The sequence below is a fragment of the Mixophyes fleayi genome, chromosome 3 (genome assembly GCF_038048845.1).
Source record: "Mixophyes fleayi isolate aMixFle1 chromosome 3, aMixFle1.hap1, whole genome shotgun sequence".
NCBI lineage: Eukaryota > Metazoa > Chordata > Amphibia > Anura > Limnodynastidae > Mixophyes > Mixophyes fleayi.
In genome coordinates, this window is record NC_134404.1 from 94003629 (window position 1) to 94075717 (window position 72089).

The following is a 72089-nucleotide window of genomic DNA, read 5'->3' on the forward strand; positions in this document are numbered from 1 at the left end:
AGTTCACTACCGATTAGGCTCCGCTGTGCTGCTAACTCCCAGGACAGCCAGCCCTCAAGGCTTCATTCTTAACTACATTTGATCGCCCTTCCGGTGGTAGTCATTAAAATGGCACTTTAAATGCAGACACAGTTTAGAACTACAAAACAATACCATACTTGCCTACATTTGGGAAGTCATACCCGGGAGAGGGGTGTGTCTAGAGGGTGGGAGGAAGAGGTGCGCGGCCAATCGCGTCATTTTAGACCCGCAATTGCGGGATGCGGGAGATTTGCCAGCTCTCCCGGGAGTCCGTGAGACTGACCCGAATTTCGGGAGTCTCCTGGAATGTTGGCAAGTATGAACAATACTGATAACCATAACAGTGACAAGCTGCTGGAAAGAGTGCCTGCCTGTTATATGGTATGTAGATATTTTGAGCTTGTCACTGTTATGATAATCAGTATTGTTTTGTAGTTCTAAACTGTAGGCATTTAAAGTGCCGTTAAATCCTACCCCCCCCCCCCATCCTTTTCACCCCTGGCTACAATGCAGAAAGAGAGGGGGGACATGTTGCCTTACTCCAACACACTGGATAATCCTTTTGGTTTTATGGGCTTTGGCCATGTATGTCTTTTTCTCTAAATTTACAATTTATTACTGCTGCTACTGTCCCTTTTCACCATGTAACAGATGCTGTCTAAGGTTGAGAATAACAAATACCATGCTTTGCTGGTATGGTTTAAAGGTGTCTTTTATTGAACTGCCATCCTGTCTGCCACTGCTGTGTCACTATATTTTATCGGTAGTGTATCTTTTATTAAACTGTCATGTATTTGGGCTGCTGCTCTCTCACTAATATCAGCTAGCCAGCTTGCTGCAGACTTTGGCCAATATTGCTGAACATTTTTACAGCTGTGAAGAGGTCATTAGAAAATAGACTTTAAATGAATGTTAATGATATAAATACTAACGTTGGAACAAAAACAGCTCAGAATTACAGTTTCTACCTGTTTTTCATCATTTTTATTGAAATCCAGATCCAAAACCAAAACCAAAGTACTTACATCTCATCTTTTATTACAATATTATTAAGACAAGATGCCTTCCTATTGCATGAGCATACGCATTATAAAAAAACCATAAAAATACTTTGATATGGCATAATGATTATATTTTATTAGCCATATTATGTATGTGTCCTTTGTCTTCTGGGCCTAGTAGCAAATGTTCTCTTGACGTTGGTTTGAAATGTAATGTTAATAATCTGAGTGGTCACCTGTGCAATTGATTTTGCCAGCCTCACTAAATCAATAAAACTTAGGACAAATTAAAGATAAGACTCTACATAACTTATTATTACTGATTTTAATATTAAGATAATATGATTTTTTTTAAAAAATAATGTATTTTACATACTATGTAATTGCTATAGAAAATATGCAGATATAATGTGGCATTTAAGGTCTAAACACTCTTTAAAATGAAATTGAAAAATCGGGATGAATAGTGTTAGCACTAGTAACATTATGTTTCATGTCACATGCTTTGCTGAATGCTTTTCAAATGGTCTTTTAACATTTTGTATGTCCTTTTAAAGTAAGTTGTCAAGAAGTTCATCAAATTTTGCAGTCAGGCTACACTTTTAAGAGACATCATGCTGACAACATTATTAATGCATAGAGAGCTAAATATTCACTTTGATTACATTGACTGAGGTCATTGCAGTAACGTACCATCCATGAGATATCTATTGTAAAATCATCATGGATTCAAATTGAATATATTATTTTCTGCATAACAAAAGGATTGACTGCAGTATATGTGGATTAAACTACTTTATATGCCATAATTTTCTAAATTAATTTTACAATTCATACATAAAAAAGCTCAATTCAATAATAAACAGGTATGGCCAAATTTTATTGTCCATATAGTGTATGTACTAAATTTGTTTTTAGGTCCGTGGAAATATTCCTCTTTCTGTTTAGAGTACTGACTTAGACCTAGACGTTTCAAAACCTGTATGAACTGTGGATTTGTGCTTCTGAAAGTTATGTGAGAACTTATTAAAAAATTACACATTCAAGAATGAGACTCTGCTGTCGAAGTCAGCAAATTGGATAAAGTCATTTCAATTAAAGTCTAGCAAACTTGGTTGTCTTTGTCTGAAAAGATGCGTATGGTACGCATCGACGTACAAGGGCACGCTACGGCGTGAAAGGGCGTACGCATCCACTACACGTGGCAGCAACAGTAGTTGGTCTTTTACCATACATTCGCACAAAGACGCATACTTATAAAATAGTACACATTAATGGTAGTTGCAACACATAGTCAGTTATGTCGAAATATAGTAGTATTTATATGTTATATCAGAGTTACATGCATACTAGTGAAATACACGGAACGGGTTGAAGGAATAACATCATGAGTGGTATCATAATGAACCTTGTTACATATCCTACTGTTTGGTTCACTCTGCGAGGGAATCGCAGAGTGCATACGCAAGTTATGAATGATAGGGAATTATGAACTACTTAAAACTAAGGAATCCTGGCGGGAAGAGCAGAGCATACCCCCTGCAGAGATGACCCCCTCCTTTAGATTCCTTAGGATGAACCAGCCAATGATTGACAACCCCTTGGACATTCCTGAGACTCGGACCAATAGATGCAAGCTATACCATCTTCATTGTATTACTGTATTTGATTGTGTATATAAGCGGCAGCTTGTGATCCAGAGTGCAGACATCTTGTCCCCAGACTTCAGGATTGAATGACTGCACTGGATCCAGAGCGCCTGCGATAAGTAACGGCTGTATTTACTATTACTTCGCTTGAGCATATTATTCTACTTTTTGCGAATAAATCTTTGTGCTTTGGAAACACAAATCGAGGTTCGACAATCGTTATTGCTGCTTAGCAGCCTATTAGGAACATTTTAAAGTAACAAAATGCTGGTAGCCCAGTGACCCGGCCCAAGACAGCCCACTATGGGACTGGCCCAAGGGACAAATGCCCCCCTGTCTCATCTCCTCATCCAGCCCCTGAACTCAGTTGCCTGTTCTGTAAACTAGGATTATTATGAGGGCAGAGTTATCAATCCCACCTCTCTTTGCAGTATAATGTTTGTTCATAAGCATGGTAAGAAAGGAACTGATCTTGAGGTAGACCATTATTTGCCAGACTTCTGCTATGGCACTTCTATAGGGGTTCCATAACTTTTAAATGAAAAACCAGCCCATCGTGTGACCTTTAGTTTGCTCAGGTGATAAAATCCTCCCTTGATAAATGGAGTAAAGAAACTATAAGAGCTGCAGGAATAGCAACCAATCAACAATTAGCATTTTTGATTTGTTCAAGTTAAAATATGAAAGCAAGTGTCTGAGTTGCTGCTGTATTAAGTGCAAATTTTGCATCTCAGTGCAATGTTTTGAATCCTACTGTATTAGATATTCTAGTGGAAAATGGAGATTGACCTGGCACACCAGGACATAAGCATTATGGTAGCAGTGGGTACAGAAGCTACAGAGCCTGTAGCTGGGGGGATGCCTCCCAAGTCAAACCATCATACAGTAGCAGTGGAGCTGTATAGAATTTATCACCTCCTCCAGTTTACTGAAGCTCCCTCTGGTAGTCAGGCCATAGCTGCTCTCATAGTAACCAAAAAGAGCCTTGTGAACTGTTAACAGTGTAGACTTTTTACTATATGTTACTATAGCAGCAACTATAGACTGATAACAGGAGCTTCAGTAAGCTGGAATAAGTGAGTAACTGCTTGATTCATGTACACGGGGGACCTTACCAAATTTTGCTTTGGGTTCCAGAAATATGTAGTTACTACTCCCAACAGTTAAGTGAACAAAGTGTGCCTAATTGCTAATTTGCTCTGTATAACAGTGAAGGCTGAACAGGGTGGAACTGGACAATGAATAAAATAGTTGCATTTTAAAAATCAATTGCTGCTTTTTCAATGTAGTCTGCATAAACTTGCATAATGTATTAACAACAGCAGTACTTCATTTTGTGGTGTTACTTTGTAACCAATTCAGACAGCTCCAACATAACTTATTAATTAGCTTGAATAGGCATGAGATTTTTTTGTTAGTCAAAGAAAATACAATTAATTTGTTATATAAATTCTCATATTATTAAAACCAGAGTTATGTACTAGGTGACAAAAACAGAAGAACTTATGATGTTTTCAAATAGCACTAAACTAAATTATACCCTCTAATTGTTAAACAATATTATCATGTCCACATATGAAAATCTAGAACTGTAGCAGGCTACAAAACAATGGGAAGGACTTAACCAAGGAAAGGATACCTATGTTATGGAAAGGTACAGAGAAGGAGTGATTAAAGCTGCACTACTACATAGTAAAATATTTTACTAAGCTGCTTCTCTCTCTCTAGCCAGAGCCCCGGGAGACTCAGAATAGATGAAACCCCAGAAATTCAGACAAAGAATTTGCAATTTGCACCTGTTTTGATTTGGGTGTTGTGAACAGCCTTGCCCAGTGTTCCTTCCAGGCGTATTATACCACTTTCATACTGCCGCCCCTGCAATATCCCGGGTTTTTGAAGCCGGGTTTTTGCAGGGTTTCGGAGCGTCCCAGCTCAGAAACACCATTCATACTGCACCTCGGACCCGGGAATTTCCCGGGTTGACCCCATTCATACTGCACAAGTCTGTGCCCTGGCAATTTGTGGGAGTCATCACCAGAGCACTTTTCATTGGCTGAAAAACGGTGATGTCATTGAAAGGTGACTGGTTTGTTGACGCATAAAGATGATGCTAAAGTGGGTGGTGATTGTTTACCACATTACTTTTCATCATGGCCGACGACTCACTTTTGTGTAGCCCAGAGTTCATGTCTACTAGTATTTTTTTGATGTTTTATGCAGCAAATGAGAGTTTGCTGCAGTTGCTGACACTGTGCACTCTTGCACAGTCCCAGTTCAGGAGGAGGAAGGCGAAGTTTATGGCACAACAGAAGAAAATTCGGTGTCTGTATATGCGCAGGAGGAGAGCGTTTCTCAGGGCCAGTAACCGAACCATGCGTGCCAGAGAGCGTAGCCACGGAGAAGCTTTCTGGTCTACTGTGGAAGAGTTTGAGGAACAGCAGTGGAAGCAACACTTAAGAATGTCACGTGGGACATTTAACTATGTGCTGGACCTTATTACCCCAGCACTTTCCAGGAAGGCCACTAATTTTGGGAAACCTATTCCACCATGTAGGCGCCTTTCTATTGTGTTGTGGTGGTATGCTACCCCTGGAGAATACCGGACAATCTCCTGCTTGTTTGGAGTGGGGATATCCACGGTGTGCACTCTAGTGCATGAAGTCATCACGGCATTGCTGGAAGCCCTGTATCATCGCTTCATCTCCTTACCGCAAGGTCAGCGCCTGGATGATACAATTGCAGGATTCCTGAAGCGTGGGTTTCCACAGTGTGCTGGAGCCATAGACGGGACACACATCCCCATCATTGCCCCCACAGACAACCATGCGGATTACTACAACCGCAAAGGCTGGCATTCCATCATTCTGCAGGCTGTGGTTGACCACAACTATTGGTAAGCATTTTTTATGGATTTTTTTATGTGACTGTGCCATGTGTAATGCGTATTGTAAAACATTGCTATATGTATTTTTTTATGTCAGTTTCACAGATGTTTTCATCGGGTGGCCTGGACGTTCCCATGACGCCAGAGTTCTAGCAAATTCGGACCTTTACCAAATTGCTGAGGAAAAACAAGATGGCTGGCTGTTCCCTAGAGAGGTAAATATCTGTGTAATGTTGTTATTAACAACTTATATACTATATAAAAGCTTATATACTATTGTTTGCTATCAATATTGTATGTATTTACTGCCCCTTTTTATATACAGATGTAACACTTGCAAAATGCATTTTCACTATATAGTACCAAGTGTACTGCGTTATTTGACCAATATTTTAAACATGGTGACGTGAAACTGCATGTTTTTATTTACAGAAATCTACGTTTGTTGATGGTGTGGAGATACCGGTACACATCATTGGGGATGCTGCTTACCCTTTGAGGCGCTGGCTGATGAAGGGGTTCACTCAGCAACATCACCTGTCTCAGGAACAGATCCGGTTTACACATACCCTCAGCTCGGCTCGGATGGTGGTGGAAAATGCTTTTGGGCGCTTGAAAGGACGTTGGCGCTGTCTATTGAAGCGCATTGACATTGACACCAAGCTTGTGCCCCACGTAGTTGCTGCTTGCTGTATTTTACATAAGATTTGTGAAATTCAAAAAGAGCAATTTCTACCTGAGTGGAATGTGCAGGAATCTGAAATGCCAGTGCTGTCAGTGGACTCCAGTACTTTTGAAGGAGAGCGCACCAATACCTCTGCTGAACTTATTAGGACCACCCTCACTGCCAATTTGACCTCACTTGTTTGAATGTACCACACAAATGTAAAAATAAAAAATATATGTTTATTTCACATATTGTATTTTGTTTTGTACATATTTCCTCATATGTCTCTTCACAAAAATATAAAATGACACAATACAAAAGTGCTTACTTGCATGTAGAAAAAAATAAAAAATATACATAAGTAGTAAACCGAAGACACAAATGTGCCCAAACAGTAAGTGCAAATTTGCTTTTCACATTATATATATATATGAGAAGCTAACGGTGTGATTCCAGATCACACGTAACATACATGATAACAATTAACAGTGAAACATTTGACCATAAAACATGATTATTACAATTGCCTATATTGTGGCATTTCTGGTGGTGGAGTGGTTTGGAGTGGAAAACCCGGTGGGTATTCTATGTTGGGGTTACCCATAGGTTGAGCATGTTGTGTATTCTGTACTGGGTTTGGAGGGTTATTGTTGCCTAACATGGGTTGCCCCCGCTGGTACATAGGATAATGTCCGTCATAATAGTAAGGACTTGGAGAAGGTGCCTGCACCCGTGAGAGGAGTCTGTCCATGAATCCTATTATACACTCACGATTTTCGCGTAACACGCGTTCCTGCATGTTCATGATTTGCATGAGGAAAGAGTCCTGCAGTTCCCGCTCATTGTCCATGAAACGCTGCAGTTGTGTATTTTTGTGTTCCCTCATGGTGTTGTCCATCTCCCGCAGTTGATCCATCATGACAGTTGTCATTGTTTTAGTTGCTTGGTCCATTTTGTTGGGCATTTTGCGTTTTTAAGGAACGTTGTAAACTGTACGTAGAAAAAAACACAGTAAAACATACATTAGAATATATAATATGGCAGAACAAAAAAGCAGTGTTGTAAGCTGATATGTGCTTGAGGCCTCCGCCCTCTTGCCCAGTGGTTTTGCACTGCAACATATGCGTAGAGATGTTTTAATACTTTGGAGTGTATTATATTTGTCTTTTGGGCTTTTTGTTGAAATAGTTCTCTTTTTAAAGTTATGTAGAAACATTGGTGTTTGGTTTGCATTTATGTTGATATACTTCTCTTTTTTTTACAGTTATGTTCAAACATTTTTTAATTTTTTTAAAGTTATGTAGATATATTTTTTGGTATTTGGCTTGCATTTCGGTTGATATAGTTCTCTGTTTTTGGGACTTTTGTTTATACAGTTGTTTTTTTTTACAAATTATGTAGATATAAATGTATATATATATGGTTGGTTATTATGTGAGATTATTAAAGATACTTACTGTTGGAGCGTAAACTGGGACCTGGCATAGACTTTGACACCGGCACTGGTTCTGGCTGCGTTTCTTGCGAAGTCTCTGTAACGACTTGCGCAGCAGGGAATGGCTGTGAATCGTTCAATTCCTCCCAAGACATGTTGGTGTCATCTGTTGTGGCAAAGCACTCCAGTTCTGGGGTGTCTTCAATAGAATCTTCTATTATTATCGTTGCGGTCTCGCTTGTCTGTGTGCTCTCTGGTGGTGTTGGTATAGCCGTATCCACATTGCTAGAAGATGACAGTGCAATTGGATTTGTCAGAGGAGAATGTCCAAAGACCATATTGCACTGGTCATAAAAGGGCCAGTCCATTCTTTCAGCGCCACTTTTGCGCCTGTTGTGGCCATGGACTTTAGTGTACTGCTTCTTCAGGGACTTCAATTTGTTCAGGACTTGTTGCTGTGTCCTCTTTATGCCACGTTGTGTGAGTATTTTGGCAATGTTGTAGTACACTGTGGCATCCTTCACAGTCCCAGTCACTTGCCTTCTAATTTCTTCCTCCCCTCTGACATTCAGCAGCTCACGTACCTCTTCCTCCATCCAGTGTGTCATAACTGCTGTAAATAAACACTGTTTTTGTAAACTATTAAAAGCAATTTTCTCAGTACAAAAACGCTTCTGCTTCAGCTTTAGCTTGAGAACACCATCAACCATCTCTCCTAAAAAGCTTCTACAATGTTCCACGGGCTTCCAACGATGACATTATCCTCCAGAGACAGGCAGACAGCCAATCAGCATGTTTTCTGTGCAACCCGGGTTGAAAAACCCGGGTTGCACCATTCATAGTGCAGGCGACCTGGGTCCGACCCGGGAATTACCCCTCGATAAATCCTGGGTTGAAGACCCGGGTTTTTAGACCCGGGATATTTCACTTGTACCATTCATACTGCAACAAGACCCGGGTCGTTTCAGCTCGACCCAGGAAAAACCTGGGATTTTGGTGCAGTATGAATGGGGTATAAGTCTATCATTAACCCTAAAAAAATAAGGAAATGATGTGCAGAATGCAAAGGATGCCCCTTGCAATTTGCTTTGGTTTTGCACAAGTGTACATCTCTTGACCTCCCGAGGAGACGCAGAACAGTTATAACAAAATGACTAGTTTTAAACAACCTTTATTATATTAAGTTACCAAAACACACAAATACATAAAAAATAACCATATATATTCACAATCTATAAAATGACATACATAAATGAATACAATTGGATGAATGGAGGTTAGTTATCTCATACACAGGGCAATTTAATTTATTTAATGTATTTTTAACACATGGAGCTTCTTTCCAATTTTTCAATCTTCATCTTCCGGGAGATCCCGGAGTGGTGGAGGAGTGTAAGGATAGAGGGGATGGGGCATGTCAAATGACATCATTTTGGCCCCACTACGCAATGATACAACTGTACCATTTTGTCTTTGGGGGGGCGTGACCAGAATTACACAATTCGATGCAAATAGCATCATGGAGTCACCCAACCTGCCTACTTCACTAGGAATTGGTAGGATGCGGGAAGATGGCCTGCTCTCTCAGGAGTGCAGGAGACCAACCCATAGTTTGGGAGTCTTCCGGACATTCCACGAGAGTGGGCATGTATGACTTAGAAGATCAATGGTGTACTAAAGTAACAGTTCTTTGGACTCCATGATTTTGCAGGTAGTAGTATCTTTAGGGTTAATCATCTAGTGTAATGAAAGCAGGAGATGGCACTTCATGGAGTGGAACACAAAAACATTTACTCAGGGAGAGCTTCTCGTATATGTCGACAGTACAATGTCACCTGATTCCAATATGAGACAGATATTACCTTGCAGATGCTGAGTGGTGGTTATTTTTATGTATTTGTGTGTTTTAGTAATTTAATATAATAATGTTTTTTTAAAGCCTTTCCTTTTTCTTATAACTATTTTGCCATATAAATTGTTTTAAAGAACAAATAAATGTTTTGAGTTGAACATGAGTGCTGCTCTGCAGTGTCATGTGTCAGTTTTATACATCATAAATGATTTCCCTAAGTGCTCAAGTCAACATATCTCTAGAGGCTTCTGCTGAAAAATTTAAACAAAAGTGACAAAAAAATGTAATTCTGCAGTTTGGTATGTTATGGAATGCAATTTCATTTGTCATGAAATAATTCATTTTTCCAGAGCAATGTAACATTATACCTATCATGGTACAGTACATTCTCAAAACAATTTTTTTAAATCTTGGATAGGGGGTGGTGAATTTAGGGGTTATCCACTGTTGATGTCTTTTTATAGATCAACTACATAGAAATATCACCAGGACACTGCCATAACCAACAAAGATGCTGCTATTTCTATTTGTATGTAGAAATGCAGAATACTCAATTACACACATTTGCAAATGTATGGTAAGCCACCCACCACATCACGGCACTTCTGCTAATGGGGTGGTCCTAACTCGAAACATTGAGAGTCCCTATTTTTGGGCCATACATATATGTTTTTTTTAAATTGAGAGATAACTTATGAACAGGTACCAAAAACTCCAAATGGCAATACAGCAACAGCACTACCAGTCAGTTACTGATGCCAAACATGCCTCTCAAACAACCAAAACAGAAATGGAAGTTGCTCAATCAATTTATAGGTTCATAGCAGGTGCTTCAAAGGGTGGGGTTATCCAGAAAGAAACAACTACAGAGAAAAATTCCCAGCACACTGCTATAACCAGCAGAGGAGCTACTATTTATATTTGTACAAGAAAATGCAGAATTCTCAGTTGCACACATTTGCAAATGTATGGTAAGCCACCCACCACGTCACGGCGCTTCTGCTAATAGGGTGGTCTTAAATCTAAACAGTGAGAGTCCCTATTTTTGAGCCATACATACGTGTTTTTAAATTGAGAGCTAACTTACCAAGAGGTGCCCCAAACTCCTGTTCTATTTTTAGAGATGTCAGAATAGGGGATAACAGGGGATGGCTGGCAAATTTTAGCCTGGGGGCAAGCACGCAGCACTGTACATGAGCAGCGGCCCATCCTTAGAAACTGGCTTTAGAAACTGGCTTTATGTATCTTCATCATCAACAGTGATTTAAATAACACCAACAAATTCTGTAGCGTTTTACAATTGGAAACAAACACAGTAGTAAAACGATACTGGGTAATAAAGACAGTCAGAGGTAAGAGGGCTGCTTGCAAGCTTACAATCTACAACACATGGTTGATTTAGCAATGGGTGAAATTCTCTTGTTGGATAAAAGTATGTTTTCATAAGCATCTGGTAACGCTATCCACAGATCGAGCATAAAAGTGTTATATTCCTGGAATAAAGTATTTTATCTAATGCTGCTTAAATTATTTTTGTTTTATGTATGAAAAAGAAAGGTACTTGTTAATTATATGGGCACCACTATAGGTGCACCGTGCAGCTTCTTATACATGAATAGATTTGAAAATAGTTCAAGTAAATGAAGTTTGCAGCGCTGGTCAGAAACTATGGTGTTCATATAATTAGCAAGTGCCAGAAGAAAATAAACTATATTAATTTAAAATGAAAAAAACATAATTTCACATAATATAAATAATATATTATATGTATCGTCATTATTCTGCAACTTTTTAATCCTAAAATATAAAAATAAATATATTAATAATAATAATATACAAATATACTGTAAATGTATCCAGCCGGCTGGGTAGTGTGGATCACATTGGTCTGACAGGATTCCTGAAATCACCAGATCTGCTTTATTGGCTAGGTTTCAGACTATATGCTAAATGCCAAAATTGTGGGTTGGCTTTATATAATAGCCATGAGATTATGGACTAATTTGTACATGAGCCACCACAATTTACCCTATGTCATGGACATGCAATAATGGGCTCTGAGTCTGCCTTTAAAACCTACGCATTTCCTTCCTCAACTTTCACTGGCCAAGTACCTCCCTGCATTGAGCCAGACACTAGGTTGCTCAGTGGCTGATATAGGAGGAGGCACATTTACCTGGTCTTTCTCTTGCAGCCAGTGTAAATAATGTTGAAACTTGGCCAGTTAGTATTGGCTGCATCATTCACTATCGCAACATTGGTCCTCCACCACGCTGGGCACATAGGTATGCAATAAGAGTCTTACCCAGGGATAACTGACTTTTTTATCAGCAGTACTAAAGATATGTTAAGACAATATAATTGAACATTGACATGAAAGCCCTTTAATGGCAAAGTTTGATCATTCTGGCAACTGGCAAGATTATTCTGCCAATTTTCCAGCAGATCACAATCTGGTAGAAATCCATAGGGTGATTTAGGCATGTTCCCACCATTGTCTTTCTTAGAGTTTCATGTTGGCTTTAAAAAGATGGACAGAGTCATAGGGGATTTATTAATAATAAAATTGGGTCTGTGTGACGCTCCACAGAAAAGTTAGGTCACATAGTAGAATTGAGTAGTAACTCAGACAACATGAAAATGGTGATGTGGAGGTGTGAGCGCTGTTTGGGGAATTTCAGTAGGTCTATAACCTATGTGATAGGTAAAGAGAGACTGCGGGCTGGAATCGTGTGACCTAATATAGCAAACACCCCAAAGTCACGGCAGCTGGGATCTTGTTCGTGACAAGGGGTGTTTAAGTATTACAAGTGTTCCACCCACAGGTCGAAATAAAGGGGGGGGATATGTGACAGAAACATTGGGCAATTGGTGAATGACAGAAGTATATGTCCTAGGCTTTCTGTCTTGTATGCTTTTAAATCCCAGGGAAATTGTCTGTGTGTGACAAAAAGCTTCCCAAAGAGTTTGTTTGGCTGTAGGAATAGCCAGTATAAGGGTCCCTTGTGTATGAATGGTGAGAGAAGGGCAGGTTCCATTTCTAAAGCCCATTTTGGGTTATCCAGCAAGCTAACAAGTTATCTCAGACCTGGGGAGTTGGTTGGATGCCTCCTGAGAGACATTGCAAATGGTGACCAGTAAGTTGCATATTTTGTATGTGTGTGGGAAACAAGATCCTTTACAGAAGAGAGGGTTGTGTGTTAATAAGAAAATGCTCTTTCTTATTTATTATTTCTCAAAGCATAAACATGATACATAAAATTACAATGTAGGTGAGTGCACAAAGTGCTTATATTTAGCGCCCCACCCATGCCAGCATGCACTACCCACCTCCACGCATCCTGTCTCTCATCATGTAACAACCACCACTTTCAATCCTGCAATGCCTGCCTGCTGGGGCTGGCAGCCTTTCTGCTAAGGTCATGACCCATCCGGCTGATTCCTCCAAGGCTTAACATCTTTTCTTGGTTTCTAGAGTTATTTGTTGGTGATCCCAGGTTGGGTAAACATCACAAGACAAAATATTTCCACTTTTATACTTTCTTGATTCTCCACTCTAATATTCCAATGCTTTATCTGTTAACATCTCTTCTTCTCCTATCTTTTGCACCTTCACTTTTCTCATTCTCCACTTCCCCACTCCCCCTCTCCATTTACCTCAAATCAACATATATACCAGTATAAGGTAGTGTAAAAGTTTTCTTTTATTAAAAAATTGTAAGAACTTATGTAACAGTATCAATAAATGGTCCTTTGCAGCAGTGCATGCACATCCCTGATATTCTAATGCTGTTCAGTATAATACAACTGGAACTCATTCACACTGGAACTCATGCAGCTTATGGGCATGAAAGCTTATGTACGACATAGTTGATATAATATGTTTTGTTGTATCTCGACTTCCTTAGCGTATTTACAGTGGTGTTGCCTGTGTGGTAACGGAGGGTTTTATGTTTAAAATATTAAACTGTTAAAACTGTTTTCCAGCAGCACACACACACTTACACTGATTCCATTTTTTTTTTCAAAACAGAGTACACTTCTTCAGATCAGAGCATGTATACAATATTTTCTATATATACTTGTAGCTCATGCCCCTTAATCTGTCTCTTCAGGCTATGGGTCCACCTGGACTAAGGAAAGCTCTACCTGGCTTCATAAACAACGGGGATGGAAAAGGGGCAAAATAATGTAAGTAAAAGACAATCACAATGAAATAAGAGGAGGTAATACTTGAACACACGTGACAATATCATGCACTATGCAATAGAATAATAAAGACAATACACATGTAAAATTAAAACAATGCAGCAATATGAAGACAATAGCAATGCAGTGTGATTGAGACACTGTAGTTAACCGTTTAAACATAACAGAGCATTCGGCTCATGAAAAAGAGAATGAAGCCATATATTCTCTGCAGGAATTTGTACCTTGTAGTAATAAAGATGGTTTACACTCTGTAATTACATACAGATTTGCACTCTGAATCAAAGAAATTAGACACAGATGGCATTAACAAGATGGAGGAGGTATCACAAATGAGCATCTGTACATAAATGTGCTCTGATCTAGAAGAATGCAGTGCAGTGAGAATAACCTGAGTAAGCTTAAGTTAAGTAGCGTGTCTTGAAGAGTGTCCAAACAATGGTAGATATCTTGGAAGATTTTGAAAACAATGCTAATGAGGAATTAAGTTACTATGACGAAATTCCTATAGTGGCAGTATGCTCAATGTGAGGTGTAATTGGAGAAAAATACTTATTCTGTTCTTCACCATGTGTAGTTAAGTATAGTGAAATGGGGCGAGGTAATCCCTAATAAGAACTACTAGCATATGGCTAGAAATTGGATGAGAGTGGAGTAGTCCCAGGAGTGTAGGCCAATGCAAGTCAGTACTTTGTCTCAGATTGTCACAAATAGCTCCAGGTGTGGTGCAGCTCAGTGTTCGGCTGGTAACTCAAACATGCAGCAGACACTAACCAACTCTGGAAATTTGAGGCTTCTATGAACAGCAGTCAGACCTGGAATGTCCTTCAGTGACACTCCTAACTATATGGCAGCTGTCAGCAATTATAGTCTTTGTATGGAAGATACTGATTGGTGGATTCCAATTCCAGAAATAGTCTTAGTGAAAAATGGAGTACTGTATCTTAAAGTACAGTGAGTGAGTATGTGGACTCAAGTAAAAGCAAATCCAGATAATCATCATCATCATCATCAGCTATTTATATTGCGCCACTAATTCCGCAGCGCTATAGCCTGGGTTCAGAGCCAGAGAAGCTAGTCATCTGAGAGCCAGGGTTCATGAGCCAGAAATAGTCATCTGAAAGCTAGGGGTCAAGCATAAGAAGGTACAGGATACAGAATACTAGTTCATAGAGACAAGCTCAATAATCTGGTAATGTGATGATCACAGGAATCTATATAGGTCTGAACCTGTGGTAAGAATCCTCTAGCAGCAGGTGATTAGGCTATTCTCTGATGCACAGATGAGATGGTAATAATGGTGCAATAGGTTGTTAACTGAGCCTTATTTTGCCAAAAATATAAATTTGCTGAAAAATGGAGAAAAAACTAAAACACATAAAACATACCTCCCAACATTTCCCATAAACAAATTGGGACAATTTGGTGCCATAATAATTAAAAATATTTATTAGAATATATTATATATAATTATATCTATAACGTACTATAAAAAATTAATCTGTCCGCCTTGAATTCATATGAGGGATATAAGTGCATATAATCAATACCATAGAAATACAAATCTAATAGCTGATTCATCTTACAATATAAAGGAGGAAGCAGTCCCAAAAACACTGCAACCCTGTGCAGTATGAATGAATATCAAGCATAAATCTATTCTATATTAGTAACAAGCCAGTCCCATGTAAACAATACGCTGAGTGACTATAAATAGCCTGAAAAAATTGATGATAAAATGAGGTTGAAAACTCTGTCCGGAGTAGTGATACAAAGGCCCAGGGTAGAGATGCAAACGCTGACTGGGGTAGTGATATAAAGGCTGTCTACATAGAGATGCAAACGCTGTCCAGGGTAGTGATACGAAGGCAGCCCAGGGTAGAGATGCAAACGCTGTCCAGGGTAGTGATACAAAGGCAGCCCAGGGTAAAGATGCAAGCAATGTCTGGGGTAGTGATATAAAGGCAGTCTAGGGTAGAGATGCAAATGCTGTCTGGGGTAGTGATACAAAGGCAGCCCAAGGTAGAGATGCAAACCCTGACTGGGGTAAAAATATAAAGGCAGTCTGGGGTAGAGATGAAAAGGCAACCCGTGGCAGAGATGCAAAGGCCATCTGGGGTAGCGATGGAAAGGATGATTTCAAAATAAGCTGTTAGCAATACAACATATATAACAATATGTACAGAAAATTAAATCATAATAGTTTAACACATCTCATTGCACCAGTAGTTTCTTCAGAAAGAGACAGCTGTTCTCACTGGCGATCAGAGAAATAGCGGGAACCCTGCCCAGCAGCTATGTATCGCATGCAGTAGCACTCCCAAGTCTGTAGGGAGGTTTAAGACTAGTAAGTGTATATTTTATTTTCCATGTCTTTATTATATTAATTTTCATGTGTTTGTATGGCTTACCATGCCCCGGTGCTCTGTGTAAAGTTTGTCATGTATCTGTTGTGTTATATTATCCTGGGGATGTCAGGGTGCTTCCTGCATTGGATTTAATTTGACTTAATTTAGTGTTTGAAATATTGTACCTCATATATAATTGGGAGTAAATATATCTAGAAGTTACAATTTTTGCACCATGACAAATCCATATTACACTGCAGGGTGTGGAGGTTAAAATGTAAAAATTTGCATTTGAACCTTTTCCAGCATGGTTTGTCCAAGTGTACATTTGCACCATTTACCTAGATTTGCTCTTAATTTTACATCAGGCCAAGAGTCATTCATTATCCTTTTATACAGTGTTTTAAGTGGAAATTTAGAAGTGGTGTTATTGAAAATGTAAGTGTATGGAACTTGATAGTTTTACAATGAAAGCAGTAGGAGAAGTGGTGGTATGACATACCATCGTATATCAGCCCACTTCTACCACGAATTATATATTGTAATGATAAAATTATTTGATTTGAAGAAAATCTGCATCTATAATTCTGAAGCTGGAAATTTGTGGTAATGGTAATGTCAATTTGATTTGAAAAATTTGCGGTTATATAATACTGATTACTGGGAAAATTCTGATGGTGAGAATAGATGAAGTCAAAAGATAGGAAAAGCTTAGACCAAAAGTCTCAAACAAACCAGAGTGTATTGTGTTTGCACAAAACCCCAAATAATAAAAATGATCTATAAATAGAGAGTGTTAATGCATATAAATTATATTTACTAATTTAGGAACAGAAAACAATTCAAATGTTTAAAATGTTTGTACTCACTGATTGGTCTAATAATACTACTTCATCTATGCATGGGCTTCTGGGAGTTGTAGTTGTGCTCCTGATATAACATTATGGTCAGACACTTGAACAGGACTACAGTTCCCAGAAAGTCAGAAGCCTGGTCTATGTGGCAACCAAATCTCGAGAGATCCATTAATGTGAAAATGTTGCTTTGCCTCACTATCAGATCCGAGGAGTGCGGGCTATTTCTGGTCAATCCGATGCTACACTCTGATATATAAAACTTGAATTTGTCAGATTAATCCAATCTGCCCATCTCTACTAATAAATGTCTACCCATAGACCGTAGCAAGGCAAATGAATGCATTGACTATTAATTATCCAATACAGAATAAGTATATACATTTTTGTATAAGGAAATTATTTAATCAAGGCTTCAGTGTAGTCCTACCTAGCGCCACCCTGCCGGCAATTTGCGCATCTGTAGTGAAGCCCCTTTCTGGGGACTCAGAGGTTAAGGTAGAAGGCACGCGTTCTGAAAAAAAAAATGTTGTGAGTGGGCTGACTAGGTGCCCCGGTAATCGTGGAGCCCTTCTGCGGTGCTTACCGGGATTATTGTTTTCTGCCAGCCCTGGTCCTGCCATCATTTTCAGATCTAGGCCCATAATGTCACTCACCGGACTGTGAGTGCCTCTACTCTGGTGCGTGGCTCCCTAGCCTTCCTGCCGGCACCTATCTTGAACCGCGGCCGTCCGCCATCCTGATGGACTGTGCATGCGCAGCACCCAAGAACTCTTGTGACTGTTGCTTTTAATCTAATTGGTTGATCAGGCAACTCTCCCTATTTAAGGCACCTGTGCTCATTACCTGATTGCCTGATCTTGAGTCTCATTCCCTGTGAGTCTCTGAAGGTGTCTCCTGTGTTCTACTAGTGTCTTCAGTTTCCTGCTGATTCCTGTTATACTCATCGCTGGTTTCCATACCCGCTACTGTCTCCTGTGTACTACTAGTGTCTTCAGTTCCTGTGGATTCCCTGTGCTACTCATCGCTGGTTTCCATACCTGCTACAGTCTCCTGTTTCCTGCCTGTGTCCTCAGCTGGACTCTAATTACCGGATCTACTCACCTGTGGTTCCTACACTCGTCTCTGCCATTCAGCGTCTCTGCAGTCCCTGCATCTTCCCGTGGACAGACTGTTCTACTGAATAGCGGTATGCCTATCTGTTATTGACTTTCTACGTTTACTCTGCATATCCGCTAGGACAAGTTTCCACTCTCAGCGGCGTTATCCATACCCGCTATAGACTGTTATTGTTATGCTGCATATCTGTTTGGAACAAACCATACTACTCAGTCGTTGTATGCACAATTGTGATTGACTATCCTTTATTGGCCTGCATATCTGTGCTGAACAAGTCTCTACCAAGCAGCGCCACACATACCATTATAGACTTTGCTGGATACGCTGCATATCTATTGGGATCAAGTCCCTCTGTGCTCTCAGTGTCTGCATCCTATTGTCCTTTGTATGCTTCCACTCATCGACACCTGTACACATCCTCACCTATTAAGCAGTGGTACAACTTGCTGTACGCAGACCACTGACTTCCCCGCTACCTACCTGCACCTGGACAAGTCTTCTCACCATAAGCAGTGGTACAACTTGCTGTACGCAGACCACTGACTTCCCCGCTACCTACCTGCACCTGGACAAGTCTTGTCACCATAAGCAGTGGTACAACTTGCTGTACGCAGACCACTGACTTCCCCGCTACCTACCTGCACCTGGACAAGTCTTCTCACCATAGCAGTGGTACAACTTGCTGTACGCAGACCACTGACTTCCCTTCTACCTCCCCGCATCTACTCACGTCCATCCGGATCTCCGTGTTCAATCTGCCTTTCCACAATATCAGCTGTCGCTGACTCATTGACCAAGATTGCTTCAAGTCACTGACTTTCCTATTCTTTATTGGCATTCTCTCTCCATCTGCTGTGATATATGTTCTGCTAGTCACCCTGCTACCAGAGGACCGTTGTGTGAACTTCACTACTCTGGTAAGCCCAGTCATCTGGTGAATTCCTGGGCAAGACTCCTAGTGCCCGTGACACATAAATTCCCTGGATTCAGTACTACTCACTATTATTATGTATTATTGTTGTTGTTTTGGGACTGTGGTGTCTCAGCTAAGTATTTACTTGTGAATATGATCGGCACTCTTGTTTACAGCTCTAAGTTATTTCCTTTCTATAGCTATTAATTGTCACTAAACTGTACCACAGACAGCATACCTACCACAAGAACAAGCAATGTGCGCTATCTCCCTCCCTATTTTATAAACTGCACATAAAGCTTTTATGAATTTATCCTCAAAGTTCACTTGAGATGGGATAATCCACATTTCACTACTTAGTACTAATCTCTTCTTTGTGTTTGTTTTTTATCAAGAATAAAACTATAGAAAAACGGAATACTTTAGTCTGAGTTATTTTCTAAATATATAACCTAATTATCATTCCTTTTCAAGCAGTAAATAATCATCTGATACTGCATAGTCTTGAGGGTATAAATTGAATCAGGCAATGACAATTAATTAAACTTTAAAAGCAATAGCTGTAAAGTTCAAGTGCAGTGCAATTGCTAGTACATATTCTTACACAGTAGATTCTTTCATAGCTAGTGAATGGTATGCTGAATATACCAAACTTTTATATCCTTTTAGATTCCTTGGTTAAATTTGGCATATTAGAATAGATATATTTAACTAATTAATGTAATCTCCATTGTAATGTTGACCCATCAGAGTGAAGTATAATTCATGAATACACCATTGATAAGCATCCCTAAAGGTTGTAAGCCAAAATAAAATTTTGTCTCCCCCTTCGTTAAATCAATTAAGCTGTAAATCATACAAGCATAAAGTATGGAGTAAATCTATATTCATTCATATTTAAAGAGGATCTCCACCCTTTAAAAAATTGTACTTCAGATCGGTCAAGCGTTTTGAATGCTCACTTCTTACAGAGGCCCTGTCTTGCTGCTAGAATCATCATCCAGCCAGACACTCAGAAAACTATCTCTCTACAGAAAAAGAAACCTCAACAGGAGAAGTTTTGCCACTCAGAAATAATTCTAGCAGCATAAATCTCCACATCCATGCCTGACAGTCTCAGTGTCTGCATGAACGCTCTACCAAGTTGGAAAGCACAACCATTAGAAAAGACATTAAGAGGAAAAAACAGTTAGGGCCTCATTCATCGAGGAACACCAAGTGAACATAATGTGCATTTTTTTTAACTGCACATACATCTGGCACACGCACGTCCATATTCGGCAAGGAGCATATCTGAACATACATCAGTTGATGAACAAGGGTCTAGGTACGCTGTGCTCTAACAGACAATACACTGCAGGAAATGTCCAATACATTCATGGACTATCAAGTCACAAAAGAACGGACAGAAAGAAAACAACTGTTCAATGATTGTCACCTGTTAATGATGTCATTAATGACAAAATATTAAAAAATAAAAAATGAGTTTTTTTATTTTTGTTTTCCATAAAATACATTTATTAGGATGTTATTAATGTACAAGTTAACCCGTGCATGATACTCATGCATTCTAGTCAAATCAAGCTACTTAAGGTGTTAAAAAGGTTCTTGTCGTGCATTTGGGCCTAGCCCAGGCCTCCTCAGGGGAAGAGCGTTACTTCCCGACGCAAGCGCCCTTTTTTAACGTGGTTTTGTCCACATGTCACCACCTCATCATTTTTCTCCATCACCTCATCCTTCATCTTTATCGCCACATCTATCCAGGGGGGGTATTCAATTGTTTGTTTTAACGCGCTAAAACCCAAAAAAACGAGCGCTCTAAAAAAACTTCATATTATACGGTAAATTTGCGCGCGTAAACAGTTAATACGGTACTTACTCGCTGCCAGCGGGCTGAATTTCAGCTCGCTGCTCAGGGAGCTGCGAGATGAAATTTAGCGAGTAATATTTTTAGAGCGCTCGTTTTTTTTTGGTTTTAGCGCGTTAAAACAAACAATTGAATACCCCTACAGATGTCTATCCAGACACAGGGATCTCTCTCAGCGGTCCTGAGTATCACACTCCTCTAGCTCTGTCACCCCCCCCCCCCCACAAACGACCAACCACTCCCCACTGTCACCCCCGGCAACCACCAACCACTCCCAACTGTCACTCCCGGCAACCACCAACCACTCCCCACTGTCACCCCCGGCAACCACTAACCACTCCCCCGGCAACCACCAACCACTCCCAACTGTCCCTTCTCCTTCAAGAAATATATATATATTTTTTTTAAATCTTTATAAACACTTTTAACAATTAACAAATTAAATTAACAAATTAAAAACATCTTAGTATACCAAATTTCAGCCCTTTCTGAGTTTGTTTTTTTCCACACACACTAAGAATTTAGTAGGTCAGTGTATAACTCCGCCCAGCAGGTAGCGCTGCAGCTTGGTTTTTTTTTTTCACACACACACACACACACACACACACAAACTAACACACGCCACTAGGCTTTTATATTATAGATATAGTTCATAAAATACACTTTTAAAGCTGCTCCTGATTGCAAACACATGTTCTAGCTTGCATACACAGCTCTCAACGCTATCAATCAGGACTTACACCTGACCTGTAGCTGGTGCAAGTGATATGACTGAAAAACACATACCTTTGAGATGCCCAAAGATTGAATCTGACGCTGTTGCATGCACTTGAGATTCGCACGCCCTTATTGTACATTGGCTATTTGCATACATCCATTCCCTTCCTTGTTCCACCTCTGAAATTGTACTAAGGGTCTTTTATCATCGAAGATGAATTGGACATTTCTGTGTTCTCTGGTGTATGCTTCAATTCTTGACATGTGCAGTGCAATTGTACCAAAGTACATCTATGCTCCTTAAGTAATTAGGCCCTTAATCTTTAACCCATGAATTGGACTTGGACTGGTATTTACCAGACTGGTGCTAAGACTGTCGGTAATATACAATAAGCTAATAAGGGACTGCACTTTAAAACCTAAATTTATCACATCGCCTACATAATTTGGGTACAGTAGTAGGTAACTGAGGGCCCATAAGAAAAAATATTTAATACTGTAACCTACTGATAAAGACTACTTTTAAGCCTGCCCCAGGCCAGGTACCTCAAAAATCAATTTTGTGAATAGGCAATATGGAATTATCCTCTAGGAGTCAATGTTTAAACTGAGCCTGAAAGACATTGGGGGAGTCCCCAATGAACTAAGTAAGAAATGATACACAGTTGTGAAGATGAAGGGAAAAATCCTACTCTAACTAATGCTATCTCCACATACAATCAACTACAACTTGATTACCAGATGAATGTGGGGGAACCATGGATCAAAAGCATCATAGGAAAGACCATAAAAGGAGGACCTGCAATCAAGAGGTTCTCCACAATACAGGGAAATGGGAGAAGAAAGTATGTAGTCTCCAGCTACCTATTTGGACTGGTTTGTGAAACAATTAGAATATGGGAACTGTTGCCTAATTTGTTTAAAGTGTCTATGACTTACCTAATTAACCACTGTACACTGTTAAGTGTAATACAGCTCATCTGAAACCAGTCAAAGTCTACCCTTGGACAACATCCTACTCCAAGTGGCTAAGCTAAGAGCTAGGCGTATACCATTTACCAAGACTACCCCTCCTATGTCCCATACTTTATTGTTATAAATCACACAAGTACCAGACATCTTGGGGCACACAATCCACAATCAGATATAATCAGATACATTGAACAATACCCATCTTAAACCTAATAAGTACAGGTCTCTTGTAACTTGTTGTAAAATTATAACCTACAGTAACATTACATTGACAATTAACAGTCAGTATATGAGCATTTAGTCAGACTTGATTCCCTAGGTGACACAACATACATGATATGCACACATTCCTAGGGAAATCTCCAGTAAACAAGATGAATAAATCAAAACAAAAAGTTGAGAAACATCACCTTCCCCTGATTGTACGCCTGAGATACTAGGGGAATCCTTTACTGCACCTCAGTAAGAACAGGGTACAAAACTGCCATTATTTGATTAAAAAGTAAACTCAATCCAAACATCCATCAATACAGTAACAATCTCCCTTGAATCTAATACTAAACCTATTACTGAGCTGGAACAGAAAACTAGTAAAGCCAAGGCTACAATAATTGCCCTACAGAACACCACTGAAATGAAAAACAAATCTATCTACTCAATGACCCACAAATTAGGTGACTTTGAATACTGACATAGGTGGAACAATCTAAAATGTATAGGAATTCCATAGCACATAAAATAACAAGAACTAATAGACCTCATCAGTGTTGACATAAGCACCACACTCAATGTACCCACAACTAAGGGATCAATTCACATTGAAAGTAGACATAGACTTGGGCTGGAAAGCAGCAACAAGGGCAATTTCCCCAGACTGGTGATTTTAAAATTTCTGGTCTTTAGAGATAAAGAAAATGTATGACATTTTGTAAAGCCTGTCCTCTAGCTATCAGAGAAAATAAAATCCTGATTTACCTGGATTTCTGTAATACAAAGTCCAAGATATGGACTTTCTAAAAGCGTATATATGATCACAATATTAAATTTGCCCTACTGTACCCAGCAACACTCAGGGTCATAATATATGACAAATTTCTCATGTTTGATGATCCTTGGACAGCTACACCCCTTACACTCTCCAGTTTGGATAAAAACAAGCTCTTTGAGACACCAGTCCATGAATAATACCCCCACCTTTTAACATATGACTACAATGAAGGTCTGCTGTGACACAAACACCTTTTAGTATTTTAATGTGGTGAACATTTTGGAAAAGGTTAACTATGTGTTAATGTAAGTTTCTTAATTGTTCATCTAAATGTTGTTTTTACTGTTGTTCTCCTCTCTTGTCTACTATGTTTCCTTATTGGTGAGAATGTATGCCTCATGTAGGCCCACATGCTCCAGTGCCCTCTAATATGAAGGCCAATGACTCAGCTTGCTAGGATGGGTTGTTGCCTCTGAAACCTAATCTTCATCAACCTGAAGTTTCAATGTGACAAGGCATCAACTGGTGCTTAAAAAATTGCTAAACCATACACCAAACACAATCACATCTACCAATGTACAAATTCTTTCCTGAAATGCAGCTAGCTACAATACACCAATTAAAAGAAAAAAAAACAACTTAAACACCTTAAAACATTCCGTCTCCAAACATATTTTCTCAAAAAAAACCACACTAGGCAGCATCCTTTACTTCAGTTATTGCAGATACTTGGAATCAGGAATGTATATCTGCCCTCTCTATCAGCAAAAGAGAGGAATGGCAATAACATTTAATAATTGTATAGAATATCCCAAGGGAGGCACCACTCTGAACATGTAGGGCAGATATATCCTCTGAAACATATTTATCATCATCTATTTATTTATATAGCGCCACTAATTCTGCAGAGCTGTACAAAGAACTGCCCCATTGGAGCTTACAATCTAAATCCCCTAACTTCCACACACATACAGAGAGAGACTATGGGCAATTTAATGGCAGCCAATTAACCTACTATTGTGTTTTTGGAGTGTGGGAGGAAACCGGAGCACCCGGGGGAAACCCATGCAAACACGTGGAGAATATGCAAACTCCACACAGATAAGGCCATGGTCAGGAATCGAACTCATGACCCCAGTGCTGTGAGGCAGAAGTGCTAACCACTAAGCCACCGTGCTTCCCTAAACTGATAAAAATGTATTTATGTAACATTTATGCATCCAATGTACCTTATTACACTTTTCTTTTTACAAAGATCTCACAATTCTTCATGCAAAATAATACTTTAAACTTGATCACCAGATTTCAATATAATGTATAACCCTCAACTGGAGAAAAAACCTCACCATTGACAACTATCTCACAATATCAATAATGAATAAATACCATAATGTGGTAAACCAGTGGAAGCTACATAACCAAGCCAAAACATGATATATCTTCCATTCTAGGGTGTAAAACATCATAGCTCAGATAGAGTACCTTCTGGTAGCACATAATCTCCTTCCTAGATTTAAAAATTTAAACATTAAGAAAATATTAATATCATTAACCTAACTGGAACAAATCTCATGTTCAATGGGCTAAACAACACATAACCTATATAGGTATATAACTTTCTAAGCATATCAAGGACTTTATAATTAAATTAAATAGTCAAATAATTGAGGGCATAGCAATACCTACAAATATTGCTTAGGTTGAGTCAGTCTTATCAAAATAATTTACTTCCCCAAAATCGTACACTCTTTATAAATACTAACAAACACTATCATACGACCCAAAAAAAAGATAAGACTGCTTTAACTAAAGCTTTTAGACATTTTATATGGTATAGTAAAAAAAACAAAAACCGGTCATGTAATATTACAAAGAAAGAAAACAGAGGGGGAATTAATTTCTATAACATATTTGTCAATAGATAAAAGATGCACATGACACAAATGCAAACTTCTCACTGTAACAATATTTCCGACTTAATATGAGGCTATCATATTTTCTCCATCTACATAAGCAAAATATAACAACAGAAAAACTTAATAAACTACTACTGACAACCTTGTCAAAATGGCACAATATAAGAAATGAAGAGAACCTAAACTGCTTTAAGTCTGTATTCCTATAATTCTTAGGAAACTGAAAATTCCAACTCAGACATGCATCTTAATTCTTTTAATATCTGGCATAACCTCAATAAAACATAAAAACATAAACACAAAAAACCTTACGTTTCAATATCACAAACCCTAAATATGAAATTATATGTACCAACTTACTTAACAATCCTCCAAGCTCAGACTTGAACAATCAATTGGATAACACAAAGCACAGCTCAGTACATTTAATTAAATCAATACCTTTATTCTATAGAATACTGCCAGTAACCCACTTTACTCAAGAGAAAAAAACCAGGCATGACATAATGGTTAACACAGTTTCCACATCTACAGGCGTCCACACGGACACCTGCAGTAGTGTACTTCGTAAAGAAAACTTATAGAAATCAAGTATCGAGAAATTATGAATAAAATCTTCTACAGAGAATGTCACTCGCCAGGAGCCATATCTTATGCTCAACATCAACTACAAAGTTCTCCACATGCCAAAAATTCTATTTTATTGTTTCTGGGGCTATCCCCACACCAATTTTTTTTTTAGATGCAATGTAAACAGTATACAACAAAAGGTCTGGTAAACATTTGGCCCTTCATTCCAGAGTGCTCCATCTTGAGGATGCCCAATGAAACATCCAAAATAAAAAATAAAGCAAAAAAAATAAATAAAAAAATAATAATATTGACAGCAATATTTTAAATGAATGCAAAGCAAGCCAAACTACCTAACATTATTTAAAGAAAAACTCTTACAACCCTCCACAAAGCAAAGCAGGATCTAGTCCTACATTGATACACTCCTCTTTACAACTAAAAAGCAAATCAAGATGTGTTTCCAATACATAAAGTGATAGAAGGAAACTAATACTTTTGGAGGACATGCCAATCCAAGGATAAAGAGGTGTGTGACATAACTCTAAATAACACAACAAGCATCGGATGCGGTAACCTCACTATCACGTAGAGAACTGAAGAGGCTGCTAGCGGGTATTGGCCAACTAAACAGGGAGGTGCGAAGGCTAACGCACCCCCGGTTTTCACCAGGGAGCCCCGCAAGTGAGTTTGGACTTTGCTGCATGGGGATGAGCAGGTCGTGGTTCTCCATGACAGTCACCAGCATAGCGACTGAGTAGAGAGGAATGGTCAAACATTCAGAACCAAACAGTAGCGAGATACAGAGCTGAAGAATGATCAGAGAAAGCCAGGAGTCAAAACCAGATGGAGTAGTAAAGTACCAAATCACAATCCAAGGGGATGTAAAAGGTCAAGCCGGGTCACAATAGCAATAGCAAGGTAAACTGAACAGGTAGCGCGTGAGCAGGTGATGAACCATATACCATATACATGTAGCCAAGCCCTGATTTGGCGGAGGAGATTTGGTGGTTAGATGCAGCTGACCAACAGGAAGGGCCAGCAAGCTTCCCGTTGCCTAGCAATGGGATGCAGCACTAACTGCACATGCACACGCAGCATTCGAGGAGGAACAGGGAGGAGCGTCCCGGGACTTAGTGACGACACCTGACACTCACACTTACTCTCACTGCAGGGAAGCTAATAAGTTCCTCCATCAATCAAAAGAGTATGCTGTTTACTATGACATGCATGTATTGAATGTGCTATATGTCATTAACAATGCAGTTCTTCAGAGACAAATAACAACAAAAATTGACTGCATGATGGCTTAGTGGGGTCATGAGTTCGATTCCCAACTATGGCCTTATCTGTGCGGAGTTTGAATGTTCTCCCCATGTTTCAATGGGTTTCCTCCATATGCTCTAGTTTCCTCCCACACTCCAAAAGCATACTAGTAGGTTAATTGGCTGCTGACAAAATTAACACTACTGTGTGTATGTGTTAGGGAACTAAGATTGTAAGCTACAATGGGGCAGGGACTGATGTGAATGACAATTATTCTCTGGACAGCGCTGAAAAATTGGTGGCGCTATAAATGTATACCTATATTTTACCTACCATCCCCCTTTCTTACTTTTGTGCCCTATCCTTGAGTTCTATAAAAATGATAAAAAAAATAATAATAATAAATACACTTGGTTGGATTCCTCTGAGACTATCAATTAATAAACATTTTGCCTGTTGATAAGAAAAAATAGAGATCAGTAAAACATATAACAAACCTCTGACAGTGCTAAATTTGGCATAACACTCACCACCCACAATTATTTTAGGTCTGAATAGATCTTTGAGCATCTGTGTCATTCCCTGGAGCCCATTTTGCTTTAGATGCTACTATTTTGACTTTTGATACATTTAGAACTATATAAATATTGTAATGGACTTAAATCCAAAATAAATGAACTCCCTAAGTTAAACGCCTATGCGATGAATTTGCTTTTTAGGTACAGCTGCTATAGAAAACATACAGAGAAAAATCTCCCTGCACACCGCTGTTAACCAGTAACAGTATTACTGTCACGGCTATGAATAATTATGGATCCCCAGCCTCTACTAAGATGGTGATAGTAGAGGGTGGTGGAGACAGGACACAGTGGAATTGAAGTTCTTAACTTGAGAGCATCACAGGGAACAATAACACAAACGATGGTAGTAGTGTTGCAACTTGATATATATATAGAAGATACAAGATAAAATTGAAGATAAAATAGAAGATAAAATTGATATATTGATAGAAGATACAAAAGCAGTAATAATAAAATACAATCGTAATCACAGATGTACTTCAGTTGGTAACCAATGGCAACCGCATGCAAAATAGACAATATAACAGTTCAATGCTAGATGGTAATTAGAACACTTGGATCCCACACGAACACACAGCAGATGAAGGTGAACCACTGACACAGCTAGAAGTCTGATGAGAATAGTATGTAGACTTGGCTGATCCAAACGTATAATATGATTCACTTTAGCAGGTGGCTATAGGTATCACAATAGTTCACATAGCGGAACAGAGAACGTTATATGCTATCCAGGAACTTGGGTATAACTGGTAACATGCAGGAAGGTGTTGCCTAGAAGTAACAGCGTGATAACCAAATCCAAACTGAGCGTAGAACTACAAGTCACAGAAGATCCGGTTAACAGGTAAGTGAGAGTTCATCACAATTAGACAACAGCTGGTAATGCACACAACTTGAATTGAAGTAGAGGCTCCCGGCTTAGCAGTATATTCATATTAACATTCCAGCTATAATAATCAGCAGAATAATAATAGCCGTGCCAGACATAGAACCATAGATGACAAGAGAATTTGATTGTAGTTCAACATAGAATACCGCAACATAGACAGCTGAGTAGAATAGTACTTGAGCCAATCAACATGAGCGCAGGTGTAACAGACAACTCACGAATAGTTCTGTGTGCAGATGAACGACAACACGTAACTTCAGCTTGTAGATGTACCACGAACTGGCATACAGCGGAGCCGATGGAGAGCAACGATGACAGGTAACTTCGGCAACCGATAGTATCCAGAAGATAGGCAAAAGATCAGATATGCAGCCAGAACCCACGGCAATGTGAGTAGCACGAAGATCAGGCAATGAATCCATGATTACGGGAGCTTGAAATAGTCCTCTAGGACCAATAGGCTTAAGAAGGAGGTCCCAATCAACATAACGAGAAACACCTATGGACAGGTAGAGACTCTGAAGCGAAAGCAAGCACCAACATAGTTCTTAAAGGGCAAGTCACAACGCCAGCACCTAGCTATGGGACCGGCGTGTGACAATTACTGTGATGAGCCGGTGGCTCCACCTATAAATTCATTGAGCAACTTTAATTTCTGTTTCCTTTCTAGTCACGTCCTGTGATGAAATTACCTGTGTGTGAAGAAACGCGTCAGGAGGTATCAAACACGAACAGTATACCGCACGCTGTTCTACAGCTCAGCAGGATTGCCTAGTTCTCAACACTTTATTCTATAAGATCATGGTCGGATCAGATCCCTTGATTAGTTTCATGGCTTCACTGATACCAGAATAAGCCAAGCATTGTCAGACTATGGACCGAGGAAATATTAACCACTCATTGTTTCTTCCAGACTATGGACCGAGGAAATATTAACCACTCATTGTTTCTCCCAGACTTACAACCCCTGGATTCAACCAATGGACCAGGAAAATATTACTTCTTATTTCAATCATTGCATTTGTAACTATTTCATAATCCACTGGATACATTAAGGTGTGTAGCTATATGTGTGACAAACAAGATCAGTACTTTGTATTTTCAATACCACAGAGTCTAAAGACGGAATTATCTATGCCGCTAATTTCCTCTGTTCATTTATTATATTGGACATTCATTTTGGATTGCACTATATGTCAATAACTTTGGATACCAAGGGTTTTTTATTATATTACTGATCCACATTTATTACGGCATCGTTGGCTTAATTATATATGCTTTTTCAACAATCAAATATCGTATGATAGGAACAATTTCTTTCCGCTAATTGCTGGCACAAATATAGGTTATTGCCTTTATTATTTGTATTTTCATTGTATTTTTGTGTGGTATTTAATATCAGTGCACTGATACCAGATGTAATATTTATTTATTTATATAAACAATAAATATTAGCATTTTATATTTCAATATCGCGGATTCAGTATGTATTAGGTGATATCCAACGTTCCAGTGATGTTATTTGTGTTTTGGGAGGCTCATCATGCATTTGCAAATGTGTGTAACTAAGATTTCAGCATTTTTATGTACAAGTAGGAATAGTACCTTTTTACTGGTTAATAGCGGTGTGCTGGGGGATTTTTCTTTGTATTTGCTCCTTTCAGGAAAACCTCATCCTTTCAAGCACCTGCTGATAACCTATATATTGATTGAACAACTTTCCTTTCTGTTTTCACTATAAAAACACCTCAGGTAGAGAGCAATATCTAAGCCAAACCTATCAAGTTTCAAAGTCCTGTAGTGAGCAACTTTTTTGCTTTGCCCACATTCACTGCCACTCACCCTCTTCCATTAATATTTAAATGATAATTTCCCCTCAGACAATCTAGAAGAAATGTCCTGTGATTCTGACTCTTGGGAGTCACCCTTCATACCTAAGAAACAGTGAAAGCTGCTAGCAATGATGTGCTAGTACAGGTTTTATGGAGTGGGTTAAACATGAAAACAATTTATACATTAAAGAAAACTTTCTATAATATAAATATCTAGTGGCGTGTGTTAGTCTGTCTGTGTGTGTGTGTGGAAAAAATAAAACCAAGCTGCAGCGCCACCTGCTGGGCGGAGTTATACACTGACCTACTAAATTCTTAGTGTGTGTGGGAAAAAAAATTCAGAAAGGGCTGAAATTTGGTATACTAAGATGTTTTTAATTTGTTAATTTAATTTGTTAATTGTTAAAAGTGTTTATAAAGATTAAAAAAAAATATATATATATATTTCTTGAAGGAGAAGTGACAGTTGGGAGTGGTTGGTGGTTGCCGGGGGTGACAGTGGGGAGTGGTTGGTGGTTGCCGGGGGTGACAGTGGGGAGTGGTTGGTGGTTGAGGCCTGGGCTATGGCCCAAATGCATGACAAGAACCTTTTTAACACCTTAAATAGCTTGATTTGACTAGAATGCATGAGTATCATGCACGGGCTAACTTGTATAAATATATACAGTCAATGAAGCAAAAAGGACACATTGTTAGATGGTTAAAATATACCTCCTAATGTTGTCTCTTTTGGTGGGGGTCTCTTTTTCACATTTTTACTTAAAAAAAAATAAAAAAAAATGACCCTCTGTTTGGTTTGATCTATCCCTCTATCTCATTATCTGTTAAACTTCTAGGCCCTGATGGGTTGTTAGGAGTCAAACAAAAAAAAGGAGCAAATCTGCACCTTGGCAAAACCATGATGCATTGGAGGGGGAGGTAAATTTAAAATGTGGGACGGATTTATAGTTGGAATAGGGTATATCCTAGATCAACTTTAAATTTCAGTGTAAAAACAAAGGTATTAAGTATTTGCGTTCTAAATGTAAAAACAAACAGTATATTCCTTGCATGCAAAAAAAAATAATTAATTTGAACCTGCTGCATGGTAAAATGTTTGGTCCATTTATGTGGTGAATGTGGTCAATCCAAACTGCAGCGCATTTCAGCACTGATATACGTAAAAGTTCTGTGACCTTCCCTGTGTCCGCATAATATACAATGAGTTACTACTAAAGGAAATACCCAATAAAGATTATAAAAGCTTGACCTAGATTACCCAGAGCACAGTTTTATAGCTGCCAGTATCGTCAGCCAATGAAACTAGGAATCAAGATGCTAATCGGACAACCAAATGTTCTTCTGATTATGATACATTGTACAGCTTGGCATCTGGATGCAGTTTCCAAATTGTAAATATATAATAATATATATAATAATATAATAACACTGTGCATTTTTATTCTGTTTATCTGCTGAAGCAACTAACACATGAGGGAGAGAGAGAGCATTCAGGTTGCCGTTAGCAGTTCCAAAATGTGAAGTAAGTAACCATGTCAGAAAAACTCTCCATCTCACAATTATGATGATTTTAGTTTTAGTACTATGCTTATTTACCTGCTGCACTATGGTGTTTTCGTGAAACTCAATTAAGGAAGTACTTAAAAGAGATGTGCAATTCTGCCAGTTCAATTTACAAGTGTATTTCTCAGAAGAATACATTTCTCACTATGATTAAAACATCAAAGATGTTGTAAAAGGACATTTAGGGAAAGATACAGTTGTTAACAGATAACAATTTTCAGGGATAGTCCCAAGTTTTAATTTGTCCCTGGAAATGTGCACAGTGTAATTTTCCTTATGCAGTATATTGTATACAGATCTCACATTCATATTGACGTGTGGAATTTAAAGTGCAAAAAATATGTTACAATCAAAATGAACAAATGTGACATGATGGAAATTATAGCGCTCCATGTTCTGCCAAGACAGTTTCATGCGGGCTTAGAAGCACTGACTCACTGTGTCCCAGGAACCAATTTTAAAATGTTGGATGTTATGGATGAAGAAATATAGAAGATAGGAAAGAACTTATGAACAGCATAACAAAAGTCACCATTTCATTTTTCTTTCCTTCACTAATAAATGTTAATTTTTTTTCATTGTTGCATGTGTATAGGCATTTAATTACATTTGTAATGAATAATTAATAAAAAATTCAAATAATAAATAACTACACATATTGTTTAGTTATAAATGTATAAAGTTTATTAGATATTTTTTCCTTGATTGTTTCCATGTTAATAATCCAAGCAGAATGCATGGACTAAGTATAACAGCGTAAGCAAAGTATGTTCTCACGAGCCACCGAGGAAGCACTAAATGAGAAACACGTTTGACGTTGTGGAACAATATTTGGGACACTGGTGGAACGCATAGGGGACTTCCGATTCTCTGTAATTTACTTCTTGTTCCAGGCTCACTCGATTAGAACTTCATCCTTCATTTACCGCTGTTTCCACTGTGAATACAGGCTAATTTTTCCTTACTTTTATTGTGATATTACTTTTATTGTGACTAAATTGATTTACTACCATTGTTTTTATATTGTTCCATATCTATTTCTTTTTTGGTGATCCCTTTTCACACATAAGTACTTTTCTAAACTATAAGAATATGTCAATATTGGTGCTAAATGCGTTTATAACAATCTAAGATTGCGATATAACTTCTTACCATTTATGCATGCTCAATTATTTATTGCACTAACAGCTAATTAAGATTGTGAATAATCACGGAATGTATACATGTTTTTGCTATATTAATAAATGCCCAAGATTGTGATATATTTATTCTTGACATATGCATGATTAATTAGTGCATGCTTAATTAACAAATTAATTGTCTTTTGCACAATCTATATGCAGGTTTTTTTCTGCCAATCTATCCTTTGATAATGTGTTAATACAAATGTAGCATTTTAACCTCTGTTACAAAAATTATTTGAATTTCTGCTGTAAAAATGTTTTTTAGTGCAAACATTATTTTTTTAATCAGTTTTCAAAGAGGTTAACATATATTTTCTCACATGACTAATACAAAGGAGGGACAATTTCTTATCAATTTCGGAAGTAGAAATGAGAGATGTATAAGATTGAATAAGTATTTTTAGAAACAGCTGATATAGCCTACATTCCATCTACCATAGATACAGAGGGTCTGATTAAAAACTAGTTGAGAGTTAGAGAGATTAAAATGTAACGGAGCAGTCTAATACTAGAACATCACATTACATCTAAAAGAGCCCCTTAGTGGATTGCAAAATGTGAAATCACCTGCACATAATATTAATATTAGTAAACTTATCAATCAGTGAATCTCAATTCTAATCTAATGGGCCTATTCGCCCAATAACTAAAATTAGAACTGAAATTGTTACATTCAGAGATCTATGTTATGAAAAATAAATTGATGAGTCAATAAGTTTTGGATTGGTTTGATGATTCTATATCATAAATTGATAAAGATATTTCTTATTTTGAAACCAAAATCATTAAAACTAAACAAAACAATAAAGGAGAGAAATAATTATGCACAAAATAAAAATAAAGATGTAGAACACACAGTATAGGCGACTATAAGAAACATCCTATTACTGTCAGAGAGTTAGAGAACCTGTATATATCCAAATGTAAAGCCTATAAGAAGGAAAACTACACATCTTAAAGAAATTAGAAGATCAAGATAGTCTGGGACCTCAAGGGCAAATAGTACTTTTTAAAAAATCTCAACATGAGCATTATCGCTCATTTGTCTCTGTCTAGTCCTGTTAAAATTTTCAATATTTGAAACTCTTTGACAATATAGGTTAGCAAATATCTGTAACTTTTTTTTTTAAGAAAAGACAACACCTTCAACAGAAATGAATGTAGTATCAAAATTCCACTCCTTCAGGTACCCATGGGTATTTCTTTCTTGGGAGATAATTATCTAGATCACTCTATTATAGTAATTTCCTTAATCGTCAAGAGCCTAGCTATAAATATGAAGGGTGAAGGAGAAAACTAAAAATAGATGGAAGGGAGAAATCTGTAGTGGAAATAATTTATTAGGAACAAAGATAATTAAAACTGCTTAGGGGGGTATTCAATTGTTCCTCCGGGTGCCGCCGGAACGAGCGCGTTAAAACTATTACCGTTAATATGGTAATTACTCGCTGAATTTCATCTCGCAGCTCAGGGAGCCGTGAGATGAAATTCAGCGAGTAAACTGCCGTATTAACGGTTTTTAAGCGCAAGTTTACCGTATAAACGGTAATAGTTTTAACGCGCTCATTCCGGCGGCGCCCGGAGGAACAATTGAATACCCACCTTAGTGTTTTATAATCAAAATCCACTCTGCTATAGTTTAAAATTATTTCAAAAGTTACAAAATATTACCTTATCAATAAGGAATGTGATTAAGATATATTTCCTGATAAGTGATATAGGAATTCATAGTTTATTAGGCAGCTAACATCCAAATAGCATCAGTCTCATTTGGAACTTCAGAGAAAGTTGTACTATAGAGCAACGGGACTTCTTAGGTCAAGACATTGCTTAGTAATCAAATTGTATGCCACAGCTAATACCCTATTGATTTTATATTTAGCTTTTATAATAAACATTTGTATTATCCTTTTTCCAATTATTATTGTCTGTCAGTCTTTGTGATCTTACACAAGAACATAAGAGTTAATGTCCACCTTGTGACAAATCAGTGGTAGTCAATATTACGGCCATGGAAAAGCCGACATACTTTTAAATGATGTGACAATAACGATTGGTATAAGCCCGATAATAATAAAAAGACTACTTACTATATAACAGATAATAACTTTTTCCCGAAGGTTTAAATGACCGCCCAGTGTAATATCTGAATGGTCTAAACAGCTATACACTAGGAAATTACGTCATTTACCACAGACAGAGTGAAAATGCCGATTTTAATGCAGCACTACTCGGACCCCACATCTGTATGCCATTATACATGGCGTGGGGTCTGGCTATTGCCGCTTTAAAACCGACATTTTCACTCTGTCTATGGTAAATGACGTAATTTCATAGTGTAGCTGTTTAGACCATTCAGATATTACACTGGGCGGTCATTTAAACCTTTGGAAAAAGTTATTGTCTGTTATATAGTAAGTAGTCTTTTTATTATTATCGGGCTTATACCAATCGTTATTGTCGCTTCTTTTAAAAGTATGCCGGATTTCCCATAGCCGTTAACCCGTACCCCACCCGTGACGAATAGTCAATAGCAAGTCTAACTGCAACAGTTTTGAATTGTTGTAAGTAAAAAAATGTTGGATTCTCAATCAGGTGTGTGACTTATATGTGTTTTCTGATAGGTGGTAGAGGAATTCATTTAAACACTGAAGTATCAATCAGTTATAGTGTTTGAACATAACACTCCATTAAATAATGGTGCATTAAGTAAATTAGATATAAGAAATTATTACTTAGCTTTATTATATTCAGGGAGAAGTTAAAAGAGGTATACACAAAAATATTTTACATCACTTATTTCTTCACTTTACACTACTTTCTTTTCAATTTTATTTCACTAGATTTAATTGGACCATGGGATAAAAAATAATTAATTTTAACAAAACAAAATAAAGATGAATGTTTTAACATAAAACATTTTTTTTGTCTTCCGGTGCACTGGATAGTGAAACGTCATTGTTGTTTTGTGTTTGTTACTAATCTGCAGTAAAGTTTAGTGGTAGCACCTCCCTGAAGGAATGGTGAATTCGACGAAGAGTGGACATAAGTGATAATAATCATTATATAGTAATCTGGTGCAGCAGTGTCTATTTGAAGTTTTACCGGTTCCTTCTCAGGCAAGAGGACTCTGTAAGAGTGCGAAGAGGAACTGGACATGAATCCATCCATAAAATGCGATGTAAGAAATTATATTATGCTGGTATTTTTTATGTATCTACCATAGAGTTATTGAAAGATCAGATTCAACATTTGTCCAATAGTCTGAATTTTGCATGTAAAGCACCGTGGATGCTATATAAATACATGTAAACAACAATAACTAATTTGTTGTCTAATTTCCAGTTGCACATTCCAGGAACATATAACAGGCCGAGTATTATTACGGAAATTGGGATCCTACTGGCATTTAAATTAATACAACATTGTATTCCTAATAGCTTCTTTTGGAAAATACAATCTAAGCTGACAATAGTAAACAGCAAAAACATCAGTACATCTAAATAAAACTAGAGTACTAACTCATGTTTATATGCAATTAGTACTTGTAACTAATGACATTTTGCACAGAATTGCATTGCATTCCGTTGTGGTGTGTGCATGATAAATGGGGTCATGTAAAATATACTAAAACTGTATAGTTCTTTAGATCTTATACACATTTATCTTCACAGAAGGAAAATTCTCCACCAAGAGGGTGGCACCATTTCTCACACACAAATAGTAAACTGCTTTCATACAGTCTGCATGTAGTCAACCCAGGGGCATATTTTAGTAGCTGGGGACATCTAAATACAATTCCTACAGTAAGCAATGCTCTGAAGATGCTGTTATAAGATGAACAGTAATATAATGTAAAGTGTCCTTTTCTTATATCTGCTGAACCAAGCTCTGGGTCAGAAAGGGTTAGACCAGTGGATCCCAAAATGTTTCAGTTCAAGGCACCCTTAGGGTTACCATAATTTTTTTCAAGGCACCCCAAAGCCAAAATAACTACCAAGTAGTCCCCCACCTTGCTAACCTCTGGCCCTGGCCAAGGCACCCCTGTGAGAACGCAGAGGCACAACAGGGAGCCTAGGCGCACAGTTTGGGAACCACTTGGTTAGACGTTTGTTAATGAAACAATGTCACTCTAAGATCTCTGCTCCAGCAGATGATATAGTAAATAATTTCAGACCTTTTAGTCAATACAACGAGCCCATAAAAGTCAGAGAGCTTTTTTGTATCTTTAACATCCATATTCTGGTTATGATGCTGTACTCTTAAAGAATAACCCCACAGTAGACAGAAGTAGAAGATGGTATTTCAATCTCTTGCAACAAGTTGTTTTAACTTACTACATTGCTTAGTGGTGGATGCTCTCAGCCTGCAAAGTACACTTGCTTTGTCTTTATAGGTGCCTGCAGACTATGTTGTGTAGTGCAAAGTAACCAGGAATCAAACTATTTTAGTATACTATAGATCTTAAGTAACTTATAGGTTAACAGGATTCCTTTAATAATTATCTAAAAGTCAATTTATTTATGTCTTTTATCAGCTGGCAGTGGTGATAAGATTGTAATATGTGGTTTTACTCACACAGGGCCTTCTTAAGTAAGGGCAGCAATTTTACGGCAAAAGTGTTGTTTACATGTGTATCATCATCACTGTTTATTTATAGTCAATCATCTTACAGATATGACATCCATGAATATAATAAACATAATAACAGATACATGAATATAATTAAGTATGATAATACAAACATGGATATTCATGAGCTAGCAATTACAGCTATCTCAGATATTGGTACGAATTCCAGGAGTGTGAGTGAACAAACGGCAGAAGGTTCAGCTAAAGAAATAACATCAAGGTCGTACAAAGTGGGCATACATGAGACATAGAGTAGAAAGGACCCTGCCCGTGAGAGCTTACATTCTAGAAGAAGATAATTTATTAAAGTTGCACAAAGCTGCCTCTAGGACAACTGCTTTTTATAGATTTATAAAAAGTGCTGGTAATATATTCAGCATTTCACACAGTATATAATACCCTAATGGATCACAGCTTGGACAGAATGAGATAAAGTGACTTTTCCAAGGTCACAAGGAGTTGACACCAAGAAGTGAGCACAACCCTCCAGGTGTTATCTCTTAACAGACATAGGATTTATCCACTAACTCAATTCCTTCTCTATGTGCATTTTAAGTTGCACTTATCTTTAGGTATTTAATACAGTGTACAGATGTGACCGCATCAAAGTACACACACAGCTTAACTTTATGATGATGGCTGCCATACATTTACTGTATTAAAATAATAAATTAAATAAATTATTTTTTAAAAGGGACATGTAAGCAGCTCCAGTGCTATAGCCTGAGCTGTTTATCACACAAACCAGAACTACAATGCTTGTGGTTCCTCTCCAAAAGTGGTAACGAGCACCAGGTTATGACAGGGAGATCTGCAGTGTGGTGTTTCATGCTGACCTTATTGGTACCGCATGCGGCTTAAATGCCTGGGGCTCATCCTGGGTGCCAGGGTACTAGTATTCTTGTCATGCCTTGCCCTATGGATTTAGAAGTATAATACAAATATAATTGTGTGGTTTGGGGAAGTTTTCATTTTAAATAAACAAATTTTTTCTATGATGACTGTGCTTCTCTCCTATAAGTACTGTTGTAGAACTACATATTACAATAGGCTCTGTCAGGGCATGCTGGCGTTTGTAGATACACAAGTACTAGCATGTCCAAGTAGTAAATAGCTATCTTGCCTTGTTGGCAGTTAGTTTCACAATAGTATTTAATTTTCACTTAACTCTATTGCCCTAGTACTTGCGCATTAGGTGTGCCAGGACCCCCAGTGCTAATGAGCACCAGGCTGGTTACCTCTAGGGGGTGGGGAGGGGCACCAGTTTGGCAAGTTCAATTTCCATAGGGATTTTATCTCTGTGCTGTCCAGGTTTCATATAATCAGAGTTAGACTATTGCTGTGGGTCTCCCTGTAATAGTGTGGCCACCCCAGGCTGATTATGATTAGTGCACTAGTCTGCACTCTCATTGCCCTCTGCTAAATACAGGACTTCTTCATAAGTCTTGCACTCCCTCAGCTCTGTCCTTCTCTTTCTGCTTTCAGCTTGTAAATAATTCTGTCTGTATTCACATTGACTAACATACAACTGGAGATCTATGGAGCCCATGAAATTGTGTCTGCAGCAAATTGCCCAAATTTCTGCCAGCAAAATTAAATTAACTCTTATTCACCAGTCCCAGTCATTGTATCATGATTAGACTTGACCAATTTTTTTTTTGGTGAGAGCAAATGGCTGTGTTTCCTTCCACAAAGCAAAGAACGCTCTTAAAAGGGGTTATACCTAAACATTACAATTTTTTACAAAGTGCACTTAATGTTCTTGTGAATCTTGCATGGAGGGTATGAACTGGGAGTTATGGTTTCATTTCCACATTTTTGGGAGGTAAAATACCTGCATTCAATTACAGTCCCACTGGCATTCAGACAATACACCAGAACATGTCAGTGGAATTTTTTTTTAATTATTTGTGGTCTCTGGCCAAGCTACTTCTGCTAATACTGTATGACAGTGGATCACTTTAGTGTCATTTATGTATTCTTCCACCATTTTCTGTCCTTAATTTGCAGGATTGGGTGGCCCATTAATATAGATTTGTTGGGTTTGTTAATAGATTTTGGTAACAGATTGCTGAATACCATTATTATGTTCTTTATCTTGGACATGAGGTTGTTGTGAACAAGCAGACATGTTTTCATGCTGTATAAATGATAGAAGATTTTGTGTACGCTTTATTTCTTTCAGATGCAGAAAAACTGTACCCATTTTCCTATTTTAGCAGTTTGACAAATAAACTAGTTGCTCTGATAATGTATTGCCTGTGTATTTTATACCTTTATATTTAATGACTCTAATAACAAGTGAATAAAAATGTATGCTCTATGCCAATCAGTGCTTTCAAATAAATTGACCAGTGGATTTCAGTCTGTATTGTCTGGATATATGTGTGCCTAGATAGGTATTGGCACTAATAGCAAGTACCAAAAACAATTGTGTTTGAGGCATTCAGTGTATTTGCAAAAATATACCAGTTGAGATCACAATAAATTGCCAGTCTATATCTTATATAGGGATGTGCACCGGCGACTTTTGAGGTCTCGTGTTTTGTGTTTTGGATCCGGATTTTCATTATTTTTGGGGTTCGGATTTGTCTTGCAAAACACTTGACGAAAGGTCTCGGTTCGGATTTAAGGTTTTGGATTCGGATTTTTTTTGGAAAAAACATAAAAAGTTTAAAAATCAAGTTTTTGGGCTTATTTTCACTCCTATGCTATTAGTAACCTCAATAACATTCAATAACAAGCATTTCCACTAATTTACAGTGTATTCTGAACACCTCACAATATAGTTATTAGTCCAAAACGTTGCAACGAGGTATCTTTCTGGACTGCGTAGAGGAGTGGGTCACCACAATATATATAATAAGAAAACCATCAACTTGTATGATTCGCACCAATAAATGTACCTGGACTGCGTAGAGGAGTGGGTCACCACAATATATATTAAAAACCCTGAACTTTTATGATTCGCACCAATAAATGTACCTGGACTGCGTAGAGGAGTGGGTCACCACAATATATATAATAAGAAAACCATCAACTTGTATGATTCGCACCAATAAATGTACCTGGACTGCGTAGAGGAGTGGGTCACCACAATATATATTAAAAACCCTGAACTTTTATGATTCGCACCAATTAAATGTATCTGGACTGCGTAGAGGAGTGGGTCACCACAATATATATAATAAGAAAACCATCAACTTGTATGATTCGCACCAATAAATGTACCTGGACTGCGTAGAGGAGTGGGTCACCACAATATATATTAAAAACCCTGAACTTTTATGATTCGCACCAATAAATGTACCTGGACTGCGTAGAGGAGTGGGTCACCATAATATATATTAAAAACCCTGAACTTGTATGATTCGCACCAATAAATGTACCTGGACTGCGTAGAGGAGTGGGTCACCACAATATATTTTAAAAACCCTGAACTTTTATGATTCGCACCAATAAATGTATCTGGACTGCGTAGAGGAGTGGGTCACCACAATATATATAATAAGAAAACCATCAACTTGTATGATTCGCACCAATAAATGTACCTGGACTGCGTAGAGGAGTGGGTCACCACAATATATATTAAAAACCTTGAACTTTTATGATTCGCACCAATAAATGTATCTGGACTGCGTAGAGGAGTGGGCACTGGGCACCACAATAAAATATATAAAAAACCTTCAACAGGTCTGCATTACACTGCACATACGGCTGCTCCTCCATCCTCTCCATCATATACATGTTGGAGTTTTAGCGTGTGACAACCTCTTGTTTTTGATAATGTCAGTGCATTTTGAATATTTTTCAATTTGCCCCACACCACTGAATGTACTTTATCTATGATACGCATCTATCTATCTTGACTGCGTAGTGTGGTGGCCCCGGTACACAATTTGGTACCGAGGCCACAATATAATTAAAAAACCCTCCACGGGTCAGAATTCCACCAAAAAAGGGTATGGACTGCGTAGTGTGGTGGCCCCGGTACACAATTTGGTACCGAGGCCACAATATAATTAAAAAATTGGGCATCAACTGTCACCGTTGTTTAATATCTGATACACCTAAATATGGACTGCGCAGTGGAGTGGCCCCGGTAGTAAATTTGGTGCCGGGGCCACAATACCTCCTCCAACTTCCAAGTGTAGTGTTTATAAAGACAGACAGCGTCGAAGTGTTATTAGTTGACTTTCTTAACCCTAAAATTGTCCCTGTTGCAAATATTCGTGCAATGGACAGTTACTTTTTTATTGAAAGACTCAAGCTTTCAAGTGTAGTGTTTATAAAATATAAACAACAATACAGTAGTTTTAGAGCACGTCAATACCTCTTGTTATAAATTATGACACGGCATTTTACTTTTGGTTTAATTTCTTGAATTTGTTTAAATTTGGTTTTACTTTTTGAACATGGCAAACGACTGTTGATTGGTCATATAATGCAAAAAAAAAAGTTCCAAGATGGAATTGTCCTTGGGCCCTCACACCCACCCTTATGTTGTTGAAATAGGACATGCACACTTTAACAAACCAATCATTTCAGCGACAGGGCCTACCAAACAACTTTGGCTGAAATGATTGGTTTGTTTGGGCCCCCACACCAAAAAAGCTATTCATCTCTCCCTGTACAGACTAAACAGGCTCTACTGAGGCAAGATGTCGTCCTCATCCTCAACCTCTGATTCCTCTCCCCCTACAGTGTGTACTTCCTCCTCATCACACATTATCAATTCGTCCCCGCTGGACTCCACAACCACAGGTCCCTCTGTAGTATCTGGAGGGCAGTGCTGTACTTCATTGAGGAATTGATTATTCATTTTTATAAACATCATTTTTTCAACGTTATGAGGAAGCAACCTCCTTCGCCGCTCACTGACCAGGTTCCCCGCTGCACTAAAAACTCTTTCCGAGTACACACTGGAGGGGGGACAACTCAGGTAAAATAGAGCCAGTTTGTACAGGGGCTTCCAAACTGCCTTTTGTTCCTGCCAGTAACAATATGGACTGTCTGACATGTCTACTTGGATGGTGTCAGCAAAGTAATCATCCACAATTTTTTCTATTGTGACAGCATCCAATGCAGCGACAGTAGACATGTCTGCAATGGTTGGCAGGTCCTTCAGTCCGGACCAGATGTTATCAGCATCCCCGCCAGTGCCTCTTTTGGGAAAACTGAGCTTTTTCCTCGCAGCCATAGATGTGGAAGAAAATGAGGGTGGAGCTGTTGGCATGTCACGGTCCTCTTCAGAGGACAATCTCCTGACCAGCAGGTCTTTGCACCGCTATAGACTTGTGTCCGCCGGAAACAGAGACACAACATACGCTTTAAACCGAGGATCGAGCACGGTGGCCAGAATGTATTCCTCTGACTTTAAAAGAGTGACCACCCTCGGATCCTGGCAAAGCGTACGAAGGGCTACATCCATAAGAGCTACATGCTTGGTGTAATCGCAATGGCTTACCAGCTCCTCCCTCACTTTCTCCAGCTGCTTCTGCAACAGCCTGATCAGGGGAATGACCTGACTCAAGCTGGCAGTGTCGGAACTGACTTCTCGTGTGGCAAGTTCAAATGGCTGCAGAACCTTGCACAACACGGAAATCAGTCTCCACTGCGCTTGACTGAGGCGCATCCCCACTCCTTTGCCTATGTCGTAGGTGGCTGTGTAGGCCTGAATGGCCTTTTGCTGCTCCTCCATCCTCTGCAGCATATAGAGGGTGGAGTTCCAGCGCGTCACAACCTCTTGTTTGAGGTGATGGCAGGGCAGGTTCATGCTTTTTTGATGTGCCTCTAGTCTGCGGTAGGCACTGGCTGAATGCCGAAAGTGTCCAGCAATTTTGCGCGCCACCGCAAGCATCTCCTGCACACCCCTGTTACTCTTGATGTAATGCTGCACCACCAAATTAATGGTGTGGGCAAAACATGGGACGTGCTGGAAATTGCCCATATTTAATGCCCGCACAATGTTACTGGCATTGTCTGACACCACAAATCCCCATGAGAGTCTAAGTGGGGTAAGCCACTGGGAGATAATTTCCCTCATTTTCTCTAATATGTTGTCAGCGTTGTGCCTCTTATTAAAGCCTGTAATACACAATGTTGCCTGCCTTTGCACGAGCAGCCATTTTGTAGTTGCTGCTACTGATGCAGCTGTTGCTGTTGCTGCGGAAGGGGATGCATCTACCCAGTGGGCTGTCACAGTCATATAGTCCTTCGTTTGCCCAGAACCACTTGTCCACATGTCCGTGGTTAAGTGGACAGTGGGTACAACCGCATTTTTTAGAGCACTGAGGACACTTGATCGTACTTCTCTGTACATTTTTGGTATCGCCTGCCTAGTGAAGTGGAATCTCGACAGGATTTGGTACCGGGGACACAATACCTCCATCAACCCTCTAAATCCCACTCCACTGATGGCGGACACCGGGCGCACGTCTAACACCAACATTGCAGTTACAGCCGCAGTTATACGCTTTGCAATAGGGTGACTACTATCGTATTTTGTGGTCATGGCAAACGACTGTTGGACGGTCAATTGTTTTGTGAAAGACTTAGCGGTCTTACGACTTCCTCTCTGGGAAGATGACCGACTAACAGCAGCAACAGCAGCAGTGGCAGTAGTAGGCGTACCGCTGCAGGATTCCTCGGATGAATCCCATATTGAGGAGGACTCAGTCTGGCTGCTGACTTGGGCTGCACGACTGAATCTGATGGAGATTGTGGAGGAAGTTGACGAGGAGGGTGTTGCTGGTGTGTATCCAACTGGACCACGGGATTTAGGTGTCCCTGTACCGATGAGGGTCCTAGCCCCAGTTTCTGAACTAACCACTGAACTATGAAGGTTATTCAGGTGACATATAAGGGAGGATGTTCCTAGGTGGGCAAGATCCTTACCCCTGCTTATTTGAGCTGTACATAAGCTACATATGGCCATACATTGGTTGTCTGGATTTGGATAAAAATAACTCCAGACTGAAGAGGTGCATTTTTTGGTCTTCTGACCAGGCATGACGATGGGCTTTTTCATCCCATGGACATCAGCTGTTTCCCCCCCTGGTGCCTCATTTACAATAACCACATCACCATCCTCATCATCAAGTTCCTCCACAGCGCCAGCTACATCATCAATAGCCTCCTCCCGAGCCACCTCTTCCCGTACAGTGATGGGAAGGTCAGGCTTGACAACCACCAACATCCTTGGACTCGCCTTGTGGATTTGTGATAATTTCTCTTTAGAAGGCAGAGTTGTTTGCTGTTTTGTTGCTGACAGCATAACTCTCTTCAATTTTTTGTAGGGGGGGGAGGAGGAGGAGGGCTAAGATCCGTGGGTGAAGCTGAACCACTAGTCATGAACACGGGCCAGGGCCTAAGCCGTTCCTTGCCACTACGTGTCGTAAATGGCATATTGCCAACTTTACGTTTCTCCTCAGATGATTTTAAGTTTCTCTTTTTGCTACTTTTTCTTAACTTGGGCTTTTTGGATTTTACATGCCCGGTACTATGAGATTGGGCATCGGGCTTGGAAGACGACGTTGATGGCATTTCATCGTCTATGTCATGACTAGTGGCAGCAGCTTCAGCATTAGGAGGAAGTGGGTCTTGATCTTTCCCTACTTTATCCTCCAAATTTTTGGTCTCCATTATATGTAGCACAAGATACTGCAGAATGTGTGAACTTGGTAATATTGCAGTACCAATGGACTTATACTGCTGGATTGGTTTTGCAAATTTGGTTATAATTATTATATATTTTTTTTAATTTTTAATTTTTCATTTTTTTTTACTTTTTTTTTATTTTTTAAAAACTTGGGAATAATGGGGAAATAACTATGCCCTTAGAAGCACAGAGCACAGGACACAGCACCACTGGACTGAACAGGACACGGCACAGGACCCAGCAGCACTACGGAACTCAGCAGGACAGAGCACAGGACACAGCACCACTGGACTGATACTGCAGAATGTGTGAACTTTCTAATATTGCAGTACCAATGGACTTATACTGCTGGATTGGTTTTGCAAATTTGGTTATAATTATATATATTTTTTTTAATTTTTAATTTTTCATTTTTTTTTACTTTTTTTTTATTTTTTAAAAACTTGGGAATAATGGGGAAATAACTATGCCCTTAGAAGCACAGAGCACAGGACACAGCACCACTGGACTGAACAGGACACGGCACAGGACCCAGCAGCACTACGGAACTCAGCAGGACAGAGCACAGGACACAGCACCACTGGACTGATACTGCAGAATGTGTGAACTTTGTAATATTGCAGTACCAATGGACTTATACTGCTGGATTGGTTTTGCAAATTTGGTTATAATTATATATTTTTTTTTAATTTTTAATTTTTTATTTTTTTTTACTTTTTTTTTATTTTTTAAAAACTTGGGAATAATGGGGAAATAACTATGCCCTTAGAAGCACAGAGCAAAGGACACAGCACCACTGGACTGAACAGGACACGGCACAGGACCCAGCAGCACTACGGAACTCAGCAGGACAGAGCACAGGACACAGCACCACTGGACTGATACTGCAGAATGTGTGAACTTTGTAATATTGCAGTACCAATGGGCTTATACTGCAGGATTGGTTGTGCAAATTTTGTGGTAATTAAAAAAAATTAAATTAGTTTTTGGTATTTTTTTAAATAACTTTTTTTTATTTTTTTAAACACAGGGGAATATTGGGGAAATAACTATGCCCTTAGAAGCACAGAGCACAGGACACAGCACCACTGGACTGAACAGGACATAGCACAGGACCCAGCAGCACCACTGACCTCAGAAGGACAGAGCACAGCACACAGCACCACTGGACTGATACTGCAGAACACAGCACAGCACAGCACAGCACAGAACTAAACAGCACAGCACAGAACTAAACAGCACAGCACGAGATCTACCAGGACAGAGGACCACCTAACACACCCTCCCTCTACCCTGATCAATGCCCGAGTGAAGATGGCGGCGACTAGCGGGGAATTTATAGGATCCGAGTATCGCGAGATCCGACAACGGGATTATGACTCCGAGCCTTGGTTTCAGGTTTTCATTTGGCGCCAATACCCGGATCTGTCTCGGATCCGACTCGGATCAGAAACGTTCGGGTGGGCTCGGATTCACGAAATCCGAGTGCGCTCATCTCTAATCTTATATAGCTAATAACACTAATGACAAGTGCAGTTTTATGGCAGGTTGCAGTGAGAGTGTAAAATGTGTATGAAAAAAGAGATTATGCTGCAGTACTGTTTGCACAGCTATGTTGTAAATCCAGTGTGCAAAATTGTGATTATCTATAGTTTGGACTGCTAAAAATCACCGTCCCTGAAAGCATTCACAGACATTTTATCCGAGTACACTTTAGGAAGAATGACAGTCAGAGGGTCTATAAGCTTCTTTTATAATGCTATAGACATGCAATATTTGTTGATGCTCACTGATTGGCTTCTTTATATTTCATGCAGTGCAGTTGGGTTGTTTCCCCAGTGAGTATTACTTATTCTGCAAATTTTGGGTGAAATTGGGACACATTACAAAGCTGGTTCAATTATTTCTAACTGCAACCATATTGTTTCCCTTTCTACTGAGAATTCTACTTGATCTTATGGTCAAGCACCCTGTAACATTATACTTCTATCATTGTCACATTATTATATAAACTCTATAGCCATGTGACTCTCAAGCCTTCTCCTTTGGCATCTATCTGGTATATATAGGGCTCAGCCTTAGTGTACATTAGCACAGAGATATTAGAAATATGTTATTACTCTGATACATTCAGTCATTTGTCTGCTATGGACTGTATCCCACCAGATTAAACTTTACTTTCCCAGCATATCTCACTCTGTCTCTGCACCCTCTGGACAATTCTGTGTTAACTGGTTTAATGACAGACAGCTTTGGAGAAGCAATAACCCTTTGCTGGTAGACAGACAACCTATCAAAACTTGGTAATGAATATAGGTTTGGACTAGAGATGCTCACTGACCCTCGTGTTTTGGTTTTGGTTTTTGATCTGAATTACCTTCGGGTTTTGGTTTTGCCAAAACCACCCTTGCGTGTTTTGGTTTTGGTTTTGTTTAGCCATTTTTTTTACAAAATTCCTTTTTTTGGGGCTAAAATCACATAATTTAGGTATTATTTTGTACCTAAATCATTATTAACCTCACTAACACTATATTCCAGTGATTTCCATTCAATTTTCACCATCTCACAAGTCACAATATGATTTTCATACACTTTCAGCCAAATACTGCAGCGATCTGGCTAGATGGTAATCGACGGAGCAATGACTCAAACACACGGCAGTTCCTACCACATCTAGGACACATTGGCACACAGCAATGACAGAAAAGAAAAGTGGGGCAAGATGGAATTGTTATTGGATCATGAAATCAGTTATGGTTCATTGGATCGCTCCATCTGTTCTTGTATAACTACAGCTAATATATGGCAACGAGCGCTGATTCCCCCGGGATGCGTGCTTTTATCAGACACACACCAATCCAGGGTGCCAGACAATGCACTGAAAAAAGCCATTGAAATTTATGGCAAAAAGCCAGTTCATCAGTGAGCTTCGAATCAGCCCCAATTTACACAAACTTATAATCTAGTTAGGTACCTTTCATGTAAAGTGCTGATTGCAAACACAACAAAACATATGTGGGAGAATGTGGCCTCTAATAGGCTGACTACTAGACACAAAGACAGTGCATGGATGGCTATCCAGGGATGTCTGCCTCTCAGGACATTCATGCACTCCCGGCACCTGTGCCAATATGTCCACTGCCCCTGCATCACCAGAAGGGAAACAGGGAAAAGGGAGAAGATGACCATCCAGGACTTTCACAGGCTGATCCACAGCCTACTAAGAGACTATAACACCATTGACAGTCCTGATTAATTTTCTGTCTCCCTCTTCTCCTAATATGTGTCTGTTTATTCAATGTAACACTGTTGAATTTGCCTGCAAATTCTACAGACAAGCCTGCTTGTCTTCCTCTTCATCATTGACTGTTAGCAATGGAGCACTCTTCTTTGGGTGTATATTACACCCTACACTTATTAGTGCAAATTAAGAAAAAAACTGTTTAATCACTGCTAGGCCCTCCCTAAACAAGCTAACAATGGGTTTGTTAGAGTAATGGCTGAAACACACATCAGTGCAGGGAAAGATTAATGGGGCAAGATGGAATTGTCCTTTGAGACCCCAAACACTTTGTAGTGCAATTCAGAAAAATACTGTGCTATATTAGGAGTTCAGCACTCAGACAATTCAGCTTTTTTAGAAGGGAGTATATGACACCCCAAACACTTTGTAGTGCAAATTCAGAAAAATACAGTGCTATTAGGATTTCCTCAGCACTCAGAAAATACAGCTTTTTTATAAGGGGGTATATGACACCCCAAACACTTTGTAGTGCAAATTCAGAAAAATACTGTGCTATTAGGATTTTTTCAGCACTCAGACAATACAGCTTTTTTATGAAGAGGTATATGACACCCCAAACACTTTGTAGTGCAAATTCAGAAAAATACACACCCTCCAATTTCTACTCTATCACTTTGCCTGCTCTACTGTGACCTAACCCTTCTCTGTCCCTCTCTCAAATGGCGCTAGATCACCGTGGAGGCGGGTATTTATTAATTTCTAAACTCGCGAGATCCAAGATCCGACAACGTCACAATGACGTTTTGCCTCGTTTTGGAATCTGAATAGGCGCGAGTGTACCGAGAAGAAACCGAGCCCGCCCATCTCTAGTTTGACCAAGTAGACACAGCTCCTGTCTTGCCAGGGTTAATTTATTATCCTATGTTCTTATTTAGGTCATTGAGGGCTGGCAGAATTCACATTTATCCAAGGAAATTTGAGAAATGGTCATACAGTTTAAGTAGAGTTTGTTAATGTTACTTCATATTTTTTTTATCTTGTATTTGCACAAGTACAGTTCGGGATGATTTTGCTAGGCTTTTAGGTAGATAATACTTTATATACAACTTGACCTGCTTCATCTAGCATAGCAACCTTTTGAGCAGTGTACATCAGGTAAGCAGCTCTCAGCGCGCTTATTAATTTCTTTATCTTTTCTCTTTTCCCACTTAGATATTGTCTCTCCCAGGCTTGTTAGCTGCTCAGGTGGCAGCCTTTTTGAAACCTTTTACCTACTTCTTATTCTTGTTAGATTATTGGAAGTGAGAAAACTTCTACTCCAATTTCCTGCAAAAAGAAAACTATTCAGACACATTCTTGTACTTTTCATCATTTCATAATTTGCTTATGGAGGGACTTTTCGCCATGTCTATTACAAAATACAAGAAGAGGGATAACCATAGGGTGGATACTGTATAGCTGCAATGGTTGTGCAAAATCAGAATATGGTTTGAATTGAAGGGCTGGAGGTTTATAAGTGGTACCGTAGTTTGTATTTGCTTACTGTGTGTAGTGATCATAGAGGAATTATATTTATAAGGGTTAACCCATCACATAATTGTGGGGAATAAAGCCTAAATCATAACTGCATTGTAAATATGGTATATAAAATGAATACATTGACAAATTGAGGTACTAAAGTGTAAATTGTGAAGTCAGAGAGTCTGTTGTGTGTGTATTCAGTGGCTCTGCACATCCCAGTGTTAGAAGATAGCAGTGTTACCTGTGGTAGCTTCAAAGGCCGATGCGGTGAGCTATATCCTGGCCTAGGATGGAGTTTTGACACCTGAATAAACTTTTAGGGACCACTCAGCATTGTGTCTGGCTCAAGAAGACAATGTCCTGATTTGGCTATATATATTATATAGACAAAAATAGTTTAGTTTTCAAATATGCCACTTAAAATCAATAAATGTGTGCAGCACTGTGGCTAGGTGGATATCACTTCTGCCTCACAGCACTGGGGTCATGAGTTCAATTCCCAACCATAGCCTTATCTGTGTGGAGTTTGTATGTTCTCCCTGTGTTTGCGTGGGTTTCCTCCGGGTGTTCCAGTTTCTTCCCACACTCCAAAATCATACTAGTAGGTTAATTGACTGCTATCAAAATTGACCCTAGTCTCTCTCTCTCTCTGTCTATGTGTGTATGTTAGGGAATTTAGACTGTAAGCTCCATTGGGGCACGGACTGATGTAAATGCATTCTCTCTGTACAGCCATGCGGAATCAGTGGCGCTATATAAATAAATGGTGATGATGATGATGAAAGTAGTGATCAACCACATATTCCTCAATAGCGTGTTGAACTACAGCTCATATGTCAATGTAAGAATTCTGCCACACAGAGAAGTTGAGGAAATTAGTATAAACTCAACTGATACTCTGTACTTAGACCTGATGGGTAAATTCAGAGGGTTAATACCTAGGGTTAGGGTTATTATTAATATATTAATAATAAAATTGGATCTGTGTGACACTAAACAGAAAAGTTAGGTCACATAGTAGAATTGTTTAGTAAATCAGGCAACAAGTAAATGGTGATTGTAAAAAGTGTCACACAACACATTACCCCTGGAGGTGGGGAAAGGTGTAAAGGTGTCATTAAATAGCTGAGACCAGTTACAACAAATTGTCAGCTTATTGGGGATCAATCTAATTGAAGGACTTTTCTGCCTACCCCGAGGCATACAGATTATTATACGTATATTATGCTCTATGCTTTATCTAATTATTTTTGATTATCTGTAAGCATTGTACCTTTTGTATATTAAATCTAACAATTTAATAGTTCTGTCCTTATTGCTCTAATCGAATCCATTGTTTGTTTAGAAGAGAGAGTTTGCTTGTCTGGGGTTAAAACTTTTATAATCCAGAGTGTGAAGGGTTAAATCTTTAGCTACTACCTCTTTGAGCACTGAGTGTGCGCAATTGGATAATTGAGTCATAGGTTTGCTACAAGTCTTATATGTAGCTGGTGGCAATTGGCGGAGAGGTGTGGAAGCAGGTGTCTGTGTTGGAAAAGGGACCAGTAAATCTGTAGCCTTAGAGAATGGGGTGAGTGTGAGATTTGGGCTGGAATCCTGTGTGTTCCCTTACAGTAAGCTTCCAAGCCACGAGTGCACAGAGTGCAGTTTGTGACAGATAAAGGGGTTCAGGAGCGGTTTCCTGACAAAATAGAGGTGATATATTGTATGACTGTTGGAATATATGATAAGATATCAAATCAGGGAGTAGCTAGAGACACTGTGTATTTTTAAATTACCATCTTTTAGTGTTTGAAGGGACTCCAGATGCCCATAATTCAACTTGCTTACAAGTCTCTGCATAGTGCTGTATTATGTCTTCTCTAGGGGTGGCCTGGTCTTCACTTCTCCACGGACAGACGGCATAATGTGATTCTAGTGGTCAATGGCGTCACAACACAATATGATTTCATACACACTGTGCATATGAAATCCCATGATACAACAGTGTGGATAGTTACTATCAAAATGAAACATCTACTTTATATAGGGATTCAATTATTGAAACAGACCCTTGGAGCTTTCAATTCATACATTATATCAAATCAAACTTTTTTTCAGGCAGAATGAAAGTTCAATACATCTCAAAAAACTCTGAGGATTTTCAACAATTCAAAGACAAATGCAAATTCACAGTTCCGGTTACCTACTATGGTTGTAAGCTATTTTATGGCAGTCAGCTTCAGGGAGATGTCACAGGGAGTGTATTTGAACGTTGCTCTTTAGCTAGAAAATCACAGCATTCATTAAGTTATAAATCACTCTTGTGGTAATCTTCCTTAGAACAGGAGCTGGTTGCCAAGCAATTTTTCTTGTTCATGGACCCCCCTCTCTACTCACAACAGCTGTATATTCTTTTTTAATCAAATAAGAAATGCATATTTTTCTATAAAAAAAGATTTTACCAGTTACAGTATATAAAACCAAGCCAGGAAGACAGTGACAATATCTGTGTGTTCTTAATTTTTCAGATGATAAATTTTGGTACAGTCTATTATTCAATCTATAGGGGTACTTCACTTATTGGGGCTGGTCCCAGTGTACCCTGGGATTTTGGAAACAGATGCACCTCTTCCAGTCTCTTGCCAGTTGCTACTTTTCTGTGTCCCCTTTGTATTCACTGCTGGCTGCTTACAATGTCTAGGTGCTTCAGTTACTCTGCTACTATATCCAGTGGCGCACGCAGGGGGGGTTTCTGAGTCTCCAGAACCCCCCCTGCGCTAACTTAGTGCCCACCATAGCGGCACTGTCCTATACAGCAGCCGCGGTGCTGTGAAAGAAGCGTCCGCGGCGGTTCTGTATTGTATACAGCACCGCCGCGGACGCTTCTTTGACAGCGCCGTGGCTGCTGTATAGGACAGCGCTGCCGAAACGGAGCTGCTGCTCTCTCTTGGGTTTTTGGGGGTTTTTTTGGGTCGGGGGGACCACCCCCCCTGACAATCCAGCGTGCGCCCCTGATATCTTAGCCCTAAAATGATTTCCATTTCCTCTGCTTTCTGCTCCAATATTTCCCCCTTATGGGGATTTAGTTGTCAGCTTTCTTCCCACTGATATTCTCTCTTCCTAGAGCCTCCCACAGCCATGTCTACAAAATAAGCAATACAATTCCTATCCTCCTCGAGCCTATCAGAGAACAGTGCTGTTAAGTTTTGACTGTCACAGAACTGTGATACTGGAAGGCCCAATATGCCCATAAACTTTTAAGAGGACATTCCTATTACAGGTTTGATTAATGTGACTTAATGTGTGTAGGGGTTTAGCTTAGACTTACTAGTCAAGTGTACTGTGACAAAACATTTTATATCACTGACCACATGATATTGTTTATATGGAGTTGACACTTGGAATGTCAATAGAGGGCATTCAATTGGGTGTACGGAATCCTGCAACAGGGTGTATGGAGTATGGCTGTATGGGTGTATGGAGTCAGTGGACCAAATGGATTCCATTACAATTAAAAATGCTAATGAACAGCATTCACAACTCATTGGACAATCCTTTTCCAGAAGGTCCGATGTCAAACATTACAAGTAATGGATTACATACCTGTATATACAGTGTCACACACAGCATTTCTCCACCAATGTGACTCACCGGAGTGTATCAGGTGTGAATATTTAAAAACAAAATCAGAAACTGCTATCATCATCATTATCATCGCCATCATCATTATCATCACTACATATCACCAGCCCTACAGCACCTGCATGAAATACTACTCCTGACAAGTATATATATATATATACACGTTTGCAAGGTCGCAAGGTCGTAAACAAGCTCTCACTGTACATGCCCATTGCTTTCCTCCCCCTCCCCATTTCGACTCACCAAGTGTAAGGAGTCATAAGTGTCTGACGCAAACATCCCCTGGACCAGCCCTCCCTAGGTCCGTATGCAATCTGCATATGGACCAGGGGTGGACTGGCACATTTCAGCCCAGGCGGCAAGACTCGACTCAGCAGACTATTAAGAACACTTTAAAAGAAAACAAATGCAGGTGACCCAATGACCCAGCCCAAGGTAGCCCACTATGGGACCGGCCCGGGGAGCAGTTGCGCCCCTGCCACCCAGCCCAGACTGCCCCTGATGCGGACATTTACATATGCATTTTTGGTGTGCATGCTCAGAGTGAAAATGTATTTCATACAAGATAATCAAACAGAATTCCAACCCTTCATGCGTATGTGTTCTCTGAATGCTGGGCATCTGCTTGGATTGGGTATGCAAGCTGTTAAGGAAAGGGAAATAACCATGGACAACTTTTTCACATCATGCCCACAGACTTTCCTCTACCTATTACCTTTCTTTAGTATTGTAAAGTGAAACCTATTAACAAGCAAAAACAAAGATAATATTTTAGTGATGGTTTGTTATGGTTCACTAACAAACTTAACCTAAACAGTTTTACACAGTACCGTTTATGGGTAAATGTATGTCTTGTTGGTGAGATTGCCATTTTATTGTATTATTTTATTCCTGTTTTTAGTTGATTCAAAGCAGTAATGCACAATCTTGTGCTAAATTAGGAAGACATTAAACATTTACTGATCTGAAAGATCTTCATTAAGAAGAGTTTACAATCAAAATTGTTGCTAGATAAAGCAATTAATGCAGATAAATTTAATGAAAGAAAAATAGGATTTGGGAAATTAAGATTAAGTTAAATTTAACTGTACTTTGATTTGATATATCAATGTCATTGTAAACCACACACTGTCATGTGTTTAATTTCATAAATGATTTAATTACTTCCTTGTGGGTTGCAATGTTTTCTTATGGCATGAAGCCTATTAATGGCTAATTAACATTTGATAAGTTGTGTTATTAATCTAGATCACTTTTATTGTGGAAGGTCAGAAAGGCACAATGACCAGCTGTTAAAAATATTCCTTAATGACAAAACCTCTCACAAAAATGTAGCTGTGCAGCGAGATCATTATCAGTGAGAAAACCTGCAGATCCCGAAGCTGTCACTCAGTATTCCGCTGTAACAGTTCAGTGCTTTGAAAAGCAACATTTCGCTTTGCACTTTTAATGCTATCTTTAAATTGAGAGATACATTAAAGCAATATATCTGTACATTTTTCACTTTGCCATAAAAGCATTTTTCTTACAGCATGTACATATTAAAACTGTACTGCACAAAAGTTTCTTATTATAGCTACTAACACTGAATTCTGACATTCTGACATTAACAGCAGAATCTCTAAAGCCAGTTAAAACACGTAATGATGTACACACACACACACACACACACACACACACACACACACACACACACACACACACACACACACATTTGTTATGTATATATTTGTTTCATCCGCTTTTCTTTTCATTTTTCTGTCCCTCAACACCATCTCTCTTCCTCCACTCAATCCCCCTCTCCATCCTGTTTCTCCCCTCTGCCTCAACATGTCCCCTTCATCACCCTACCCCCATTATAGTCATAGTAGTACACTCCACTCATATACATAGCATTCATAAACCCCCTCATCCTCATTAACACCATCCCCAGTTCACATTAACTCCTCCTTTCTATATCCACTTTAAACTGAATCCTCCATAATAAATACCCTATATCAATCATCATTAGCTCCTCTGTCATTTATCCCTCCATTCTGCATCATGACTAATGCCTCCAATCTGCATTTTCATTAGCGCTTGTTCATTAACCCTACAAACTGTATCATTAACTTCTTACACCATAAAGCCCATCCTTTATTAGTAACCACTCCATTATTAGCCCCTCCATCTTCCAACAATAACCCATCATCCTCATAATAACCGCCAGGCTGCTCTTCTGCATTTACTTAGAGAGAACTGATCATACCTCTGATAACTTCCATGACCCTAAGCTCTATGCTTGTTCTGTGATTAGTTACCTTCTAAGCAAGTGTAAAATCTGCACTTCAGAATGCCAGATCAGGCACATAGCAAGAGCTTATTAGAGGACTATCTGCTGCCACATATTGCAAGCCCTCTCCAAGATACATGTGATACAGCAGTACTCTAAGAGAAAGGACAAATGTCCCCAGCAGTTATCCACCAAAGCCTTTCGAGCAGAAGAAAAAGCACTGTATATATAAATGGCCAACAGCAATCAGAAGCAGGCTGTGTCTGCGAGAGGGGATCACGGACAGAACAGGTGTGTTAATAATTAAGCAGGGTTTAGGCACAGTAAGTTTCAGCCAGGTGAAAGTGAGCCTTGGATCCAAGAAGTATCAGCCAGGATAGAAGTTCGAGGTGGAGATGTTGCAGACTATAAAAAGTTGAGGTGGCTAGGGCGATAAAATCCAACTGACATATAGAGAGTTTTTATTAACATATAGAATTTGGATATATGTCTAGATAAGGTATAGGGATCACTATTTGAATTCTAGTTGTGATGGGGATGTGAACTGAAACAATAAAACTGAAGTATGTAAATAAAACAGACATCTCGCAAATGTCTTCATAGTGGGATTCTTTGGGAAACTTGCTTCCTCTTCCCTCTCAGATGTTCAGCATTTCTTGAAGACATGACTAAAGCACTGAGTCAGACGCCATCCCTGCACTGTCCATAGGTGCCGGGGATGGACGCCTGTCCTTTTTGCCGAGCCGCGTCCCATTGCCCAGCAACAGGACGTACTTTTGCATTTGACGCTGCGTGCGCATGCGCAGAGAAACTGAGTCCCATTGCTAGGCAATGGGACGCTTATCTCTTCCATATGTCGGCGTTCAGGTGCATCTGACCACCAGAATCATTCCCTTCCAATCAGGGGCAACATACATCTATAAGACAGTCAGTAATGTGAGACAACACAGATAGTGAAAGATCAAGGGGAGGATAGATAGATTTGTGTATCATCCACATATAGATGATACTGAAATCCAAAGGAGCTTATTAGTTTTCCGAAGAAGTGGTGTAGATAGAGAATAGCAGAGGACCTAGGACTGAGCCTTGAGGTGCTCCAACTGATAAGGGAAGCGCAGCGGAGGTGGATCCAGATAAATTAACACTGAAAGAGCAATTATATATATATATAGATAGGTAGGATGAGAACCAGGATAGGACAGTGTCTTCAAGACCTAGGGATTGTAGCGTTTTTATGAGGAGAGAGTGGTCAATAGTGTCAAATGCAGCAGAGAGATCCAGGAGAATTAGAAGAGAGTAATGGCCTTCAGTTTTTGCTGTGATCAAAAATCATGGATGGATTTGAACTGGAGCTTTGGTGTTGGTAGGACAAAGTCATCTCCACACTTATGAAAATCTGTTTGCAGCAGTCAAAACGTTTAATGTTACATATAATATGTTTGAAACCTACATTGTTATCACTATTAGTATCAATAATAATAATAATAATAATAATAATAATTAGCAGTACAACTCAGAAAATGCAGAGGGTTGGAATTGTGTGCACTCATGGCACTTTGGAAACATAGGATCATACAGTGAAAGGGCAACTGGTTGAGGTGGTAGCAATAGCACCATATCATTACCCTTAATACTGGGCCATGGCTTATATTCCTTATTTGAAGAAAAAGTTTAGGATCAATTGAACAATTTGGAGAAAGTACCAGATGACTTTCTTCTTAAGGATGTCAACTTGGTAGGGGCCACATCCAAGCCTGGGAAAACACACTAGGAGAGGCAATAGGCAAAATGGCTTTGGCAGGTGGCTCAATCAATGGCACAATTGGGAAACTTTCCTTTTGAAATCTAAGACGAAACTCAGACATTGTTTTGGGACAATTTCCAATGCTGCCGTTTAGCTGTGATCAGGCCAGTTATGCTACTCTTGCTAATATTTGTCATAATTTTATCAAAATTAATGAGATAAGGACAGATAACAAGCCCCCAGAAAACATTTCATTTTTAATTGTTAAAGATCATTTACTGTATGGATTAGCTACTGTACATGGCGAAAAAGTAGAACAGCTCTTTCTTCCAAGTGTACATATCCCTACAGTGCGAAAAAATGGTGCATTCCCTCGTGTGCAGAGGCCATCTTGGAGAGGACAAAACATGTGACTGGAAGTATATGCAGTGATTAAGTGGTTGTGCAGTGTCATCATCATCATCATCATTTATTTACATAGCGCCACTAATTCCGCAGCGCATTACAGAGAACTCACTCACATCAGTCCCTGCCCCATTGGAGCTTACAGTCTAAATTCACTAACACACACAGACAGACACACAGACTTGGGTCAATTTGATAGCAGCCAATTAACCTACCAGTATGTTTTTGAAGTGTGGGAGGAAACTGAAGCACCTGGAGGAAACCCACGCAAACATGGGGAGAACATACAAACTCCACACAGATAAGGCCATAGTCTGAATTTGAACTCATGACCTCAGTGCTGTGAGGAAGAACTGTTAACCACTTAGCCACCATGTGTCTGTCCAGTGTGCCAGAGAACCTACTCTAATCCCACATTGTTGACACCCCCATATACTGCTGCCTATTATAGAGGTCCTGTTTGAACGCATAACCATGGATCTGGCTGGTCCACTGGAAAAATTCTTGAGTGTCTACCAATATATTCTGTTTTTCGTAGACTGTGCCACCAATTATCCAGAGGATGTGCCCTTGTGGAAAACAGCTTCACATACGATTGCTAAGGAGATAGTCCTCATGTATGCAGAGCCAGATTTAGACCTCATGGGGCCCTAGCCAAGATCCTGGTTTGGGGCCCCCCTACCTGAAACAATCTATAGCACTATATTTTTGTAGCATACCATTTACCCCTATAGTTGAGTAGAAGGGAAGCTATGTGCCGCAAAAGGAGGGGTGGCCATACCATTGGGGGCGTGACTTGCATAACTGGGGGCGTACCTAACATGTGAAAAGAGCTAGGCCACTCTCCTACAGAAAAAGGCAACACTAAATAATTACAGAGCAATCCCGTTTTTTGAGTAGTTGGGTCAAAACAACCTAATAGGTATTTTAGTCAGGACAGAAATACTTATTAAGTTGTTTGCAAGAATTATACGCATAAATCCAAGGATGTGCCCCTTGTAACCTGTATCATCACACTGTGCCCCTTCACAGTAACACATTTGCTCCTTCATCGTCACTTTTGTCCCTCCATCATCACACTATGCCCCTTCATTGCCACTTTTGCCCCTTCACAATATCACATCTGTGCCCCTTCACAACACCTCTGTGCCCCTTCACATCATCATGGTGCACCTTCATATCACCACTGTACCCCTTTATAATTGTGTTTAAAACAACTTGTTTCCCCTTTATAATAGTGTGCCACTGTGCCTCTGTTAGTTTTCTTTCCTTTCTATTGTTTTCTTCGGTTCTGTTTTCTTATTTCTGTTTTCTCATCTTCTGTTCTGTTTTGTCTTCTTTCTTGCCCCGCTGCGTGCGCTGCTCCTCTCCGTTCCACAATGAGTTTTCTTTGAATATGATGTTGGGCGTGATGACGTCACATGGCGTGACTCACGCCCGACATACAGTGGAACGCAATGGAGCAGGGAGGTGGGGAGGAGGCTACCGGGGGCCGCTGCCATCATGTGATTTTTTTTTTATTTGTATTTTTCTCACTCAGACACAATATTTTTTTTTATTGGCTGGCATATCCCACCGCCTTGCTGCCGGGCCCCCTGGGGACCGTTGGGCCCTAGGCAAGTGCCTAGGTTGCCAAGTGGTAAATCCGTCCCTGCATGTATGTATGTCATGTATACACCCTAAAAGATCTTGATGGATCAGAGGTGTTAGGAATACACTGGTAAGAAACATTACATTGTGTTGCAGTTAAAAATAGTTTACTGAGTGCAGCAGTAGCAGACAGGGAATAACGACAGAGTCATAGTACTGAACTGGTAATAATGATACACAGGATAATAGCTGTGGCACAACTGTAACACAGTGCTGAAACAGAAACAGGAATGTGCAGACAAATATGGACATACACAGTGTAGCATAAAATCTCTGTCAGTTGACAGACACATGCAGAAGTGTCCCTGGCACACTGGTAATGTAAAAATCTTTCTGACACTAATTCAAAATAGCAACCCGTCTCTGGTATAAATGGTGTTCATTTGAGGCAGGTATGCAGAAAAGCTGATGGTAACGCAGCCCAAAAAGCACAAACAGACCCAGCACAGAAGTCCCCATAGTGCAGAGCCAGGGTTCAGGAGCTAGAAGTCACTGTAATGCAGAGCCAGGAACCAACTGGTATGGTACACTTCATGAATTTGTGTGTCATCCTTGTGCAGGGGTCATGATAATCTTCTATGTATTGTTACAATTTTAGTATATGTGCTGCTGAAGCAAGTTGGAATGATACAGAACCAGAAAGCTATATTGTAAGTACTATTACCAGTCATATAACGCTGGACAAATGAGGACCTAACTCAGAGAGACCCTCAGTAGGATTAGGCAGGATGCACATCTCCAACAGTGACTGATCTGCTGGTCACCCCTTGATGTCAAAAAAGCCACCAGAACACTGTGGCAACATGCATATGAACCTACCAAACTGGGGACATCATATGCAAATCTTAACAAGAGGACCAATCATCATTCCTAAGTTCATAAAAAAATCTGTGTCACCTTTGGGAGTAAACTCTAGCTACACAGTATATTACCCTCAAATAAAAGGGGTTATTAAAAAGTTTTACAGGAAACATGTGCTGCACAAAAATGAAGAGAATAACTGTCGTTGTTTTGTTTTATGTATAGTTCTCATGCAAAATAGTATTTATAGTCTAGGGCTACTACTATAGATACTTGCATTAGAGTGCTAGCTTGCACTTTTGTGTACATATATATAAACATATATAAACATAGAAACATAAACATATTACACATATATGTAATGTCCCTGTCATGGTGCTGGCGGCTCCCAGGAAAGAACCACTTGGCTGGTTTAGCAATCAAAGACTCACCATGTCCAGCCAAGCCACTTAGTCCTGAGAAGACTGGTAGTGAGGTACATGCTGAAGTCAAAGAACTATAGAAGGTTGAATAGTGATGGACGAAGCCAAGGTAGAATGGTTGTAGAAGGTAGAATCGAGATGTACAGTCAAACAAAACAAGTCTTCTTCAAAGCAGAGAAATCCAAAACAAATCGTTGCTCCTGCAAACTTTTGATAGAAGTGAGGGACTTTATACAGGCTTCTAGCACGTGAAATAAATGTTTTGATTGACTTAACCTATTCACTGAAGGACTGATTGCTGAGTAATTAAAACTGTGCAGTAGTCCAGGTAAGGACTGGACTACTGCTAGGAGACTAGCTAAATGACTCTTCTTAGCAGAGTGCTGATTACAGGTATTGAGATTAGGTGTCTGTAGCTGTCATCTGGAGCTAGTGTTTAATCCTCACAGTGCCCTTTATTCATGTAAGAGTGTATGATTTCCAAGTGGGAGGAGTTGAGAGTTTTGCCAGAGAGAGAAACATGTGTGAGCTTGAATAGAGTTGAGGAACCGATAGTAGGTCAAAGTTTCCAAGAGAAAGAAACAGAATTTGCCAATAACACTAATAATAATTCAAATGCAATAGTATTCTGTTATAATAGCTACAATTGCACAACTTTAACGAAACCTGTTTGAACCATTTGAATATTTCTGCTATGTCAAAAATGAGATAATCTATTATGATTGCTAGTCATTCCACATCTTTAACTATAGCCCCCTGAAGATGTATTTCTCACATTTAAAGAATCACAGTCCCTACTAAGCAGCATGTAATAGTTACACTTTTCTGGTGATATGCATAGCTAGAATCATATGTCGAAGTCGTATAATTGGATGAACGAAAGTATATTGGTTAATACTGTTTTGCCGTGCGATTGCGATGCGTACGCCACGTAACACAGATCCGTACGCCACCTAACACAGAGCGTGGTGCGATCGCACAGTAAAATACGCACGCACACACTCGCATTACAACATTTAGTTATCTATATAATTCATATTCATATTGGTTCCGTTACACTGTAATTTATGAGCAGATAGTATTTGGTTTATTATTAGTTTACATAATATGATTATATGTACATTTTAGTGTTATTAAAGGTTTAGGTTATAGGAAAGGTGTCATGCCTGATATCATATTGATCCCCTATTCATCAGCAGCTGTCTGGTGCAGTCGGCGAAGAGATCGCACATTGCATACTTTAGTTATTGATATTAGGGAATAAACCTTTGTATGATGCTGGCTATGAAAGGAGCAGACCCCCTGGAGAGACGACCCCCACCTTTGGATTCCTTAGATTGAATCAGCCTATGACCTGTTTACCCTGGAGCCACCCTTTGTCTGGACCTATAGAAACAATCTACGTCATCTCTATTGTTCTCTGTAACACTGAATGTGTATATATGATCATAGTCGGGTACGCAGTCTGCAGTCAACTCTAACACAGTATTCTAAGCAGATATACTGTCCATTGGGTCCCGTGGATGCGCAGCGAATGCATGCAATAAGAGCGCGGTATGTATGTATCTTTTGGTATTGGCTGTGCTGTACTGTACTATATTATTTAATAATGTATTGAATTGTTAACTTTTTACATCTGCTAAACATAAATCACTTTGTGCGTTGGAAACACATACAATCAATTGGGCAATGCTTATTTGAAAACAATAGAATTACTTTAATACATATGTAATACTCTAGCATAATTACTAAGTCTATGAGGAAACTATTTTTTACCTTGACCTTAAAAACAAACTGTCACTTTTGAGTAAATTATAGTTTTACATAGTGCTTTATATATTGTGTAATGAAAATGGATCTTTTCTCTATAGAAGTACAAAGTGTGCACTAGGCAAATTCCGTAATTCGGGTTAAGAGAGTAAAGCTGCATACTGCTCCTCCAGGGTTTTTCTGCCTAGTCACAGCTCCCTTGAAAGGCAAATGAATTAAATAAAGGAATATACCCGTGAGTGCATATACAATAATATGTGGGACAACTCTCAAGTCAAGAGAATGAATTTGGACCAAGCTGTTGTTCTATACCCTCTATATACTCCTAATTTCTCAACTAAGTGAGCAACTATGTATTACACATTCATAGTTCATGAAGTACTATGTAAAAAATAATTTGCTAGAAAGTGACAGGTTTTCTTTAATCTATGACATTAAAGAGAAAAATGGCATAGCTTGATTATTTGATTTAATAATTCAACTGGATAATCAAAAAGCATGGTTATTCTTGTTATATTTCAAAGAAAAATAACAGAAAAACATCATGTACTCCCCAGAACTAATAAAAACATCAACCTCCTTCCTTGCTAAATTTGTACATAAATAAGCTAGTAACATTTTCCTAACGATTGTCTTACACTTAAAATATAGATCTGTATTGTAAACGTATCTGTTCAGCTCATGAATATGTAACAATATTCACCATGGTTTTTATTATGTGTCTTATAACACGTGGAAATGGGCATATTTTGAATAGAACAAGGGTCCTATTTTCAAAGTGTAAAGAGCCCTATAACCAGAGAAAATGTCCTATACATAAATTACCGCTGACCATAACCCTTTAGCTGGTAAGTTTTGGTGGCTTTCGCCAACAAAGGCTTCCCCATTTATTTGCATGGGACAACTATTTAACAAGTATCTCAGGATGGCACTGGCAGAACAAAAGAATAACCAAATGTTAATTTTTAAATTTAATTTTGTTTTTACGCTAGTGGTACTGAAATCCTAAATCTGGGTTTTCAGCATCATTGCATACAATTGGAAAGACAATGGGCAGCAACGCAGTAAGTTAACTATTAATGCTCTGGGCCAGTAATGCAGAGGCAGCAAAGAAACACTCAGTGATTTTTTACATAAATACATGCGGTAAGTTTTAAAAAATTTTTTTATCATACGTATCAGAGGATGGATGCTAGTAATAATAAAAAAGAAATAGGCCCCTAAGTGTTATAGTGGGAAAAAGCCGCAGCCTGTTCAGCACTAGGCTGTATTTCCTAGAGGAATTGGACCTCAAAAAAATGAATTAAACCCCTCCCCTTAGGAAAAAAACAGCTACTTGCTGTTAGCTCTAGAGCTCCTCGCGACATCCCTAGCTGGTGGCAATTGGGGTAATAATATTTTTAGTGCTCTCGTACTGCAGAGCACCACTGGAGGGAATCTCGTTCCTATCCTGATTTCCTCCACTAGTAACTCATCCTTTCATCTTACAGTACTGTCCTTTCAATTACTAAGCAAACAGTCTTCAAATCTCTAATATCCACCCAGTCTTCTGACCCACGTCACCTCTTTTCCACCTTCAACTCACTTCTCTGCCCACCTGTACCTCCCCCCCCACAGCCCATGACTTTGCCAGCTACTTCCATGAAATAAATCGATGCAATTCGACAAAATATTTCATCATCACCATTTTCATCACCATTTATTTATATAGCGCCACTGATTCCGCAGCGTTGTACAGACACCTCATTCACATCAGTCCCTGCCTCATTGGAGCTTACAGTCTAAATTCCCTTACATACACACAGACAGAGACTAGGGTCAATTTTGATAGCAGCCAATTAACCTACCAGTATGTTTTTGGAGTGTGGGAGGAAACTGGAGCACCTGGAGGAAACCCACACAAACACGGGGAGAACATACAAACTCCACACATATAAGGCCATGGTCGGGAATTGAACTCATGACCCCAGCACTGTGAGGCAGAAGTTCTAACCACTTAGCCACCGTGCTGCAAATTCCACAATCTCTACACACCTTCACCTACACTTGCCAATACACCCTTAATTTATTCTCTCCAGTAACTGAATACTCATCTCAACATCTCAACCTACAATTTGTCCACTTGACCTATTCCTTCCCAACTTCTCCACTCCCTCTCCTCCACTCGATGATCACCTATAACACACGTCTTCAACCTGTCTCTCCCCACTGGTACATTTCCATCCTCCATTAAACATGCGCTCATCTCACCAATTCTAAAGAAACCATCTCTCGATCCAGCTTCTCTCTTCAGCTACCGCTATATTTCTCTCTACCCTTTTGCCTTCAAACTACTTGAGCGATTAGTGTACAAACACCTGTCTCACTTTCTCTCCTCTCACTCCATTCTCGACTCTCTGCAATCAGGCTTCCGTCTTCAACATTCTACTGAAACAAGAAACTGCTCTCACAAAAGTGATGGAAAATCTACTTACTGCAAAGTCTAAAGTTCATTTCTCCATACTCATTCTCCTAGACCTCTTTTCTGCTTTTAACACTGTTAATCACTCTCTTGTCTTACACACCCTTCACTCAATTGGTCTTCGTGACACATTTCTTTCCTGGTTCACTTCCTACATATCGATCCGCTCCTTTAATCTTTTTACCTCTGGCACATCCTGCCCTCCACTCCCCCTATCTGCTGGGGTCCCACAAGGCTCTGTTCTTGGCCCTTTACTTTTTTCATTGTATACCTCTTCTCTTGGCGCACTAATTCACTAATTTGGCCTCCTGTACCACCTCTACGCTGATGACACCAAAATCTATATCTCTTCCCCTGACCTCTTCCCTTCTGTACTATCTTGCGTAACCAACTGTCTTTCAGCTATCTCCACATTGATGTTTTAACACTACCTAAATCTCAACATATCCAAAAAGAGCTTATTATCTTCCCTCCTGCCAGAATCAACACCTCCCCTCAAATCTCCCTCACTGTTTATAACACCACAATTTCCTCAGTCTCCCAAGCCCACTGCCTTGACTCCACCCGCTGCTTTATTCCTCACGTCCAGACTCTCTCTCAGTCCTGTCTATTCCACCTTAAAAACATTGCCAGAATACTCCCTTTTCTTATTTAACATGCTACCAATACTGTTATCCATTCTGTCATCATCTCCCGTCTTGTCTTCTGCAACCTCCTACTATCCTCCTACTGTTCCTGACACCCATATATTCACACTTCAGTCCATCCTAAACGCTGCTGCAAGACTGATCTTCTTCTCTTACCGCTCCACATCTGCTGCACCACAATGAAAATCTGGCACCTGGCTCTCTGTGTCCTCCAGAATCAGATTCAAATTACTCACCCTAGCCTACAAAGTCCTCAACAACAGCACCCCTTCATACATCTCAAATCTCATATCAAAATATTCTCCCTCCCGCCCTCTCAGACCTACCTCTGACCTGCGCCTTGTCTTGTCTCTGGCAACCACCTCTCAATCACACCTGAAAGACTTCTCCCATGCTGCTCCTCACTTATGGAATTCCATACCACTCCCAATCAGTCTTTCCCACAGCCTTCAAATCTTTACAAGTTCTCTAAAATCCCATCTCTAATTTAAAGCTTACCTTATTCCTGAAGATATTCACACTAATACACCCTCACGGCTGTTCCAATCTCCACTCTAAGCCACACTCGCTCCTCTTGTTTCAATTGTGCCCTCTTCCACTTTGAATTTAATCTCTCTAGTGAGCAGTGTCCTCTACCCTTTGTTTTCATGTCTGCATATTTTTTGTCTGCCTTGTATGCCCTTGTTTAATGAATGTCCTGTTTTCCCTACTGTATGGCGCTGCTGGGCACTGTGGCACCTTACAAATCTACAATAATAGTGATAATAATGATAATAAAAATATATCTCTCATATTGCTGGAAATTATGACAAACTCTGAATATGCACAATATACACTGAAAAAGAGAATAAAAGAGCAGACATATCATGTCCATGATTTGGGTTTGTGATTAAGATGAGTGCACAATTAGGACTATAAACACAAAATAAGTAAAGATACACTTGTCTACTTGTGTAACTGTGTAAGAGAGGACAGGACATACTGACTGTGTCGATGTTATGATGTGGGGAGGTGAACGGAGGAAAGTAGTCTGTCAAACTAAGACAGGAAGATATAAATGTAAAACATATCTCTATAGGAAACAGTTCATATAACTAAGTTTATTTATTTGTTTAGACATAAAAATGCTTAAATGTTTAATTATTTAAACATTTGTGTTAGGTGGAGTAGTAAATGGGGTACGAAAATGTCTTTTAGACCATATTCTTGCTTATTAGCATACAGTACCAGAAAAAGTTACCAAAGCCCTGCAGATAGTTAACCTCTATATTGCATGCTTCTAGCTAAACCAGAATTGTACACACATACAATATTTATGACTAAGTGAAAAGCATCACAAGTATATTTTGTATCACTTATGCAACATAATAATATATTTACTATGTAAAACAGAAATCCATGAGACAAATAATATGCCTATGACTTCTTGCTTTCTTCTTATTTTCTTCCCCTTCTGAGTGTGGTTTTGGTTACAGACAAGCATTTAGTGAGCTACTGCCTATAAACTCTGGAAATGTCAAAACAAGTATTTATACATTTATATTGTTTATTGTTACATCATATAATATAAAAATCAACTGACTATTGTACTGCTCTCTCAGTAATTATAAAATTATCTCAGCAATAGTATTTATCATCATGCTGCAATCACAAACCCATTGCTCGTCTTTATCTGCTTGTAATGTGTGCCCATGTGGAGAGAGGAGGACATCTCAAGGTCATGCAAAGCACTGTGCCTGCAATTCATCACTCTGGCTATAAATAGCAAACAAAGGTTCTTTAATAAAATGTGCCATCCCAGTGCCACCAGTTTAATTAATGCCAGTTAATCAATAATGAAAATGTTAGCATTACTGTGGGTGAAACACTAGTTCTAAAATTAAAAGCTGAAAAATGAAATGTTCAGGGTAATTCATTTTGTTCTATATTTGAGTTTGCTATCTTGTTTGGTAATGAATTTGTTATAATGAGTTCATATAAACTTTAAAGCACTCTTTCAAGTTTTCTATTTAAAAATTTATGTTATCTGCCCAATACTATTTGTTTTGAAGTCGTGAAAGCTGAGAATGCTTTGGAGCTGTACAGTCAATGCTTATTTCTAAGAACAAGAATATAAAAAATACTGAAGAAGTGTCATTCTATTGTGAGACAGGGAATATAATTTATTGTTTTAAAATGTAAAAATGAATGCCAAGCTTACAGAGATAAGAAGTAAATTGTTCTGTCTTACCTTACAAACTGTGAGCTTTGTTTATTGCACAGTCAATGCTCATTTTACAAGCTTTGACACTTTCTCTGAATTTACACTTATTTTTACAGCCCCTTCATGCCACTGGTGAAATAACTACCACTGTAGAGGGTGTGGCCTCTGCACTGCCCAGAGATGAGGGGTGCCCAACAATGCCATTTATTCTGATCCTGCCTCCTTCTCTAATGCATTTCCATAGACCCATTTTCCTGATTGTACACTACCTTTCTCTTACTGGACACCACAAAAATAACCTAGAAAAAGAATTCTATACTGTCGCATTACTGCACAAATTTTATTTAATTATGTTTGCTGTAATTGTTCAGTACAGTACTGTAATTCACATTTTAGTAGTTCAAAAATGAAAAAATTCTGTACATATAGTATACAGGACTAGATATAGTATGGGAAGTTGTATTTTTTCCCCTCAAGTTAACATTTGATTTTACTGTGCAATAGTAATCTATCATGGAAAGCCCACCATGAGTATATATTTTACCTGCTGGAGCAAGAAAAAGATACTACTACTACTACTACTACTACTACTACTACTACTACTACTACTACTACTAATAATAATAATAATAATAATAATGATGATAATAAAAGTAAGTAAATATGTATGATAATGCAAACAATAAGGATATTTCAATATGTTATGAAAATATTTAAAAATAACTTAAAAATATATATTTTAAAAACAACACAGGACAATCCTAAACTAATCCAGCAAGAAAAAAATGCATACTAATTGGTATTTTTTCTTTATCTGGTGTCAACAATTTATATTTCTAACTAGTGAGTGTATGGACAATGTTATATTTTTAAAATTTTTCATAAAGTGTATAATTAATTAATTAATTAATTAATTACCGTATGGCACTTTCACTTCCTTAGCTTTAATGTGTCATTAGCTGATTTTAGAATATAACACCCAGAAATGCTATGGAAATTATATTAACATTTTATCTTTAAATAGTTAACACTTCCTTCTTGTGAATGGTTGAATATTAACATTTTTACTCAAGGGCAAATACAAAAATGAATTGACACAAAGCCTGCCCATTACAAAAGATAATGAATCACATTGTCTATCTCCTGACCCTTCTATCTGGAAGTCAGTTGCATTTTTGAGCTTGGTCTGAACATTTGTCCTTGTCATTTTCAGAATTATTTTCCTGTTATCTCATTTGCCACACTGCCTGCATTTACAAATGGTGAGCTGGTGTCACACAGTGTACAATTAGTGTAAAATGTTGCTTCGGAGAATGGGCAGAATGTGGTTTGCAGCACTAGCAATTGAGCCTTAGTACCTTTCCCCTATAGTGCTACTTAAACTATTTTTAGTAATGCAGATCATAACCGCTCTTGAAACAATATTAATAGTTTATTTATAAAATTAGCTTATTTTAATCACAACATGGTCATGAATACATTAAAATGATTTTACCCTTAAGGCTATCTGCTCTCCACATAGACCCTTTCACATACATAATAATAAATAATAATAAATAATAATCAAAACGTGGGGAGCTTTCTGTTCTTATGCCAGATGCTGAACATATATTATTGATAGAGAATGTGGGGCACATTTACTGCTGGATGGATGTACATATTTTTTTGTGCAAGATACGCATTTATGTACTGCAAATGCGCACCAAAAATGCTTATGCATATGGCAATATATATATTTATTTGTGTATTGTTGACTTGCTTCCCCTTACACCTGGATAGTTGAAACATGGGGTGGGCAGGGGTAGGCAAACGTATACTGAGTATAGGACGTGTTCACGCAACTGCTACACAATTTGACATGGACACATCCGCAGAAATGCCTTTTATGAGGTGTATCACTTGTGGGTACAGGAGGGCTGGTACAATGCAATGATGATGACTATCAGCAGCACTATCTAGCCACTTCTGATTGGCTATTTACGTATTGACACCTCCAGCTCATAGTACTTAAATAATTAATGTTACATTATATAAAGTGTTAAAATTAAAATTATATATATATATATATATATATAGTCAGAGCAGAAAACAACAAATATTTGTATTTAATTTAATGTATATTTTGTATTTCTGATTGTATTTAAATACATTTTATATTGCAAATGGCAATAAGCAAGATGCCCATGAAGTGAACACCTTTCAATTCAAAAGAAAAATCTTATTCTCTGAAGAACAATACTTACTATATGTTGTTTGCTTTTTTATGTACTGTAACCTGTCAGTATTATCTAATTAGTTCAGCAGACATTGGGGTGGTAGATTCAGATGGCAGGAACAGACTTAGTAAAAAAGCTGTGTTGTACCTTTAAGTACAGTGGACAAGTCTGGGGACTCAAATAGCATGTCTAGGAATAGCTAGGGATCCAGAGCCAGAAACGTAGTCATCTGATAGCCAGGGTCAGGAGCCAGAGAAGATACAGTCTGAGAGTCAGGGGTAAGGAGCTAGGAAAGCAGCCAGGAAGGTACAGGATTCAGAATGCTGGGTCATAGAGACAATCAATCAATCGATCAATCAATCAATCAAACTGGCTAGGTGTTGTTCAGAGGAAACTACTTATATAGGCCTGAAACTATGCTGACAAGCATCAGGTGCTGGCACATCATCATCACAGCAGCAGGTCATTAGGCCATTAACTGATGCAGGTCTACATAGGTGAAATGAAAAAGGTTCAGCAGGTTGTTAAGTGAGCCTGTGGCTCACTCCAGATTCCTCCTGGGCATTGGTGGTGTCAAATGGCATGAAGAACCCTATGTCTGCAGTAGTCAAATTTGAAAAGAACCAATATAGCACTCGGCTAATTTTTACAAAAGGTCATTCTAAACAAAGGTTATGCTTGTCAACCTACTTGGTTGACAAAGTTACGCTTGAGTCGTGTCTGATTGGCCCTTGTAGGACCTCTGAACTGAATGCAGACTTTTGAGTATGGCTCCAGGGAGTATATTTACTAAACTGTGGGTTTAAAAAGTGTAAATGTTGCCTATAGCATCTCCACTTTCTCCAGTTTAGTAAATATACCCCCAAGAGTCTTGTGGATATTCTAAGTAATAGCTGGCAGAGAGCATTAAGTCCAGGAAGAAGGGTAAGCCCAGAGATGGAAAACACAGTTGGCAAATAATGGCGTATGTTTGGTGAACAGGTTTATGGCATTGTTGTATGCCAACTCTGCTCTGGGTAGTAACTGAGACCAGTTATCTTGCTGAAATGTAATATATGTTCTAAAATATTGCACCATCTTTTCTATTAGCGCCTGAGATTTTTCCTAAATCTACAATTTAAAGTTCATAGAACCAAATCTCTATGGTCATGCAGGAAGAGGTAACAGTTATAATTACCTGATTGGACAAGTATGAGTAAGCATAATCCTGGCACAGGTGGAACAGGAAGCATCATATTGTCAGAGTGTGTGTTGGATAACTGGCTACCAGTAATATTGACTGACTAATTCCACAATTTACCGAATTATGATATTGATGTTTGACCTCTCTGTAATTTATCAGTGGGAATAAACAAACTCTTTGTATCATCATCCTAGGGTATCTATTTTGAATCTCATGAAATACACCTCCTCTCATAAGAAATGTGCATAAAGGTCCAAATAACCAGCGGTAAGAATATCTCCTTTAGGAAGAATAGGCTCTTGTGGTTGAGGTGAGGTTTCTGAAGATTCATAGTGCT

General features: G+C 39.0%; 1 protein-coding gene and 1 non-coding gene across 2 annotated transcripts; one reads left to right on the forward strand and one right to left on the reverse strand.

Annotated features, from left to right (window-relative positions):
* Positions 1–3448: 3448 nt before the first annotated feature.
* Positions 3449–59053, forward strand: LOC142143161 (uncharacterized). Its single transcript, XM_075200872.1, has 5 exons — positions 3449–3614; positions 5387–5564; positions 5653–5770; positions 5988–6246; positions 58938–59053. Exons 1-5 carry the CDS (start codon positions 3449–3451, stop codon positions 59051–59053), a joined length of 837 nt encoding a protein of 278 aa, XP_075056973.1.
* Positions 59054–60564: 1511 nt separating this feature from the next.
* LOC142147609 (U6 spliceosomal RNA) lies at positions 60565–60667 on the reverse strand. Its single transcript, XR_012690747.1, has one exon. It is a non-coding gene; the product is annotated as a U6 spliceosomal RNA (small nuclear RNA).
* Between the last annotated feature and the right edge of the window lie 11422 nt (positions 60668–72089).

What these genes read in the sequence shown, in the direction of transcription:
- LOC142143161 (XM_075200872.1), top strand. Translation starts at nt 3,449, where the DNA reads ATGGAGATTGACCTGGCACACCAGGACATAAGCATTATGGTAGCAGTG. An exon ending in GCTGGCTGTTCCCTAGAGAG is followed by an intron (nt 5,771 to 5,987) that starts GTAAATATCTGT and finishes TTTTATTTACAG; the next exon opens with AAATCTACGTTTGTTGATGG. An exon ending in CCACGTAGTTGCTGCTTGCT is followed by an intron (nt 6,247 to 58,937) that starts GTATTTTACATA and finishes TGTTTTTCGTAG; the next exon opens with ACTGTGCCACCAATTATCCA.